The 60,948-nt window shown below is 42.0% G+C and overlaps 2 protein-coding genes across 3 annotated transcripts; both read right to left on the bottom strand.

Annotated features, from left to right (window-relative positions):
* Positions 1 to 14,386: 14,386 nt before the first annotated feature.
* LOC141502202 (rab GDP dissociation inhibitor beta-like) lies at positions 14,387 to 15,947 on the bottom strand. Of its 2 annotated transcripts, XM_074206827.1 has the most exons (2): positions 15,498 to 15,763; positions 14,387 to 15,362 (listed from the first exon to the last, which is right to left on the bottom strand). In XM_074206827.1, exons 1-2 carry the CDS (start codon positions 15,752 to 15,754, stop codon positions 14,453 to 14,455), a joined length of 1,167 nt encoding a protein of 388 aa, XP_074062928.1. In that variant the 5' UTR covers positions 15,755 to 15,763; the 3' UTR covers positions 14,387 to 14,452. The 2 variants fall into 2 exon arrangements, with proteins under 2 accessions (XP_074062928.1, XP_074062929.1); XM_074206828.1 differs by having other exon boundaries at positions 14,387 to 15,947.
* A 22,177-nt stretch (positions 15,948 to 38,124) lies between these two features.
* Positions 38,125 to 55,043, bottom strand: LOC141498581 (uncharacterized). Its single transcript, XM_074201788.1, has 13 exons — positions 55,020 to 55,043; positions 45,264 to 45,665; positions 45,110 to 45,192; positions 44,935 to 45,025; positions 44,243 to 44,324; positions 43,619 to 43,987; positions 42,351 to 42,533; positions 41,988 to 42,050; positions 40,950 to 41,615; positions 40,828 to 40,871; positions 38,949 to 39,641; positions 38,724 to 38,866; positions 38,125 to 38,616 (listed from the first exon to the last, which is right to left on the bottom strand). The coding sequence occupies exons 1-13, from the start codon at positions 55,041 to 55,043 to the stop codon at positions 38,514 to 38,516; spliced, it is 2,946 nt and encodes a 981-aa protein (XP_074057889.1). The 3' UTR covers positions 38,125 to 38,513.
* Between the last annotated feature and the right edge of the window lie 5,905 nt (positions 55,044 to 60,948).

Consider the following 60,948-nt stretch of genomic DNA (forward strand, 5'->3'; position numbering starts at 1 on the left):
CTTAACCATCCAGATTCTATTATTACAATATCCTTAACCATCCAGATTCTATTACAATATCCTTAACCACCCAGACTCTATTACAATATCCTTAACCATCCAGATTCTATTACAATATCCTTAACCATCCAGATTCTATTACAATATCCTTAACCATCCAGATTCTATTATTACAATATCCTTAACCATCCAGATTCTATTACAATATCCTTAACCACCCAGACTCTATTACAATATGCTTAACCATCCAGATTCTATTACAATACCCTTAACCATCCAGACTCTATTACAATATCCTTAACAATCCAGATTCTATTACAATATCCTTAACCATCCAGATTCTATTACAATATCCTTAACCATCCAGATTCTATTATTACAATATCCTTAACCATCCAGATTCTATTATTACAATATCCTTAACCATCCAGATTCTATTACAATATCCTTAACCATCCAGATTCTATTATTACAATATCCTTAACCATCCAGATTCTATTACAATATCCTTAACCATCCAGATTCTATTACAATATCCTTAACCATCCAGATTCTATTATTACAATATCCTTAACCATCCAGATTCTATTACAATATCCTTAACCATCCAGATTCTATTACAATATCCTTAACCATCCAGATTCTATTACAATATCCTTAACCATCCAGATTCTATTACAATATCCTTAACCACCCAGACTCTATTACAATATCCTTAACCATCCAGATTCTATTATTACAATATCCTTAACCATCCAGATTCTATTATTACAATATCCTTAACCATCCAGATTCTATTACAATATCCTTAACCATCCAGATTCTATTACAATATCCTTAACCATCCAGATTCTATTATTACAATATCCTTAACCATCCAGATTCTATTACAATATCCTTAACCACCCAGACTCTATTACAATATCCTTAACCATCCAGACTCTATTACAATATGCTTAACCATCCAGATTCTATTATTACAATATCCTTAACCATCCAGATTCTATTATTACAATATCCTTAACCATCCAGATTCTATTACAATATCCTTAACCATCCAGATTCTATTATTACAATATCCTTAACCATCCAGATTCTATTACAATATCCTTAACCATCCAGATTCTATTACAATATCCTTAACCATCCAGATTCTATTACAATATCCTTAACCATCCAGATTCTATTATTACAATATCCTTAACCATCCAGATTCTATTATTACAATATCCTTAACCATCCAGATTCTATTATTACAATATCCTTAACCACCCAGACTCTATTACAATATCCTTAACCACCCAGACTCTATTACAATATCCTTAACCACCCAGACTCTATTACAATATCCTTAACCATCCAGATTCTATTACAATATCCTTAACCATCCAGATTCTATTATTACAATATCCTTAACCATCCAGATTCTATTACAATATCCTTAACCATCCAGATTCTATTATTACAATATCCTTAACCATCCAGATTCTATTACAATATCCTTAACCACCCAGACTCTATTACAATATCCTTAACCACCCAGACTCTATTACAATATGCTTAACCATCCAGATTCTATTACAATACCCTTAACCATCCAGACTCTATTACAATATCCTTAACCATCCAGATTCTATTATTACAATATCCTTAACCACCCAGATTCTATTACAATATCCTTAACCACCCAGACTCTATTACAATATGCTTAACCATCCAGATTCTATTACAATACCCTTAACCATCCAGACTCTATTACAATATCCTTAACCATCCAGACTCTATTACAATATCCTTAACCATCCAGATTCTATTACAATATCCTTAACCATCCAGATTCTATTACAATATCCTTAACCATCCAGACTCTATTACAATATCCTTAACCACCCAGACTCTATTACAATATCCTTAACCATCCAGATTCTATTACAATATCCTTAACCACCCAGACTCTATTACAATATCCTTAACCACCCAGACTCTATTACAATATCCTTAACCACCCAGACTCTATTACAATATCCTTAACCATCCAGATTCTATTACAATATCCTTAACCACCCAGACTCTATTACAATATCCTTAACCACCCAGACTCTATTACAATATCCTTAACCACCCAGACTCTATTACAATATCCTTAACCACCCAGACTCTATTACAATATCCTTAACCATCCAGATTCTATTATTACAATATCTTTAACCATCCAGATTCTATTACAATATCCTTAACCATCCAGATTCTATTATTACAATATCCTTAACCATCCAGATTCTATTATTACAATATCCTTAACCACCCAGACTCTATTACAATATCCTTAACCATCCAGATTCTATTACAATATCCTTAACCACCCAGACTCTATTACAATATCCTTAACCACCCAGACTCTATTACAATATCCTTAACCACCCAGACTCTATTACAATATCCTTAACCACCCAGACTCTATTACAATATCCTTAACCATCCAGATTCTATTATTACAATATCCTTAACCATCCAGATTCTATTACAATATCCTTAACCATCCAGATTCTATTATTACAATATCCTTAACCATCCAGATTCTATTACAATATCCTTAACCACCCAGACTCTATTACAATATCCTTAACCACCCAGACTCTATTACAATATGCTTAACCATCCAGATTCTATTACAATACCCTTAACCATCCAGACTCTATTACAATATCCTTAACCATCCAGATTCTATTATTACAATATCCTTAACCACCCAGATTCTATTACAATATCCTTAACCACCCAGACTCTATTACAATATGCTTAACCATCCAGATTCTATTACAATACCCTTAACCATCCAGACTCTATTACAATATCCTTAACCATCCAGACTCTATTACAATATCCTTAACCATCCAGATTCTATTACAATATCCTTAACCATCCAGATTCTATTACAATATCCTTAACCATCCAGACTCTATTACAATATCCTTAACCACCCAGACTCTATTACAATATCCTTAACCATCCAGATTCTATTACAATATCCTTAACCACCCAGACTCTATTACAATATCCTTAACCACCCAGACTCTATTACAATATCCTTAACCACCCAGACTCTATTACAATATCCTTAACCATCCAGATTCTATTACAATATCCTTAACCACCCAGACTCTATTACAATATCCTTAACCACCCAGACTCTATTACAATATCCTTAACCACCCAGACTCTATTACAATATCCTTAACCACCCAGACTCTATTACAATATCCTTAACCATCCAGATTCTATTATTACAATATCCTTAACCATCCAGATTCTATTACAATATCCTTAACCATCCAGATTCTATTACAATATCCTTAACCATCCAGATTCTATTATTACAATATCCTTAACCACCCAGACTCTATTACAATATCCTTAACCATCCAGATTCTATTACAATATCCTTAACCACCCAGACTCTATTACAATATCCTTAACCACCCAGACTCTATTACAATATCCTTAACCACCCAGACTCTATTACAATATCCTTAACCACCCAGACTCTATTACAATATCCTTAACCATCCAGATTCTATTATTACAATATCCTTAACCATCCAGATTCTATTACAATATCCTTAACCATCCAGATTCTATTATTACAATATCCTTAACCACCCAGACTCTATTACAATATCCTTAACCACCCAGACTCTATTACAATATGCTTAACCACCCAGACTCTATTACAATATCCTTAACCACCCAGACTCTATTACAATATGCTTAACCATCCAGATTCTATTACAATACCCTTAACCATCCAGACTCTATTACAATATCCTTAACAATCCAGATTCTATTACAATATCCTTAACCATCCAGATTCTATTACAATATCCTTAACCATCCAGATTCTATTATTACAATATCCTTAACCATCCAGATTCTATTATTACAATATCCTTAACCATCCAGATTCTATTACAATATCCTTAACCATCCAGATTCTATTATTACAATATCCTTAACCATCCAGATTCTATTACAATATCCTTAACCATCCAGATTCTATTACAATATCCTTAACCATCCAGATTCTATTATTACAATATCCTTAACCATCCAGATTCTATTACAATATCCTTAACCATCCAGATTCTATTACAATATCCTTAACCATCCAGATTCTATTACAATATCCTTAACCATCCAGACTCTATTACAATATCCTTAACCACCCAGACTCTATTACAATATCCTTAACCATCCAGATTCTATTATTACAATATCCTTAACCATCCAGATTCTATTATTACAATATCCTTAACCATCCAGATTCTATTATTACAATATCCTTAACCATCCAGATTCTATTACAATATCCTTAACCATCCAGATTCTATTACAATATCCTTAACCATCCAGATTCTATTATTACAATATCCTTAACCATCCAGATTCTATTACAATATCCTTAACCACCCAGACTCTATTACAATATCCTTAACCATCCAGACTCTATTACAATATGCTTAACCATCCAGATTCTATTATTACAATATCCTTAACCATCCAGATTCTATTATTACAATATCCTTAACCATCCAGATTCTATTACAATATCCTTAACCATCCAGATTCTATTATTACAATATCCTTAACCATCCAGATTCTATTACAATATCCTTAACCATCCAGATTCTATTACAATATCCTTAACCATCCAGATTCTATTACAATATCCTTAACCATCCAGATTCTATTATTACAATATCCTTAACCATCCAGATTCTATTATTACAATATCCTTAACCATCCAGATTCTATTATTACAATATCCTTAACCACCCAGACTCTATTACAATATCCTTAACCACCCAGACTCTATTACAATATCCTTAACCACCCAGACTCTATTACAATATCCTTAACCATCCAGATTCTATTACAATATCCTTAACCATCCAGATTCTATTATTACAATATCCTTAACCATCCAGATTCTATTACAATATCCTTAACCATCCAGATTCTATTATTACAATATCCTTAACCATCCAGATTCTATTACAATATCCTTAACCACCCAGACTCTATTACAATATCCTTAACCACCCAGACTCTATTACAATATGCTTAACCATCCAGATTCTATTACAATACCCTTAACCATCCAGACTCTATTACAATATCCTTAACCATCCAGATTCTATTATTACAATATCCTTAACCACCCAGATTCTATTACAATATCCTTAACCACCCAGACTCTATTACAATATGCTTAACCATCCAGATTCTATTACAATACCCTTAACCATCCAGACTCTATTACAATATCCTTAACCATCCAGACTCTATTACAATATCCTTAACCATCCAGATTCTATTACAATATCCTTAACCATCCAGATTCTATTACAATATCCTTAACCATCCAGACTCTATTACAATATCCTTAACCACCCAGACTCTATTACAATATCCTTAACCATCCAGATTCTATTACAATATCCTTAACCACCCAGACTCTATTACAATATCCTTAACCACCCAGACTCTATTACAATATCCTTAACCACCCAGACTCTATTACAATATCCTTAACCATCCAGATTCTATTACAATATCCTTAACCACCCAGACTCTATTACAATATCCTTAACCACCCAGACTCTATTACAATATCCTTAACCACCCAGACTCTATTACAATATCCTTAACCACCCAGACTCTATTACAATATCCTTAACCATCCAGATTCTATTATTACAATATCCTTAACCATCCAGATTCTATTACAATATCCTTAACCATCCAGATTCTATTATTACAATATCCTTAACCATCCAGATTCTATTATTACAATATCCTTAACCACCCAGACTCTATTACAATATCCTTAACCATCCAGATTCTATTACAATATCCTTAACCACCCAGACTCTATTACAATATCCTTAACCACCCAGACTCTATTACAATATCCTTAACCACCCAGACTCTATTACAATATCCTTAACCACCCAGACTCTATTACAATATCCTTAACCATCCAGATTCTATTATTACAATATCCTTAACCATCCAGATTCTATTACAATATCCTTAACCATCCAGATTCTATTATTACAATATCCTTAACCATCCAGATTCTATTACAATATCCTTAACCACCCAGACTCTATTACAATATCCTTAACCACCCAGACTCTATTACAATATGCTTAACCATCCAGATTCTATTACAATACCCTTAACCATCCAGACTCTATTACAATATCCTTAACCATCCAGATTCTATTATTACAATATCCTTAACCACCCAGATTCTATTACAATATCCTTAACCACCCAGACTCTATTACAATATGCTTAACCATCCAGATTCTATTACAATACCCTTAACCATCCAGACTCTATTACAATATCCTTAACCATCCAGACTCTATTACAATATCCTTAACCATCCAGATTCTATTACAATATCCTTAACCATCCAGATTCTATTACAATATCCTTAACCATCCAGACTCTATTACAATATCCTTAACCACCCAGACTCTATTACAATATCCTTAACCATCCAGATTCTATTACAATATCCTTAACCACCCAGACTCTATTACAATATCCTTAACCACCCAGACTCTATTACAATATCCTTAACCACCCAGACTCTATTACAATATCCTTAACCATCCAGATTCTATTACAATATCCTTAACCACCCAGACTCTATTACAATATCCTTAACCACCCAGACTCTATTACAATATCCTTAACCACCCAGACTCTATTACAATATCCTTAACCACCCAGACTCTATTACAATATCCTTAACCATCCAGATTCTATTATTACAATATCCTTAACCATCCAGATTCTATTACAATATCCTTAACCATCCAGATTCTATTATTACAATATCCTTAACCATCCAGATTCTATTATTACAATATCCTTAACCACCCAGACTCTATTACAATATCCTTAACCATCCAGATTCTATTACAATATCCTTAACCACCCAGACTCTATTACAATATCCTTAACCACCCAGACTCTATTACAATATCCTTAACCACCCAGACTCTATTACAATATCCTTAACCACCCAGACTCTATTACAATATCCTTAACCATCCAGATTCTATTATTACAATATCCTTAACCATCCAGATTCTATTACAATATCCTTAACCATCCAGATTCTATTATTACAATATCGTTAACCACCCAGACTCTATTACAATATCCTTAACCACCCAGACTCTATTACAATATGCTTAACCACCCAGACTCTATTACAATATCCTTAACCACCCAGACTCTATTACAATATCCTTAACCACCCAGACTCTATTACAATATGCTTAACCACCCAGACTCTATTACAATATCCTTAACCACCCAGACTCTATTACAATATCCTTAACCATCCAGACTCTATTACAATATCCTTAACCATCCAGATTCTATTACAATATCCTTAACCATCCAGATTCTATTACAATATCCTTAACCATCCAGACTCTATTACAATATCCTTAACCACCCAGACTCTATTACAATATCCTTAACCATCCAGATTCTATTACAATATCCTTAACCACCCAGACTCTATTACAATATCCTTAACCACCCAGACTCTATTACAATATCCTTAACCACCCAGACTCTATTACAATATCCTTAACCATCCAGATTCTATTACAATATCCTTAACCACCCAGACTCTATTACAATATCCTTAACCACCCAGACTCTATTACAATATCCTTAACCACCCAGACTCTATTACAATATCCTTAACCACCCAGACTCTATTACAATATCCTTAACCATCCAGATTCTATTATTACAATATCCTTAACCATCCAGATTCTATTACAATATCCTTAACCATCCAGATTCTATTATTACAATATCCTTAACCATCCAGATTCTATTATTACAATATCCTTAACCACCCAGACTCTATTACAATATCCTTAACCATCCAGATTCTATTACAATATCCTTAACCACCCAGACTCTATTACAATATCCTTAACCACCCAGACTCTATTACAATATCCTTAACCACCCAGACTCTATTACAATATCCTTAACCACCCAGACTCTATTACAATATCCTTAACCATCCAGATTCTATTATTACAATATCCTTAACCATCCAGATTCTATTACAATATCCTTAACCATCCAGATTCTATTATTACAATATCCTTAACCACCCAGACTCTATTACAATATCCTTAACCACCCAGACTCTATTACAATATGCTTAACCACCCAGACTCTATTACAATATCCTTAACCACCCAGACTCTATTACAATATGCTTAACCACCCAGACTCTATTACAATATCCTTAACCACCCAGATTCTATTACAATATCCTTAACCATCCAGATTCTATTATTACAATATCCTTAACCATCCAGATTCTATTACAATATCCTTAACCATCCAGATTCTATTACAATATCCTTAACCATCCAGATTCTATTATTACAATATCCTTAACCATCCAGATTCTATTACAATATCCTTAACCATCCAGATTCTATTACAATATCCTTAACCACCCAGACTCTATTACAATATCCTTAACCATCCAGATTCTATTACAATATCCTTAACCATCCAGATTCTATTATTACAATATCCTTAACCATCCAGATTCTATTACAATATCCTTAACCATCCAGATTCTATTACAATATCCTTAACCATCCAGATTCTATTATTACAATATCCTTAACCATCCAGATTCTATTACAATATCCTTAACCATCCAGATTCTATTACAATATCCTTAACCACCCAGACTCTATTACAATATCCTTAACCATCCAGATTCTATTACAATATCCTTAACCATCCAGATTCTATTATTACAATATCCTTAACCATCCAGATTCTATTATTACAATATCCTTAACCATCCAGATTCTATTACAATATCCTTAACCATCCAGATTCTATTACAATATCCTTAACCATCCAGATTCTATTATTACAATATCCTTAACCATCCAGATTCTATTACAATATCCTTAACCACCCAGACTCTATTACAATATCCTTAACCATCCAGATTCTATTACAATATCCTTAACCATCCAGATTCTATTACAATATCCTTAACCATCCAGATTCTATTACAATATCCTTAACCATCCAGATTCTATTACAATATCCTTAACCATCCAGATTCTATTACAATATCCTTAACCATCCAGATTCTATTATTACAATATCCTTAACCATCCAGATTCTATTACAATATCCTTAACCATCCAGACTCTATTACAATATCCTTAACCATCCAGATTCTATTACAATATCCTTAACCATCCAGATTCTATTATTACAATATCCTTAACCATCCAGATTCTATTATTACAATATCCTTAACCACCCAGACTCTATTACAATATCCTTAACCACCCAGACTCTATTACAATATCCTTAACCATCCAGACTCTATTACAATATGCTTAACCATCCAGACTCTATTACAATATCCTTAACCATCCAGATTCTATTACAATATCCTTAACCACCCAGACTCTATTACAATATCCTTAACCACCCAGACTCTATTACAATATCCTTAACCACCCAGACTCTATTACAATATGCTTAACCATCCAGATTCTATTACAATATCCTTAACCATCCAGATTCTATTACAATATCCTTAACCATCCAGATTCTATTACAATATCCTTAACCATCCAGATTCTATTACAATATCCTTAACCACCCAGACTCTATTACAATATCCTTAACCATCCAGATTCTATTACAATATCCTTAACCATCCAGATTCTATTACAATATCCTTAACCATCCAGATTCTATTACAATATCCTTAACCATCCAGATTCTATTACAATATCCTTAACCATCCAGACTCTATTACAATATCCTTAACCACCCAGACTCTATTACAATATCCTTAACCATCCAGATTCTATTACAATATCCTTAACCATCCAGATTCTATTATTACAATATCCTTAACCATCCAGATTCTATTACAATATCCTTAACCACCCAGATTCTATTACAATATCCTTAACCATCCAGATTCTATTATTACAATATCCTTAACCATCCAGATTCTATTACAATATCCTTAACCATCCAGATTCTATTACAATATCCTTAACCACCCAGACTCTATTACAATATCCTTAACCATCCAGACTCTATTACAATATCCTTAACCATCCAGATTCTATTACAATATCCTTAACCATCCAGACTCTATTACAATATCCTTAACCATCCAGATTCTATTACAATATCCTTAACCACCCAGACTCTATTACAATATCCTTAACCACCCAGACTCTATTACAATATCCTTAACCATCCAGACTCTATTACAATATCCTTAACCACCCAGACTCTATTACAATATCCTTAACCACCCAGACTCTATTACAATATGCTTAACCATCCAGATTCTATTACAATACCCTTAACCCTATCAGTTTTCCCTTTCAGTATATCTCACCAATGGAGCTTTACCTTCCTGCTTCTGGATCACCTGCTGTGTGAAAGCTGTTATTGTTCCACATTCTAAGTTGCTGAGGAAATATGTTCTTAGAGTTCTAATTCATGACAGGTACATAAATAATGAACATAGAGTAGGTGATAGGAACCTAGGGACGGGCCTAAGGAGTTGTGAAGTATAGAATGTTGGGTAGGTCAGCTCCATGCTAAGACAGCTTAAAATTACTCTCATTATGTCATCTTGTGTTGGCCCCAGAAATGTGTGATGACTTGTCCAAGGTAGGACAATATTGGCAAAGCCAGGATTCAAATTGTGGTTCTCCAACCTCATTTCCAATGTTCTTTCTCCACTCTAACTTGTGGACGGTCCAATTGGTCATTAAGGAATTCAGCATATTTGCAAGAGGTAAATTCCTCACTTAAAATATATATTTCCCCCCTCTTGTTTATAATTCCCTTCTTTCCTCATCCTGCTGCTGGTCTTCAATGACTCAGGAGGAGAGAGTGAGGCTGATGACTTGCTGTGGCTCTGTCTCACTTGAATACAATTCACATGCAAGTCAAGACAGCACACCATGATATCATTGCTCCTCTTTGAAATGAGGGATAAACAAGAGCAACATGTCTAAGTTTTCAGAAAGTATCCTTTTGAGACCTTCATTTAGAAGCAACCCTAAGTTACATGCAACATTAATGACTTGGGCTACCTGCAGAGACGCAGGATGGGAACTTCAAATACATGCAAAAGCCCACTCCCTTGAGAGTCAGGAAACCCAGTTTCTCATTCTTGATCTACTGTATTATGATGGGGAAATGGGTAACCTTCTCTGGGCTCCAGCTTCTCCAGTGAAAATGAGAGGGTGAGAAGGAATGTGTCATGGTGGATAGAGGCCAAGCTTTTCATCAAGAAGAGAGTTTTAAGTCATGTCTCGAGTATACACTGGTTGCTCCAGTTGCATGACCATGGACAGCTTTCTAATATGTTACTTTATGGCTTTATCGATTTGAGTTCCTGGGAGTACCCTGTGCTGAGGAAATCATACATCTAGATCCCCAAACAAAAACCAAATGTTTAAAAGAATGATGGTAGAGAAAAGACAATTTCTCTTCTAGTTTGAATGACTTATGCATCTATATATGAAGGAAATGAGTGTTCGAGATATTGTTCACATGTATGTTTTATAATTTTATGCCTAGATATTTGATTCCATATGGCCTTTTTATTTATGTATCTTTTAGGGTAGGCATGAAGTTTATTCCCCAATCCTATACAATCCTATAGGTGGAGGTCATTATAGTAATGACACCCTGAGTAGGAGATCCGGATATTTATGGAATGGCAGTGGGGGGTGGGGGTGGAGAAATAGGATATATATAACAATAGACAAAAACCTTAAACCTCCTTGCAGGCCTTTCTATGAAGTTGTACAAAATCTCATGGAGGGTAGGGTAAGAAGAAGTCTCCAATGCAATTATGTCACATTGATTATCTATAATGATTTCTCACAGTTGACTCAATTCCAGTGTGGATTGTGTTTAATAAGTGTATTGCCTAGTTGTATTAGATAGCACAGGATAAAGATCTACATAGAGGGTTGGTCTGCTTGAATATTGACAAACTGCCAATCCCACAGGTTATGACTTAAATTCCTCCTTCTCTTCTGAATCTACATCAGGTCCCCTACTCATTGATATGTAACTTAATGCTCACAATCACCTTGCAATCAATATGAGGCAGATATAGGTCCATTTTTCAAATGTGAACACATTTTTAAAGTGAAGAACTACACTTTGACCTCAAATCCTTTAATTCCTATCTAAAATGCTTCCCACTAAACTCTCCTGGAGAATTATAGTAACAATAACTTACAGTACTTTTTAAGGTTTGAAAAACTCTTTCTACACATTTCACTTGATAACAAGTTTGTGAGAAAGATGTTAACCAATTACCATTCCCATTTTACAGATGATGAAAACTGAAACTGTGAAAGGGTTAATTGACTTATCACACAGGTAATAAGTGTCTCTAAGAAAGGATTTGAAACCATATCTTCTTTACTCTGAATTCACTTCCCCTACTCTAGAGATTATTTGGAAGCCTTTTACGTAATATATGGTTTCCTTTCAGGTTTCAAATGACTTACTACTATAGCAGAAAGACCAAATTCTGTTGTTACAAATAGATCATCTAAAAGAATTTAATAAATCACCTCCCTACCAAGTGTTGTGGATTTCCTGAATGCCGAATATGGCTAACTCTGAAATAAGGCACTGAAATAGATCTGTTAATTGTATGTTAATGCAAAGCACGGATTTTATACTGGCTTTGGTGAAAGAACTGTTATATGCTCTTTTTCATCTTTTGCAAGTTGTCAGCCTAGCAATGGGAACCATATGAAGTTTAAGATTGCGGAAGACTGCCTGGGTTTCTTCATCCAAATCACTAGAAAGACCTTAAAAGATGAATTGGCAGCCAATAACTCATAATTCACTTCCAATCAAGTAATTTTTATCTACAAAAGGTAAATGTATCAGAGAAGAGATAAACTTCTTTTACCTATAGAAAAGCAAAACAAAACACATAATAAAAAATTCAACTGGGCTTGTAACATGTGTGATTTTACTTTCAAGGAACAATTAATATGACCTGGGAATTAGTATGATTCCTGGGAAAGGAGTTTGATCATTATTCTTCTCAATATCATTAAGAGAGTTGTAGTTTGGGAACTTTTAAACAAAATTCTTGTTTTTTAAAAAAACTCAATTTTGGCATTTACATTGTCAGGTATAAAATGACTTAAAAACAGTATGATGGATGTGCTGGGAAGTTGGTAGGAGGGTGATTGTAAAAGATATTTCAAAGGCAAGCCACTATCACAATAGAATTCCCAGTGGGCTACTGAGGTACAGATAAGAACCTTAAGTGAGACCTGAGTTAGGAATATAATGAACAATGTAAAGAACACTATAGTAACTGCCTAGTTTCAATCTTATCAGTTATTTTAAAGGATCCTAGACCATCAACTGAGTTAAAGGGACCTGTAAGGGAAGAGTTTGAAGAAAAGCTGGGAAGGAGAAGGGAACAAATCAAACCCCAAGGGATTCAAAGACCAGTGGCAATTTTTTTCTTTTAATATAGGGAAAGAGGGGATATAGTTCAAGTTGAACAAAATCAATAGGAGTAACCTGACCATATTGAACACCGTTCCACCTTTAATATGGCTCGTAAAGGGAGAAATTAAAGAATATTTTATTTGTTAATATTTCTCCAAAGTTCCAACAATGTGATAAAAGAATCATTTTCCATGTCATGCACATGAAGAACTGGAAGACTGAAAGACTGATATGTTTTAGGGGAGGAATTTGAACCTGCAATCTTCCACTCTCCAAATCCTAAAACTCTTTACCCATGACATAAATGAATAGAACCTTTAAGATTCCCTTTTTTAAGGTTTTTGCAAGGCAAATGGGGTTAAGTGGCTTGCCCAAGGCCCCACAGCTAAGTAATTATTAAGTGTGTGAGGCCAGATTTGAACTCAGGTACTCCTGACTCCAGGGTTGGCGCTCCATCCACTGCACCTCCTAGCCCCCTCCCACGCTACTTAACCTCATTTGCCTTGCAAAAAACTAAAAAAAAGATTTCCTTTCACTATAAATCAGAACTCAACAAACTGTGAGAGATTTCATGCACTTAGGGGCATGAAATTCCTTTGAAGGGAACCTTAGCTGGGGGAGGGGGGTGGAGGGGGGAGAAGATGGGGGGAGTTAGAGAATAGAGTTCACTCCAACTCTTGAAAGATAAAGAGGAAAAGCATTTCACAGGACAACAGATTTGGTGTTTTGGGGCAGTTTTATTTCTCAGATGTCCAAATTTCTCCAACATTCAAAAGTGTGTTTATAGTTTTCTCCCCAGAAGATGGTCTAGAGTGTTTCAGTCCAATTTCAGTTCGGATCCTGTCATCCTTTTGTAGATTTCTTTGATTTCATTACAGGCATTCTCAAAATGGACAGTGGCATCATAACTGGTCGTTATGAAAATTTGGCTTTTGCTCCCCAAGTCATTAGGCACATAGAGGTCACTTACAAAAAAGAATTTTTTCTCAATGGGTTCCAGGAGTTCCAAAGCTAGTTGGATTTCTTTTTCAGGCTCTTTACTCTCTACAGTTGTGGTTACTATGGCAATGTATTTGCCTTGTGCTGCCAAGTTGTGTATAGATGAAGTGATGAAGATGTAGATGTCAGATTTGCGTTTTGCCTGGGTGGAAGGGATGATGACAAGTCCTGACTTGGCCCCACTGGTGTTTCTAATGGGGTGTCCTAAAATACAGATGGCCCTGATGACCTGACCGACCCTGTGGACAAGGTCAGGTGCATAGCTTGGATCACAAATTAGCTGTTTGCAGCTTGTGATGTGACCCTCGGATCTGATGCCCACCACCCGGCCCTCCCTGATGATGATGTCATCTACCGGTTTGTTCATCAAGAAAACACCACCTTGGCTGGATGTTAACTGGGCGAAGGCCTGTGCCAGCTCTCCGATTCCGCAGCGTGGGTAGAGATAAGGGCTTTTACCGTTCTTGGTGAGTGATGAGATGTACAGTTGGATTTTCTTCAGTAACTCAATACAGGGGTGGTCCAGATAACAGTTAGTACGACTTAGGGCCAGGGCATGTCCTGCAAATTCTGGAACATATTGGCCTAAGTCGAAATGTTGGAAGAGATCTTTTCCAACCGTCTTCCAGGGATCCACCCCTTTGTATGTTCGGGGTTCGTGCTCCTTGAACTTGAGGGCATATGTAAAGAACTTACGGAATCGGTGTTTCTCGAAGAATCCTATTAGGTTGGAGGCCAGGGCCTCAGTCTCAGTGGAAGGAACTCTATGGATTCTTCTGCCCTTGTACAGGAAGCTGGCATCCACTACATGGAGGTCCAGGAAGCACAACGCATTCAGGTGGGTTAGAATCTTCATCAGCTGGCCACTGGCCATAAGAAACTTGGGCAGCAGGTCTACCTTCCAGGAGTGTCCGGGGCCCATGGCGCCACAGGGTGAGCTGGACACGTTGGATGAGCGGCAGGCGATGTTCAGGGGGTTCAGCAAGGCACTTTCCCCTCCAGGCTGCCCGCTGCGGTCCAGGTGGAGCACCTTCTTTCCTAGAGAGGCCAGGAGGCTCCCCAGGATGCACTCTTTAAGTCCTGTGCCAAGAATGATGATGTCGTAGTAGTCTTTCTTCATGGTGCTGCAGAGAGTGGGCGGGGGAAGAGGAAGAGGAAGAACAGGAGCGAGGGAAGGATGACAGTGAGGAGAAACCGATGGTGGAGAAGGACTTCGACAAGTCAGGAGAGTAGGAGAAGGAGGAGCTGGAGGAGGTGGAAGCTGAGGAATAAGAGAAGGAGAAGACAGAGCAGGAGATCGAGGTCGGTGGTGATGTAACAGAGGAGAGGAGTCAGTGTCCAAGGAGAGTGACCATGATGAGAACGACGACGAGGACGACGAGGATGACAAGGACGACCACGAGCATGACGAGCACAAAGATGAGAAGGACAATGATGTCGACAACGACGTTGACGAAGGCGACGAGGACATTACGACGGTGGGGGGGGAGAGGCTGGTGGTGCTCTGGGGCACAAAGTAGTGGGATCTGGCCGGCAGGGAGAGGAGCAGCAGGAGCAGGAAGGAAGAGAGGAAGAAAAGGAGAAAAATAGTACAGGAGGGACAAAGCCTAAGGAGGAGGCGAAAAAGAGTGCAGATAAAGACGGAGATGGAGGTGAAGATAGAACGGAAGATGGAGGAAGTGAAGTTGAAGGAGGAGGTGGAAGAGAAGCTGTTAGAGCCAAAGGTAGAAGCGAAGAGGATGAAGCTAGTGGAGACGCTTCACTGTGGCGATCTTGGAGCCGAGTACTGAGAGAAACAGCTGGCATTGGTGGTGCTCGTGCCAGAAGGAGAAACCGAATGGGGAGAAAAGGGCAAGTGGTGGCTTATAAATGTCCTCGTTGCCAAGAACACGCCTCCGTTGCTAAGGCCGTTATAATGCCCACCATTGTACAGTACTCCTGGGAGTACTTCTCCCAATGGGAGAAGAGAAAGTCCGTTACCAAGGAAGCTGAGCAGTTGCTACGGCCTGAAACTGCTGGGGGAGGGCCCATGGGGAAAGTGTAATCAATGTTTCCAATTGATTATTAGAAACTCCTCCCTGTACCACACTGCCCTTCGAGCACAGCATCTAAGTTTCTGATTCCCTTCTCAGGCTTAGCACCGAGGAGATTGCCCAGATGCTTAGCTTGCACTTAGCCAGGGAAACTGGGCACACTGGTTGATCACCTTAAGGTCAAGGACTAAAAAGAGACAAAAAGACAAACATTTGGGAACCTGAAGTTTCAAGACACTTGGCTAAACCTCGAGCCCCTTCCCCCTTAAATAAATAAAATTAGAATTCTTTATTAAAAGAGTTGAGAATCAGCTTGATTTGATGGAGAGAAGGCTGGCATGAGGACAAACTGGTACCTCCCATTGGCATATATTGGCTGCTCTCTGATTTTTGCCTTATCTTGTGGGAGATGGTTGAAGGGGCAACTTGAGGCTTGTCATTTCAACAGCTAGTTCTATGCTCCAGTCCTTCAGTGTTACTAGACAGTACTCAGGTCAAGTCACATGCACCTTGCTTCGGTACCTAGGCTTGAATTGAAGAAGACTTAAGCCAACAATCATTTTATTAAATGTCTATGTGACAGGCAGAGACATCTAGATAGTTCAGTGGAGAGAGCAGGCCAGCTAGTGGGGAAAATTACACCCCCCCCAAGCCCTGCTCTGACCCAGCTGCTGAGCAAAGTTAGATTCCTAGGCAATCATCCTTAAAACCATTATTAGGCAAAATTAAGGCCCCACAAACCCCTCTCAAGTCTTCTATTGTACAAAGCCCTCCATAAGACCCCTACTAGGCAAATTTGGCTCCCCCAGCACATACTCTGTTCCACAAGCCGGGCAGTTTAGTGCCCCCTAAATATTCCTGAGGACTACATCCTGGCCAAAGTCACCCTCAAGTCTTCTTTAGACCCATATGCTAGGGAAAGTTAACTTTGGGCAAATTTGGGGCCCCAACCCCTGCTGGGCAAAGTCAACTCCCACCTCCTCATGTCAGCTAACCAAAGATACCCCTGCATCTCCTGGTCAGCACTCCTGCTGGGCAAAGTTATTCCCAAGCCCTCCTCAGATTCACATGCTGGGTATGTGATAGGCAAGTCACTACACCATTGTTCCTCAGGTCTTAGGAAGGACAAATTTCTCCCCAGAAGCCTTCCTCATGTTCCAGGATGGGCAAAGTTAGGGCCCCAACTCCTCCTCATGTACCCTACTAAGCAAAGTCAACCACAGACACATCTCAAGTCTCCTACTAAGCAAAATTAGACCTGGCACGCCACTTCAGCCCCACTTCTGAGCAAAGTAACCCTAAAGAATTCCACAATTCTTCCCTGGCACACAGTTAGGCCCCACCAACCTCTGCTCTGGTTCACTTGCTGGATAAATTTAGAGACATCCAAATCCTCCAAAAGTGTCCTATTAGGCAAATGTACAGCCCCGCTCAATACATTTTCTGGCCCCCTGCTAGGAAAATGTAATTTCCAAATTCCTGTGGCCCAAATGCTGGGCAAAGTAATCCCTAATGTCGCCTCATACTTGCAATTGGGCAAAGTTAGAATCCTCCAACATTACTCTTCATCCACCTGCTAGACAGAGTTAGCCACAGCTCTCAAAAGCTCCTCAGCCTCCCTGCTGGGCCAGGTTAACCCTCAACCTTACCTGAAAGTACCTCTGCTACAAAATATTTGCCCTGTTCTGGTCCACCTGAGGAGCAAAGTGAACCCCCAAAGATCACCTCAAGCTCCCTGTTAGAGGCCCTTAGCAGTCACAACCTATACTCATGTTCCCCCTGCTACACAGGCCTGTCAGGCCCCACCCACCCCAGCTCTGCCCCATGGCTGAGTAAAGTCACACCCCAAACCCCTCCACCTCAAGCTCCCTGCTGGACAACCTTAGCCCTCCCAATCTATACTCAGGTCCCCCTACTACACAAGTCTATGGCCCCAAGAACCCCAGCTCTGGCCCACATGCTGGGCAACATTATCCCTGAAACCCTTTTCTTCAAGCTCCCTGTTACAGAACTTTCACTGTCCCAACCTATACTTAGGTTCCCCATACTACACAGGACTATTTGGCCCTAACACCCCCAGCTCTGGCCCACATGCTGAACAAAGTTAGCCCCCAAAACCCTTGTCCTGAAGCTCCCTGGTAGACTACCTTAACCCTGAAAATCTATACTCAGGCTCCTCGCTGCTACACAGGCCTTTTGGGCCCAAAACCCCAGCTCTGGCCCACATGGTGAACAAAGTCACCCCCAACCCCTTTTCTTCAAGCTCCCTGCAAAAGAACATTAACACTCCAAACCTATTCTCAGGTTCCCTCTGCTTCACAGACCTGTGAGGCATCACCAGTCCCAGTTCTGGCCCTCTTGATGAGCAAAGTTACCCCCCAAAGTCCTGTTCCTCAAGCTCCCTGCAGGACAGTATTAGCTTTCCCAATCTATACTCACATTCCCCCTGCAAACAGAGGCCTATTTGGCCTCACCAAGCTCAGATCTCACCCAGCTGCTGAGCCAGGTTAGTCCCCAAACCCCTCCTCTTCAAATTCCCTGACAGACAATGTGAGCCCTCCCAACCTAAACTCAGTTTCCCCCTGCTACAGAGGTCTGTTAGGCCCAAACAACCGCATCTCTGGCCCACATGCTGAGCAAAGTTACCCCCCCCCCCCGAACCCTTGCTCAACAGGGTCTCTATTAGATAACCTTATACCTCCCAAGCTGTTACAGAGGCCTATTGGACCTCACCGACCCCAGCTGGGGCCCAGCTGCTGAGTAAAGTCAACCCCCAAACCCCTCCTCCTCCAGCTCCCTGCTGGGCAACCTTAGTCCTCCCAACCTGTAGTAAGGATCTCCCTGCTACACTGGTCTACTCAGCCCTATCACTCCCAACTCTTGCCCACAAGCTGTGCAAAGTTATCCCTCAACCCCTATTCGCTGCTGAACAACCTTAGACCTCCCAAACTATACTTAGGTTCCCCCAGCCACAAAGGCCTGTTAGACCCCACCAACCCCAGCCTTGGCCCTCCTGCTGAGCAAAGTTAACGCCCAAATGCCTCCTGCTCAAGGTAACTGCTAGACAACCTTAGCCCTCCCAACCTAGATTCACGTTTGTGCTGCTACACAACCTCTTTGGCCCTACCAAACCCAGATTCGGCCCAGCTACTGCACAGTTTGCCCACAAAGCCCATTTCCTGAAGCTTCCTGATAGAAAATATTAGCTCTCCCAACCTATACTCAGGTTCCCCCTGCTACACAGGCCTGTTGGGCCCCACCCACCCCAACTCTGTTTCACTTGCTGAGCCAACTTAGAAATCCCCCATAATTCTCAACCCTCCTACTGGCCAAAGCTAACCTCCCCCCAACCCCTCCTCAGGCCCTGCTTTTTGGAAAAAATTAGTCCTTCCTCCAAATTTACCTCAACTACACTGTTAGGCAGTCTAGGCACCATAATCCATGCAGCCTCTGGGCCCTTGCCAGTCAAAGTTTACCTGTCAACCTTTGCTCAGACCCCCAGTCAGCAAAATTAGACCCAATCCTCCTAAGGTTCATTTCTAGGCAAAATTAGTCCCCCTAACCTTTCCCACTCCTTCATTCTAGGAAAAAATTAGTGCCCAACCTCTCCTTGGGATCCCTGTTAGGTCTAGTTAGTCCCCCCCCCCCAACCTTTCTTCATGTCATACAGAAAATTATCCCCTCCCATCGCTGCTCTGACCTACCACTGGACAAAGGTAGATACTCCCCAGTCTTCCTCATGCCCTCATTCTGGGAAACACTAGCCCCTCAAAACTTCTCAGGCATATTTCTAGGCACTGCTATCCACCTAAAGCCACACTCAGTCCTCTGCTGGCAAAATTAGCCTCCAAATCTTCCCTTCTGAGTCCTGGCTGGGGAAACACAGCACCTAACCCCACCTCAGGTCCCACATTGGGCAAACTTAGAAACTCTCCACCTCCCAATGTTTCCTCAGGTCTACCTACTGGGAAAAATCACCATCCAGCACCTTGTCAAGCCACCTGCTGGGCCAAGATCACCAGCACCCGCCACCTTTCTTCAGGTCCCCTCTGCTATGTGATGCTTGTCCTCACCAGTCTCTGTTCTGATTCCTCTGTTGGGAAAAAAAATAGATCCTGCCACCCAGTCCTTCTCCCACCAACCTCTCCTCAGGCCTTCCAGCTAATAGTCTCCCCGCAACCCTTCCTCAGTCCTCCTGTTGGCCAAAGTCAAAATTGGTCATCCCAATCCCTCCTTAGACCTTCTCCCCACACTGGGAAACCCCCTCCCCTTACCCAAAGATCCAGGATTTTTGAAATATTAGCCAACACTATTACAGTTTTACTGATGACACCTATTCTTCTAACTTAAAAGGAGAATCTCTTCCCATAATGCTGAGAATAAAAAAGTTCTGACTGTAGTGGGGGTGGGATATGTTCCAGGCCTTTAGCAGCCCTGATACTTGCAGCCCCCGAACCTAAGGTTTCATTTCCTGCCCCCCCCAATTCTCCTCAGAAGTTCTAGACCTCATTCCCACCATTCCCCTTAGGAGCTCTAGGTCTCTCCATCTATCTCATGGCTAAACCTGCCTTTATTTGGTGTCTTCCCCAATAGAGCAGAAGCCCCTAGAGGGCAGGAAGTGTCTTTCTTTCTGCATCCCCAGTGCTTACATAGTGGTTGACAGTCTGTTGTACTCATCAGCGCTTTTCCTTCCATCTATTCCTTCATCCCTCCATCAGCCTTCAGAAGTCTCATTTCTCTGGCTACTACACCCTGGCTGGTCAGCCTCCGGTCTGCAGATTGGACTCAGCAAGTCCCAGTAAGAATAAAGAATCATTTTTTAAAGTTTTTGCAAGGCAAATGGGGTTAAGTGGCTTGCCTAAGGTCACACAGCTAGAGGACTGATTTGAGCTCTGGTACTCCTGACTCTAGGACCAGTGCTCTATCCACTGCAAAACCTAGCCGCCCCAAGAATCATTTTTGAAGTGTTAACTTGGAAAGGCAAAAAGAATAAGCTTATTCTGGTTAAATGTCTAACAGTTTGTCCCACCCACCATTGGACAGTAGGACCCCCAAAATTTGCAGTCAGTTACAACAGCCAGGACCCAAGAAGGGGACTGCAAGACTCACCTCTGCGATCCTTAGGTTGGCCAAGAAGCCTTCAGGGGAGGGAGCTGGCACCTTTGATAGTGAAAAATAAACAGATATGGGGGGGGAGGAGAGAGAGGATACCAAAGAGGAAGAAGGGACCCAGAAGGGATTATGAGGTCAAAGGGCCACAGGATCAAAGATTTTCTGCTAAAAGTTCCCTTCTAGGGCTGCTCAGTCCAATGTCCTCATTGTAGAGATGAACCTGAGAATTAAAAGAGGGAAAATCTTCATTTTCCCTGGGTCACACAGATATTAAATGGCAGGGCCATGATTCAAATACAGGCTCATTGACCCCCAAGCCAGCAAGGTCTTGTCAAAGACGACATCACCTATTCCATGACCTGTGAAATAATTCCATCAATTGACACATCAGAGGAATAAGAGGAGAGGGGGAAAAAGAGGGGAGGGAGAAAGAGGAGGGGAGGAAATGTGACCTGGGGAGAGGAAGAAAAAAGAAGAGAAGGGAAAGGGGAATAAGGATAAAGGAGAACTGGGGAAGGGGAAAGGAGAATGGGGGAAGGGGAGAGGAGAACAGGTTAAGGGGAAAGGAAGGGCAGGGCAAGGAAAACCTGAAAGAGGGGAAAGGCAGAGGAGAGGAAATGCACAGAAAGAGACCTCAGAGAACTTCTAGATCAAATCTCTCTTTTTAGACAGATGGAGAAGAAGTCCAAGAAACTTAACAACTTATCCAGGATAACACAGGTAGTAAAAACCAAAGATGGGATTTGAACTCTTCAGAGCCCCTGCTTTTTCAAACACTGGTGACTCTCTGCTTTCTCTGATCCCCAAGAGGAAAGGAAAAGACAGAAGGAAGGAAAGGGTTAGAGGGTTAGAGCAGAAGAAAGGGGGGGGGGAGGAGAAAGTTGTTGAGGGAGGGGTAAGGAAACAGGTGGGGAGGAGAAGGCTGGACAGCCGAGGGGGAAGGAGAAGGCTGGAGGGGAATGGCAGGAGGAGACAAGAGAGGGAAGGGGAAGGCAAAGGGTGGAGTGGGGATAAGACTGAAAAGGGAGGGGAGATCATAAGATCATAAACTCAGAGCTGGAAGGGACAACAGAAATCATATCCAGGCCAACTTTTCTTTTTAAAAGGAGGTGAAATTGAAACCCAGGAACTTTAAAGTCATTCCCAATGATGATGAGAATTCTGTTGGGGCCCCCCTCCTCTTTTAAATCTGTATTGTTTGTCCTATCGATCAGTATCTGATCTTTCCCCAGATGAAATACAGGTGGTGCTGCTGGGATACAGTATTCTTCCCTAGCTGTATCAGTGTTCTTTAGCCCATCTCAGTGAAAGAGTCTCCTCTTTCAAATCTGTCCCTCTATCTTCCAAGAAAGAGGACTCAGTCCCTAACAAGGGTGTCACAACTGAGGTCCTAGGAAGACTGCCCTCATGACTGTCATCTATATTGTTGATGACAGATGATTTGCTCATTATTAAGGAAGACCATGATATCAGGAAGGCAACTCCATGACATACAAGTGAAGTGGATTTAAGGGATGGTATACTGTACAAAGTTACCAGCCTCACGTTGTTCTTAGGAAGGCTGGAAATAGCCCTGAGTGCAATGGGAAATCTTTGCCATTTTAAGCCAGAGTTTTCCTAGGTCACAGTTGACTAAGGCAATGCCCATTCAATGATAAATGTTAGGTAAGAGAGGGATCAGGAAAAGAGGACAAGAAGGACCACCTCCCTCCTCCTTTTAACCTCTGAAAAAATTTGATTTGAGAGGATAAGACCCTCAGGGTTTTTCAGTGATTAAGGCAGGTAGGAAAGTAAAGAAGTAAGAAGAGCCTCTTTTGCATAATCAAAAAATATATGAGAGGGGAAGACCCTCAGATATTTTTGCCAAAATACAAAAAAATGGTTATTTATATTCATCCTGAACCAATCAGAATCCAAAAAGTGATCAAATTTAGCCTGAAATCCATTTTTGGTCAATGAAGGAGAGCCAGTGTGATTTGGGACCTGTAAACCCCAAGAAATCTTACCAGATCTTTGGACAGAGCCCTCAATACAGGAAAAAAAAGATGAAGAAAGTGAGAAAGGAAAGAAGGAAGAAAGAAAGATGGAAAGAAAGAAACCTGGAGAGAAGAATGGGTTTGTACACATTCCCAGGTACTTCTCCCAAGCTACCGCATTGCTGATATCTAAAATTTACCTCCTTCCTCCTCTGAATCTTTAGTCAATGAAGTCCCCTGTGACTGGGGTTCCCCTATCACCGGAACACTGGGTATTTCTTCTTCTTCTTCTTCTTCTTCTTCTTCTTCTTCTTCTTCTTCTTCTTCTTCTTCTTCTCCTCCTCCTCCTTCTTCTCCTTCTCCTTCTCCTTCTTCTAAAGCCCCCTTGGGGTCATGAAGTAGGGGCGCCTCCAGATGTTGAAATTGGCAAGGCAGGTCAACAAACAGTATGAAGCTTCTGTCCTTCAACTGGTGGTTCACTTCAGATCGTAGCCGCCTGAGAAGTCTCAGAAGGTATGTACCATTGAGGCTACTGCAATCTCGAATAAAAGGTGCCCTGTTGTGGGCTGGAATCTCAATTACCTCATGTACTTTGGAGATGAATGAGAAAGGCAGAACCACAGTACAGTCTGGTCTTCGACCAACCATATTCCGTCCAGGGTACAGCAGGAAAACTGGGAACAAAAATGTGATGAGTTATTGCTTTCAAAGAGAGAGATCTCCCCCATTCCTGTTCTTTACTGAATTTTCTCTTTGGCTTTCCTCTTCATGCATTTATAATTTCTCTAGGAAAAACACTGAGGAAGACCCATAGGATTTTCTATAGAAAAGATAGAGGTTTCACATTGTCTTAAGGGTGGGGACTGCTTAGGACTATCAAATCCTAAAATGAAAGGCTACCCCCTGCCCTGCACGTCCTCCTCCCTTCCTGTGGAACTCAATACCCACTTTCCTTGAGCAGGACCTCGGTCACTGTGGAACAGGTGCAGCTGCCCGACAGGTGGCAAATCCACCAATCCTGGGGGTTCCATGACCTGGGTGGGGTGAAGGGAAGGGAACACACACCAACAACATCCCCAGTTGATCAGACCATTAATCATCCAGCATCAGACATGAGGTGTGAGGAGGGAGTCAGAGCAATGCAACTTTTGGAAACAAGATTAAACAGGGTCCTAGGAAAAGCCTGGAGCAAGGTTCCCTCATCGGGAGACTTACATCAAAGCAAGGGAGGAGAAGCCCTGTAGAAGGTGGGGGAAGGGCCCCAATGCTGGCTCTGACACTTAGACACCCAGTGACCTCGATCAAGTCACTCAACTACTCTGGGTCTGAAATTTCTTCTTCTATCAAAAATGAGGGTTCTTGGGTGGATGGGTGGTACAGTGGACAGAGCAAAGCCCTGGAGTCAGGAGGACCTGAGTTCAAATCCGGACTCAGACACTTAATAATTACCTAGCTGTGTGGCCTTGGGCAAGCCACTGAAACCCATTGCCTTGCAAAAGAAAAGAAAAACAAGGGGTCTGAGTGAAGTTAAACATTTATCACCCATTCTCCCTCTTAAAATGGGGGGACCACCCAAAGCTGGAGAGGCTTCCATTGACCCCTCCCCTCTCTCATTGAGGGGCCAAGAGAAGGGAGGACAGGGTGGGGGTGGACCAGAGAACTTGGCACTGCCTAACCGGACCACACCCCTCCCTGAAGATCACCTCTGGGGTGAAAGACTTCAAATAAATGACAATCTCCCTTCCTTGTGCCCTCAGGCCTGTGCCCTCTCCCTAGACATCAAGCTCTGGGATGAGAGACTCCAAGTAAGTAATGGTCTACCTTCCTCTGGCCCTCAGGGCTGTGCTCTCTCCTTGGGCATGACCTCTAGAATGAGAGACTCCAAGTAAACAATGATCTCCCTCTTCTATGTGACTCTTGTTTCCGTCCTCTATTTTTCTTCTTCCTCTCTTCTTCTGTTTTGAAAGTCCTCTTTCAGCTCTTCAGAGCGAGCTTTTTTGAATTAAGATCAGTTCTTTTACCCCATCGAGGCTTCACCTGTAGGCATTTTGTCCCTGTTTTCCTCTCCTGAGAGGGCATTTTTTCATACTCTATCAGAATAGTAGCTGGCAATGGTTAGTACTTTTTTTTGACTTTTGGCCCTCTTATCAATTGAGGTCTGTTCTTATGGTCTAGGCTAAATAATCCCAAGTTTGGTATGGTTTTTTTTTGGGGGGGGGAACCTGGGTCCTGATGCCTGACTTTCCATTCTGATATTTCTGATGCTCCCAGGTTACTCCCTATGCTAGGGCAGCCCAATTCTGCAACAGTTTCCCAGGGCGAAAATCCTTGTTCTCTCAGCTGGAGATGAGACCTTCAGTGCTCATGGAGCTGCACCAGGACCTTTTCTTTGATGTGACAAAAAAACTTTCTCTGACTTCCCAACTCTCCCATCTATGCTGGACGATATTCCCCCTTTTTACCCAAACTACAGACCTTTTCATGAAATTCCTCCAAGAGCTTAATGGCCTCATTTTCTTTTGGGGGGGACTCTTTCCTTTTAGGATCTAATTAGAGACTTCATTCAAGCTTGTTTCTGGAAAAGCTCCAGGAGGTTTCTAACTTTGTGCCACCATCTACTTTCTGCCCTGAGAGTGGCTAAGGATCTTTGTTGAGCTGAATTGCCAAACATACAAACTCTGCTACAGAGATCCCAACTCTAATGAGCTGGTCAGGGAGGCTGAATGCCAAATATAGCTTTGCCAAGATAATCTTTTAGACTATTTATAGAGAACTCACAAAAGGCAAAGGCCACAAAGATGCCAAAAGAAGATATGCAAGAATCTTGAGAGGTGTTTGAAGAAACTTGGAATTGTTTGTGAGACACAGGAGACGTGGGCACAGGACCTTTCAGTATGACATGTCCCCGTGAAAATAGATGTTGTGTTCTCTGAGAAAAACCGAGTAGGAGTAGTTCAAAAGAAGTCTGAGATGTGTAAATTGAAAGACCTCTGTATTACAATTGCTCATATTCATTATTTGTTTTTGATCTCTGCTAGAGCCTTCAAAACTCATTTTAGTCTGATACACAAATGGACATATTTGTGTCCTGACATGCCATTTTGGTCCCACTTTGAGCTAGCAGCACCTTGGTTTCATTTTTCCAAAATACTCAGTAGATGTCTTCATCAAAACCTAGTTTATGGAATTCAAGAAAAGGGAGGGCAATCTAAGTCTGCAATATTTGGGCTTGACGGAAATTTCAGAACATAGAATTCAGAATGTCAAAACTAGGAGCTCACTTAGAATAGGCATTTTCTGAGTTGTGTGTAATTTCCATAATTTGTTATGACAGCATTGGGAGGGATTGTAGTAGATAGACTGTGAGAGTTGTCTAGATCCTAAGAGGAGACATTTCCAGAGTCAGTGGGATCCTCAACTGAGAAGGTCAGGATTCGTAGGATCCATAGAGCAGAGAATGGCAGCAGGAAGAGAACAAGGGGCATTAAAACCAGGAGTGTTTTTAGAACACAGAATGTCAGAAGGTGCCTTGAAGGCAGACAAAGTCAGAACTGGGGTTTCTGGGAAGTGGTAAATAGTCAGTTCTGACAAACCAAACAATGTGGCTAGGAAGGAAGCTGCTTCGGTATGTGCTCAGTGGACCAAAGTATAGGCAAGAAGCCACTGTAACGTTTTGTAACAGTTTATTTAATCATATCAATATATTTTATATCAGACACGATAATGGTGCATTAATGAAAATGGAGGTCTTTCAATACCTAGATAATTCTGCAAAGTGCCAAGACAATGCCCCCTTTTCCTTAAAGTGATAAGGAAAAAAAAAAACTTGTAATATCCTGAAATCTCTTCCTCACTGGGACAGGTCTTGATATTCCTCAAAATGATAATGATTGTGGAGTATTTTGGGGGAAAGAATAGATGTCAAGTTGTTGGAGGTAAAAAAGTCCTGGATTTGTAATTTGAAGCTATTATAATTATAAGGCAGAAGAGAATTATATTGAAAGCATAAAGAAATGAAAAATCGATAAAAGAATAAAAGGAACATCACATATCTGAGGAAGCTGTGTCCTGCAAAGCTCACACTTCTGGTCTCAAAAGATGGTATCTGGGGCAGTATATTGGAAGTGGCAGGGAATTTTGAAGAAGTACATTCCCAGTTATAAGAGAAGTCATCTATGCAGGCTAACAGAATGTTGGCTTAACAGAATGTTAGGATATGAATTATGAATGTAAGAATGTGGATTGGACAGAGATGTCGGGATATCAGATCTGAGAGAACACAAATGACCCAGAATTTATGAGCTTAAAGAAAACATTGGAGGGCACCTGAACTGGAGGATACCTTAGAAGCTCTGTAGGAAATTTAGTAGACATGTTAGATCTTAGAAAGTGGGATAAACTCAGAACCTGAATGTGGTACTCAGCTGAAGAAGCGAGATTTTGGCATGCTGAATTTGATGCCTCAAAGGAATCATGGCTAAAAGAATGAGACAAGTAGATGACCATACAAAAAGGGAAGTCAAAGAAAAGAGAGAATTTAGTACAAAAATGATCAGAGAGTGGAGGGTACAGGGAAGATAGGGGCCACAGTGGATAGAACACCAGCCCTGGAGACAGTAGGACCTGAGTTAAAATTATCCTCAGACAATTAATAATTGCCTAACTGGGTTTAGATCAGTACGTTCTATGGTTTTAGTCATGTCATCTTGATTTCCCAAACTGAGCCAGTCTTAGGCTCCACAGACGTTATCCTGAAGAAATTTGCCTACATCGTAGTAATGTGACAAAACTTTGATATTGAGTTCACAGTCTTTTCCTTGTTCTTAAGAGATTTTGTTTTTAATTTCCCAATTACTGAATCATTCAGAAAGTAGAGTGGCAAGGTCAAAAGTCCTCCAGAAGCACCAGAATCCAATTTTTCTCCTTTGCTTAAGGGATTTCTTAGCATATCTAGACCAAGGCTGCCCAAAATCCAGCCACACACAGCACGCAGTGTGATTTTACGCGACGCGCTATGGGTTTGGTAAATGCTTTAGTGAGCGACAACGAGCTACTGTAGAGCTCTCGTTAAAGTGGCAAATCAAAATATGTTGGCCATTGCTTCAATAAAGGAAGGTTGTTTACAAGTAAGGTTGGAGAGCCCTGCTGTGGTCTCACTTTCTGCTAAAGAGAAGCATCTATCCCAGTTCAAAGGCGAGAGTTATTGTAAAAAACATCTTAATGATGTGTAAAAGTCATCTTAGGCCTATGCCTAGAACGGCCTAACATGCTAATATTACTACAGAGAGTGCGTCTTTGATGGGTAGGACACATTGTTAGAATGCCAAGCATAGGCTTGCCAGCAACTTTTCTATGGAGAACCCACACAAGGCAAGTGCTCACAAGAGGCTCAGAAGAAGCGATGCTGGAACACCCTGAAGGTCCCTCTGAGGAACTTTAGAATTGACTGTGCAACATGGGAGACACTGGCGCAGACCACACAGCCTGGCATGCCCTCATCAGCGAGGGGGACTGTGCTCTAAGAACAAGGCAGAATGGACGTAGCCCAAAGGAAACGTGACGTCTGAAACTTAGAGTAAGCAGACAGGTGTTCCTGTGGACTGTTTGTGTCCAACCAGGGCAGAGAATTCTGAGCTACTGTTGCTCTGATCAGCCACAGCCTGACGCAGTGTCATTTGTTTCAAATGTACTGATGTCATTTGGAGTGTCTTCGATAAGTTAGGACAAGAACCAAACAAACACCTCTATGCAACTAAGAAAACCTACCCTGCACCCCTACCCCTGAGTTCAAAAGGAATATTAGAAGATATTTCAGCATTTAAAAATCAAAGAATAATTTAGAGATTTACACTAAAGGTGACACATTTCAGTTACAAATTTAGTCTATCATTAGCTTCCACTGTAATAATTTTCTCCAATCCAGCAAAAGGTTTTCCAGTGCTTCTTAACTCTCCTTATCTTTCACTCTCAGTGTGATCAGGGTAGAATGGAACTGGAAAAGTCTCTTCTAAGACCTTGTTTCCCACTGAAAGTCTGAGCACAGGGTCAGTGGAAGTAAGTCCAGGCTTCCTGAGCTTCTGAATTTTGTCATTTATTACAATTTGGAGTGAGAACTGTTTTAATGGCTTTATATTAATAGGCTTATGCAAGTTTTTATTTGAAAACAAATGAACATGTCCTGTCATGCAGACACCTTGAAAGAGGCTACTTACGAAAGTGAGGCCCAGCTATAGTCTTCTGCACCTTTCTAAGTTCCCTAAACTTGCCTTATTGTTCTCACAACACTCTTCTTGTGAAGAGTTAGGGGAATAGTGGGTGTTGGGAATTGAGGCCAGGACTCTAATTCCTCGCTTGGCGCAGTGGTGTGTCCACAGCATCCTTAATCATGTATCTTTGACCATGGTCATGCAGGCACTGGCTGTTTGGGTTCGGTTCTGTCTATGAGGAATCATCATTTAGACATGTGAAAGCGTAGGTGGAAATGAAACAAAACTTTATTTAAAACGTTACCAGACATAGGAAGGGCTGGGAGAGAGCGAGAGAGCGAGAGAGCGAGAGAGAGAGAGAGAGAGAGAGAGAGATAGAGAAGAACAGCTAAGCACTGTTGACTGGTCCACAGTTGAGAAGTCTGTGGCCTGAGCTGGGATCCAACTCAGGTTTTTCTATCTTGCTTCTCCTAGTACAGCAAGAATTAGGTAAAGCCTAAGGAGATCAGGATACAAATTTTACATTAAACAATGAATTATTGATACATCAGGAATCGGGAGGGGGTCTCCACCAAAGCACCGATTAAGTTTATAACTCTTTCTGTTACAGACATAATTCTCTACTTCTACTCATTTTCCATCTCCAGAGGAAGGTTTTAGTCAACTTACATCTCCACCCAAGTTCTACATTCACAGTTCTCTTCATCTTTCCCAAGTATCAGTCAGAGGGGGCTGGGGTCCTTCTTCCTCTGGCTGGTGCAAGGTCAGTGAGGAGAGAAGGAAAGTCATCCATAGCTGTCTATGAAACTCTCCCAGAGTCATTGGCTGGGAGGCGACCAGGTTCCTGGCCTTGCAGGAAGGGTCTCCTTGGCTCCTGTGGGAGATTCACTGCCTAACCTGTTGGTCCCCTAAGGTGACAGAACAGGGACAGGTGAGAGACAAGGGTCTAGGAGCATGGTCCCCCGGCCTGGATGGGTCAATCCTTCCTCCCGGTGTGAAGCCTGATATGGTCAAAACATAGGATCTAAGATTTTACATGGTCAGGCCTTGTAGTTTATCTACAGAGGATCACTGACCCCCAATTCACCCTTGATGTACAGGGAGGGGAGAAGAGCAGGATTGATCTCATGCACATATTTTATTTTTAGGTATTTGCAAGGCAAACAGGGTTAAGTGGTTTGCCCAAGGCCACACAGCTAGGTAATTATTAAGTGTCTGAGCCTGGATTTGAACCCAGGTACTCCTGACTCCAGGGCTGGTGCTTTATCCACTGCCCACCTAGCTGCCCCATTTTTTTAGGATCATGCACATATTGAAAACAGTCTGAGTATTTAAAAAGACCACTGAACACCCTTGACTGGTCCTGGCCAGACTCTCAAGGCAGTACTTGATTCACATTGCCTATCTCCTCAGGAACTAGCCATGCCTGAATGCAAACAGTATAATGCTTGGGGTACAGGGAGGGGTGGCTCCCTCCTCGGGCAACCTGGACAATTTGGTTTTATTCCACAAAAAAATGGCAGGAAGTCTTCTTATTCTCCAGCTGTATGAGATCTAATTAGACCTTAGCCTAATTGGAGTCTCACCCACCGAGAGGATACTCTGCCCATGACCTTCCGGATTGGGACTCTAGAGGCTGTACCCCAGGACTCCTCAGTGTCTGTTGATTCAGGTGTTGAAGCTGCTCCAAATCGGTGATGTTTTCTCTTAATAGTTATGCTTATGTAGGCTTTGCTCTTCTTTTTATTATATTAGGACTCACTGGTTACTTTTGCTGTAAAACTGATTTATTTCTACCTGTTTAATAATCACGTTATTCAATATAAGTTTTAGTTTTGTTGGTGTGAACATGTCATGTTGTACCAACAAGTCAAAACCAAAACTCAGTTATCAAACGTGCCTTCAAAGTAAATATTGATCCTTCACTTCCATGAGTTCCCAGGCATGACTCGAAGATGTTGACGTCTGGCATCAGTGGTGCCCTTTTTGTACTCTGACCACGTGCAGGTTTGCACTAAGGTCTGCCTGAGGAAGACCCTGAGACTGTCTCTGGACACCTCTTATTGCTATCCTCGGTTCAGTCCCTGTTCCTGACATGGGGGCACTAAGCATTTACTGAAATGGGAGAGTAGGTGGCAGGAGGGTGGGATGGGGAACGTTTTACATTTATCCTTCTGCCTTCCAACTCCCCCCAAAAGAAACAGGGATCAGAAGTCCCTGAGAAATAGGAAGATGCTCAGCCATGAGGTGAGGTCAGCTCCATGCACCTGCAGAGCAGTGACAGCCAGAATGATGAGCCCAGGGGGAGCTAGGTAGTACAGGGGATAGAGCACCAGACCTGGAGTCTGGGCAAGTGGCTTTACCCTATTTTTTTACAAACTGCCCCCCCAGTTGATGAAGAGTCCAGGCTGGGGGGCTTTTATAAAACCACCTGCCCATATTCTCCCTGTCCTGTGTGGATGATGGATCTCTCCTGTCTTGGGTAGAATTGTCCCAGACTGCTGTGTAAAGGGGCTTCCCTCCCTTCATGTTGTTCTTTGTGTCTCTGCAGTCTGTCATCTCTGGACTGGGCCCAGCCTCTGACAGAATGGTCAGTGGAGGAGACTACAACCGTCAGGCCACAGGACAACGGGCTCTGTGCCATGCTTTGCAGTCCCCATGATGTGGATCTCAATGGACCTTGACCTCGGATTGTTCGCAGGTCCTGCTCACATCAGGATCCTGATGTGACTCGTAACAGACAGGACATGTATTCCAGCCAAAATCTACACTGAAATCCTTGAAGCACCCCACGTAACCTGAAGAGATTTTGAGGGGGCCTTTCCCTGTGCAGGGCTCCCCACATCTGTGCAATCTCCAGGATCTTAGTTTCAATGCAGAATTTGTGGAATCCAGGAATTTCAGTTGCCTCCTTTCTACCAGGAGAGCACAGAGGGAGCTCATCTTCCTGGACCCCTCCCCACTTGATTGACTTCTAGGGGCCTAACCTGAACAGACTTTTCCCATTCCTTTCACTGTTGAGAGTTCCCTGGATGTTGGTATGGCTTGTTGCTCTTTGTATCTCTGTCATGTATAGAGTGCATCCATCCCCTGGCAAGGAAAGGACCAGACACAACACAGATTGGACTCCCCTGCAGCCTTCATGGCCTCTTTGTGTATCCTGCCATCCCCACACTCTCTCTCCTTCCAAGCAGGGAGTGGGGGAGCAATTGCAAAGAGAAAAGGAGGCCAGCTCAGAGAAGAGGCCTTGGGCCATCCCTGGCTCCCCTCACTCCTTGTCCTGACACGTTCCCTTTTGTCCACTTCCCTTGGCTGTTCTTTGCTCTGGGGCTCATACATACCAGTCTTCTGCAGGGGAAGAGTCTGGAGGTGACTGAGAAGACCTCAGGCCACGAGGTCCCCGGGCCCAGTTTCAGGCAGGAGGCATCAAAAGTCAATTATATCGGGTCAACTAAACTCCTTCAGCGATTGGTGACAATTTGACAGGTTTGCTGAGCTTATTTTAAAACATAAAACATTTCACTTATCCATATTCACCAGTCTGGTACATAGGTTTTACAAAGAAGTAGGTACATTAGCAATACTGACCTGCTGGGTGGGTCAGGGGCATCTTGGGAAGTTTGTAGCGTTAAATTCCAAATGTCATTGTTTTAAAATTTATGTTTCCATTCTCTGAATTTTTATGAGAAGTCTCTTTCAGTGATCCATTAAGCATTTCCGTTATGGATCTATGTAACTCACTGAAAAAAATGTATTAGTTTACTCGAATGTTTCAAAGAGATGCATATCATTGCTTTCAGAATTCTTTAAAATGAGTAGAACATCTTAGGTGACTTTAAATTTTCTTTCTTCTTGGGTTTTTATTTTCAATGCATTGTGGTTATGTGACTTGCCCAAAATCACACAGCTAGGTTATTATTAAGAGTCTCAGACTGGATTTGAGCTAAGGTCCTCCTGACTCCAGGGTTGGTGCTCTATCCACTGTGCCACCTAGGTGCCCCAGACTTCAAATTTTCAACCTATGTCAATAATTCCATTGTAATTAAACAGTAATTAGAATGATCAGGTATTCAAGTCAATATATATATATATATATATATATATATATATATATGTACATGAATTATTAGGTTTCACAAAACAATATTTCCATTGTTATACGGTACATTATTTAGTTATATCAGGAGCCCTGGAGGTGGTCCTGATATTTTCCCTTTCATTATCCCTACAAAATAATCAGCTATTAATTTCTGGTTTCAGTACTATTACGGTAACTTCAAATAGTTCATGTTTTTTCACAACAGACAGCCAAAAGTCAGAGAACCCATAAAATTCCTAAGAATGTCACCGACCAGCAAGTTATCTTACTCGGAGCTACATAATATGAGTTGGCAGATTTCATTTTCAGAGACCCTGATTGGGTGTTATCTCTTCCTGGCCTCTTAAAGCATCTTGAGGGCGGGATCACTCTTCCTGTCTATTGTCTTTCTGAGTTACAATTAAAGCAGGGAAAGATATTCTGAGACAAAATCACCCTTATTTCCAAAGACTTGAATTTATAACCACAAAGTAATGAAACAATAAGCTCCTCAGTCCAGTAAACAAGTTACAAATAGCTGCATATTTCCCTTTCATAAACCCAAGAGAATACTTAGTCTCCTTAATTACAATAGTTGTCAATCAATATTAGGTTAACAACAAACAAATTAGCTCATGGGTGAGAACCTTTCACAATGGTATTCCTCACAAAGCTTCCAAATCAGACATACACACACACACACACACACACACACACACACACACACACACACAAACACACAGACACAAACACAGAAACAAACAGACACACAAACAAACACAAACATACACAGAAACACATATGAAAAGTAACGCAAACCACATCAGGGGCCGAGCTTTTGTTAAGCCTGGAAGAGCCAGGAACAGCTAATCTGTTGATCCTGCTGAGATTTTTTTAAGGAGCTCTTCAAATTAAATAAAGAGATGAACAAAAGCACAGCATTGTGTCCTTTGGTCTGGCTGCCAGTAATGTAGAGAACAGTGAATTTGCAGAAACAGAATCTATTAAATAGGTGGAGCTTCCCTCTCTTGAGATTCTGCGTCGCTTGGACACTGTTGACTGTATCTGGTCTCCTCTTGACCCTGTTCTTTGTACCTTATCCTCCATTTCCATCTACACCTGACCTTGGCCTGTACACTGGCAGGCAGGAAATGATGTGTTAAAATTGGAAACTGAGTACCTTGAGACAGGAAGGACTAGTACACACCTTGCCAATGGAGGTTACCTGCTCCAAGGTGAAAGACCACACCCCAAACACCACCCTCTGTCCAGTCTACAATGGAGGGGTATTTAAAGGAAAGTGGCACCCCTTCATTCTCTTGCTTCTTCCCGCCTCCCATCTAAAAGGAGGCTTTTCTCTGGCTCTTCCTTAAACCATGTGGCCTGGTTGACCCAAGCCTCATGGCTGCCTGCCCTTTCCATACATGTGGCTTTTCCTTTAAACTCCTCTTAACTTTCCTCTCACTTTCTTCTGTGTTGTAACTTCTTTTAATAAATCTCTACTTTCTTTTACACCTGCATTCCTGGGTCAAAAGTGTGATTCTTCACAGGCAGATAATCAAACCGAAGAGACAACACGACCAAAGTCTGGTCTGTTCTAAAAAGCTTCCTATAGATTCTCATCCTGAACTAGATTTACTAACCTGATTCAAAGGAGGATTGTCTTTGCAAATTCAGATTGAGATCAAAAGGAATTACAATTCCCTAGTAAGAAGGCAGACTCACACCCTACACTCAGTTATTGATTATTTAATTTTAAATGTCTTTTTTTGAAACAATTATATCCCAAACCCCAAATAAAAGGAATAAACATTTACCTCACTTTTAACAATCAGGAACCATTTCAAATATGAATTACACACACACACACACACACACACACACTCACAGAGGAGTTTAGACACATAGACACCCACAGACACAACTTCTTTGAACAAAGATTTCACTTTGATCCAATTATGCTGTCAGACTTGAAGTGGCCAGTTCACTTAACTCTTCAGTTTAGAGATCTTTTCTCAGCTCTCCAGGCCAATGAAGAGATGTGAAAAGAGTCACAGGAACAAAACTACACAGAGCTCTCTAATTTGAAATATATTTTTACACACACACACACACACACACACACACACACACACACACACACGCAAACATATATCTGGGATAAAAATCTCTTAAGAAAATTTTCAGAGATGGATTTTGTACAAAAGGAAGGTTTTTCGCGATTTTCTTGAGAAAAAAATAAACTCACAATATTACATCAAGGGTGAGATTTTGAGCTACACCTAAAGGACTATCAAGGGAGCTTATGTGACCTAAGGCAATGTCCCTCTCCTGGCACCTTCCCCATAACTCACTGGCTGAGTTTTTCAGGGTGGCACTCTGCTGTGAAAATATTATCCAGCAGCAAAGAAAAGAGTGAAAAGTTTTCACAAAATATTCCCTTGTTGCCAAGTTTTCAAGATTTAAAGATTGAAGACAGAAGATTTCAGACCACTGAAAACGCAAAGGAATTTGCAGCAGCCAGGGATCTTCAAACTGCTCAGCATTTTATTATGGAAAAATGTTGCAAGGAACACAGGGTAAAAGTATTAAGAAGAGTAGTGAGTGCCCTGTGGACAGACCAGGTGGAGAGAGAAAGGAGAGAAAGAGAGAGAGAGACAGAGAGAGAGAGAGAGAGAGAGAGAGAGAGAGAGAGAGAGAGAGAGAGAGAGAGAGAGAGAGAAAGGCAGAGACACAGAGAGACAGAGACACAGAGATACAGAAAGAGATGTAGAGACACAGACACAGAAACACTGAGAGACAGACAGAGATGGAGAGACAGAGAACAAGAGATAGAGACACAGAGATAGAGAGACACAGAGAGATGGAGAGACACATAGAGAGAGAGACAGAGAATGAAGCTAAGGGGGTTGGCTTAACCAAACTACTCCGTGAGACCCACAGTGCTCCATGTGGATTAAAGAAGAGCCAGAGAAAGTCCTTTCCTTCGGGGTGGGAGGCTGGAAGAAGACATTGAATTAACAGGGGCTAAAAATAATTTAAACTACTACTTTCTAAACAAGGTAGCAAAACACAAAACACAAAGCTCTTCTTTTGTGAAAACAGTAATATTTATTATATTAGATTCTTGGAATGGAAATTTATTGCTTGATATTAAGGCCTCCCTTATGGTATGCTGTTTAAATTGCACATTTATTTTCTTTTCTAATATTTTTTTTTGCAAGGCAATGGGTTTAAGTGGCTTGCCCAAGGGGACACAGCTAGGTAATTATTTAGTGCCTGATGTCGGATGGGAACGCAAGTACTCCTGACTCCAAGGCCAGTGCTCTATCTACTGCACCACCTAGCCGTTCCTTTTCTAATTTTCTATTAAAGTATAAAATAAAAAGATACTCTGAGACCCTCCCGGTTGGGTCCTCAAGGGTGTACTCCTGATGATGCCTTAAACCAGCCCTAGGGAAATTTCTTTTTGCTTCCAAGGCCCATTTGGATATTTATAATCTCATTTTTGGGTCACCCAAAATTATCACCTTAAAATTAGTCTGCTATATTTGCTCAAACATTTAATTAATTCACTCTTAAATGCTGCTAGATTTATTGAGTATCAAGTCTTGCCTACAATAACCTTAACAGTGCCGGAGCAACATTAGAATCTAAGACTCCAAGCTTTCAGGGACTGTTGAGGAAACTGGGACTTAGTAAGGTAAAGGGAATTGTGTGAGTTTTCTCACAGACTCTTTGGGATAGAGTTGCCAAAGCTTACTAAAGCTTATGAAGATATACCACTCTGAAGACTACAGGAGAAACTGAGGTCAAGAAGGAAAAATTCACCTAGGGAAAACAACAAAGGGTTCAGGAAGTGCAGCTGACATGCCCTTATGAGGTTTTAGACACGAGAACCTTCTGCTCTGTGACTACAGGGGAACCTGAACCACAGAAGGAACCTGGGGAAATCATGGCAGAATCTTAGACCTAGAGAGGACAATATCTGGAAAGGATTTAAATTACAAGTAGCTAAACCATAAGACAACCAACAAATAAGCAGGAAAAAATTTTCAGTTTTATAAACAATGGTTGATCTTTATTCTGTAGATTACTTGTAATGGAAATTTCTTCTCATATTAGACTATCTTTTATCATATTCAGAGTACATGGCAAAGGATTTCTCTTTTCTCCACTTCTATTTCCATTTAAAATTAAAAAAAAATTGACAAAAATCTCACACAAGACCATCCTGTGATTTTAAAGCAAACTGAAGTGCAGGGATGTTAAAGGACATTTTTGTGATTTCCTGTAGGCTTTTAGAGCTGACAAAATTTGTAGAGGCCTAAGAAGACAAGCCCCTATAATGACTATAAAGGGACCTAGGTTAAGCAGTTAGTTGCAATGACAGGCCCACTGTTGACACGTTTCTGAAACTGGGCTCCATGATCATTACTCTATGACAGGTTCCTTATTCAAGGTCCAAATCCTCTCAATCTGTCGCCATGTTGGAAGCTTCTGGCACCAAACTAACCAGACTTCCATCCAGTGCCATCACAGTCTGTTCTCCTTCTGCCTCCCCCTGTGAAGAGCACCTGGAGGAAGAGAAGTCATCATTCACTGAAGCCCAGCAAGCTCCAATCTCTCCATGGTCTCCTCTTAAAGGCTTCTACTTTACAAAGGATCTATTCCCATTACTTACGAAAACCCTCTGCTTTTCCTTCCAATTCTTCTCTCTAACCGCAGAGCTTTTTCTTCTTCACTGAGTCTAGGGCGTCCCACACCCCGGCGAGCCTTGCCCCTGACTGCTATATCTGCAACCCCCACAGGGGCCTTTGCGGTGGCCTGGGAGGAAGAAAGATCCCAATGAGTTCTCCGTGTGGTCACCTCCTGCTGAGTTAATGCCAATTTTTCTCCCACATCTTACCTTGAAGTCATTTGGCTTATCTTCCTCTTTCCTGCTGGCTGCTTGTTTTCTGGGCCGCCCCCTCCCCCGTTTCTTGAGGCATGAAAATGGCTCCTTGGAAGTTGGAGCCTGATTCCAGCCTTGGAACTCAGGCTGGGCCTTCCCAGTAGACCCAGTCATACACACTGTCCCTACCCAGGGGTTCCAGGAAGCTCCAGGGGCAGGTGACTCAGCTGTCAGAGAAGCAGAGGCCTCTGGGGTGGTTATGGGGGGCCCCCATTTCCAGCTTTGAAGAAACGGAATTTGGGGATTGCCCATTATGGGCAAATCATTGAGTATGAACTGAGGGGCCAAGTGGGTAGCTGGTACAGAGGAGAAACTGAAAGGCTTCTGTGTGTCCTTTTGGAAAGAAGATTCTGATTTGCCTCTAGAATCCTGAGGGAGGAGACATTCCATATTTGGGGCCCTAATGATCCCCTGCTGACTTGCTCTTCCCCTTCCCCTGCCCCTTGGCCTGCCTGTGCCCCTTCCTTTTCCCCTTCCAAAGACAGGTGATGGCTGAGGAGCTGGAGAGGAAGAAGAATAGAACCGACTGTATGTTCTCCTCTTTCCACTCTGGGTGATTCTGGAACTCCATTCCGGGGGTGAGGCTTCAGGGACTGCAGCTTTAGGGGCTAAAATAGGTACATCTGAGGAATGCGGATAAAGCGGATCCTGCAGAAAAAGGGGATCCTAATCAAGGAGAATAGGATTAAAGTGTTCCAGTTAATAGTCTCATAATTTGCATTTGATCCTTTGTAGCCTTTCCCTCATCATACTGACTGCTCTTCCAAGGAAAGAACTACCCAGAGTTATCAGAGAGAATGTACCCTCCTTCCTAATGACAGAAAGCAAAAACTCGACAAGTTGTGTGGCTGCGCTCCCCAAATCATTGTTCCAGGTTCTGCTCTAGCCACGGACTGGAAATTCTGCTTCGGTGGATGAGACTAGACTTCCCAACAATTCCAAATGACCGCTACCCCAGCCAAGCTAAACCTAACCCCACCCCCACAAGCCAGGCAAGCCACCTCTTCTGAAGCAACAAATTAAGTCACCCCTTGAGGGTAAGTTAAGAGACAGACTGGTTTAGTCTGTGAAACCATCAACTCTACTTTGATTGGTACCTCCCATCAGAACTGATGGAGACAGTCAAGAACCCCCAGACCCAAAGAGTCTCAGGAGCAGTAATTCCAGTCCAGTAGCAAATGATTTGCCCTCAGAAACCATTATTTGATCCATGGTAATGATTTTTAAGAAGAGGCATGGCCATCTACCTTTGCCGCTGCCCCCTGAGGACAATAGGACCATTCCATCTGACTGAAAAATGAAATCTTACACATATGACTCTCAGCCTCATTTGAATAGGAGTTTCTAAAGAGCAAGACCTGTCTTACCTTTGTCTTTGTACTCCTAGTTTAGCCCAACACTTGGCAGTTGCTAAGTCCTGAAGAAATGCTTTGAGCAGTCCTTCCTTCTTCTGGACCTGCCTGCTTACCACCCCCAAAATGTTCAGCAAAAAACTCCAAAAAATATATGCTCTGAGGATGCGCAGAGGCAAGGCAAACAAAAAAGAAAGAAGAAAGAAAGCCTTTCATTTCCTGAGACAGCCTGAGGTAGACAGACAGTCATAACCAATGAGACTGTGAAATTGGGGGAGCCCGCTAACTGGAAATTAGAGGATGGGGAATAACCAAAGAGAGGAGGAAATGGGAATGCCGGAAATGACAAGGAGAAAGGGAGAAATGGAGGAAAGGACTATAGAGAGCATTGGGATCTCAGGTTGGAAACAAATCAAAGATTTTCTAGAAATGCGTGGCAGACAAGAAAGCAGAGGTAGGAAGCAGAGAGGAGTAGCTCTTACCACTGACACTTCCACATGAGGCAGTACTTTTCTGTCATGGAGGCCTGGGGAAGAAGAGTTTATCAGTTTGCACTCTTGGGAACTTTACAGGCAATGAAATTAAGTTTTCCTCTATCACTCACCTCTCTGATGTCTACTATCACTGAGGATTTGGGGGTTTCTGGCTAACCCCTGCAGGGCTTCTTCCTCCTGGTCATACTCTTCTGATATCTGTCCCTCTGCCTCTTGCTGAAGCGTTTTTCTGGGGGCCTTTGTTTCCATGCCCTGTGTTTGGGTCCTTTTTCCTGGCGCCCAAAACTCAAATATGTCTTTGTCAGTGATTTGTCTCTCCATTCCCTTCTCTTCTGTCTTTGTTTTACCACAGCCTTTTACGACGTTTCTCTCTGGGATAATTTTCTGCTTCTCTCTACCTGCTATCCATATCTTTCCTCTTTCTGGTATCTCTCTGTGTGCCCCTGGACTCACACATTTTCTCTTGGATCTCTTTGCCTCATTTGCCAGTGTCTTTCTCTTCAAGGTCCCCATTTCCCTTTTTCCCCACTCTGGTGCTATTCTAGGTGTTTCTATTTCTATCACCTGGTTCTCCATGGCATTCTCCATACATTGTACCTGGATCTCTTCATTTGGGTTCTCTGTGTCTCGCCTACTCGTGAATGCTGCTTTTCTGGAGCTCCCAGGCTGTAGATCCCAGGATGTCCAAGGTGGCGAGGGGCAAGCTTCATGGGTTACAATGCAAAAGTCATTGGGTCGAGCTCCTGATGGCTGTGACTGCTCTGAGCAGAATGGCCCTGAGAGATGTTACAGAAACAAAATATAATAAGCTTTATAGAGTCTTCATTAAAACACAAGATAAGGCAGAGGAGGGAGGGAAGAAATTAATGGCTTCAGATTTAGGGAGTCCCAGATACATGGGTGCACCAGATTCTAAGTGAAGTCTTAAACCCAGGTTAAACTGGAGAGTGCCTGGGCTCCTCTTTCAAGTACTACTCTTGTCCAAAGAAAGAGAGCCTTAGCATCTCCCAGGAACTAAGCTTCAGCCCCAAGAGCCCTACCCTCACCCTGGGGCATTTTCCCTTCCAAGTCATCCCCCCTAGGCACACAATGAGAGATCTCTTATTGTGTATAGGGATCCGGGGACCTGTTTCCAGTGTGGGTCTCACCTTCACGGTTGTAATTCACTCTGACAAGGCACTGGGCATTTTGCAGATCTAGATGTGAAGAATCTGAAAAGAAGTTGAAAAAACTCCTTAGTCCAGGAACGGCCACTCAATTCCACCTTCTTGTTTTCTAAAGAAGGTTGGGCATGGAGGGAAAGAGAGGGGAAAACTCCCCATCCCTTTTATTCTGACTGTTTTCAGCACCTTCCACTTCTGGATTACAATCCCCTTCCAAATAATTCTAGGGTCCTTCCCAAAGCACAGGGTGTGACATCTCTAATGGGCTTGTTTCTACCACCGTGCTTACTGTGCTATCTCTTGGGAAGGTTGATAGGCCTGTTTCTAGATTGGTTATATGTCTCTTACCCTGGCTATTAACTTCCATAATGGTCCTTTCCATTTGTTCACCACCTGGGACCCACTCTGGCACACTGTTGGCTTCAGCTGAAGGGTGACCGCTCTTCATCCATGTCAGAGATTCAGTGCCATCTGCACCTGTATCACTGCTTCCATGTCCAGTAATGGGGTGTTGCTCTTTCTCCAGATGTACTGTGAAGAGAATAAGCTGGGGAGCTCCTCCTCTTTTAGAGCTGCATTGTTTTTCATAACTCAGGGTATTACCTCATCTGTCCCCACATTAAATTTAGGTGGTGCTAGTGGAATAGATTTCTTCACTTGCTATATCACTGCTAGCGCTTTGAGATTGGTGCGTGTACAAATGTATTTTAGCCTGTCTCAGTAAAAGACTCTCTTCTTTCAAATATGTGCCTCTATCTTTCCAGGATAAAAGGTTGAGTCCATAACAAAGTGGCAAGAAGAGGTCCTATTGAGACCTACTGTCAACCGTTTAACTGATGACTTTTATTTCTCATTCAGTTTTGAAGAATAACATGGCAGCAGGGAGGCAATGCCATGCCATGCAGAAGTAGATTTCAGAGAGTGAAACTCTGCAAAGTGACCAGTCACCCTTTGTCCACAGAACCATCTGGGATCAGTGATCAGATAGAAATCCCAATGTGTGGAGACAGCCCTGGAGGCAGTGAGAGACCTTAGTCTTTTTAAGCGAGGACTTTTCTAGATCACTTTTGACTGACGCACTTTCTATTCAGTGCTATTTGTGAGGTGAGAGAGGTCAGGAAAAGGGGACAAGAAGGACCACGTCCCCTTCTTCCACACACCCTGAAGTAATTGAAGTTGAGAGGGTAAGATACGTAGGCTTTCTCAATGATTAAAGCAGGGAAAAAGAAAAGAACCACGAAGAGACACTTGCATATTCAAAAAAAATCACTCTAGATGGGGACTACCCATAGGACTTATGGGAAAATAGCAAAAACTGACTATTTACCTTCACGTTGAACCAATCAGGGTGAAAAATGGGCTAAATGTGTTTTGTGAATAAAGGAGAATCGGAGTGATTTGGAGGCTTGTAAATCTCAAGGTATCGTAGCAGGTATTTGGGTAGCATCCCCTCCCAACACAAGAAGAAAAGAATAAGAAAGAGCAAGGAAGGAAGGAAGGAAGGAAGGAAGGAAGGAAGGAAGGAAGGAAGGAAGGAACTTAGGGAATAATGAACTTCGTACATATTATGCAGGCTCTTTTCCCAATTGACCTGCTTTGTTATATGTAAAATTTACCTCTTTCCTTGTTGGAGTCTTCAGGCAATAAAGTCCCCTGTAACAGAGCCCTCCCCTCCACAGGAACAAGAAGCTTGTCCTGGGGTACCGGAAGGAGGGGAGCACTCAGACGGCGATACTGGCAAAGTATGTCAGCAAAGAGTACCAAGTCTCCATCCTTCAACTGGCAGTTCACCTGAGGCCTGAGACGTCTGTGAGGTCTGAAGAGGTATGTACCATTGAGGCTATTACAGTCTCGAAGAACAGGTGCCCCACGTTCAGGTGGAATCTCAATTACTGCATGAAGTCTGGAGATGGATGGGAAAGGCAGCACCACAGTAAACTGTGTTATTCGGCTGATCACATTCTCGCCAGGATACAGCAGGAAATCTAGAGGCACAAATTGGCAGAGTTATCACTTCCAGGTCAGAGATCTGCCCCATTCCTGCTCTTTACTGAGTTTTCTCTTTGTCTTCCTTCATTACGCATTTATGTCTTGTCTGGGAAAACCACTGAGGAAGATCGAGTATTTTCGTTGGAAAAGATAGAGAATGTGCACTCTCTGGGGGGGGGAGGGTGGCTATCGGGGCCCACAGAGTCATGAAAAGGAAGGCTGCCCCCCACCCTGCCTGTGCCGTCACTGACTTGTGTCAGGGCCTCGGTCGTCGTTGAACAGATGCAGCAGTCCCACAGGCTCCTTGTCCACCCATGGTGGGGCCGGCATGACCTGAGTTGGGGGAAGGGGAGGAGAACACAAGGTCAGCACGAGCTGGTTAGACATGGAATGCTCTAGAATGGGGGGGTGGGGTGGAACGTGGCGCCTTTCAGAAAGGAGGGCATCTAGCACAGAAGCTGGCACCGGGATTCCCTCCTTGGGAGATCTGGGCCGAGGCCAGGGAGGAGAGACCCCCGGGGCGGAGGGCCCCAGGGCTGGCTCTGCCACCTACACGCCCGTGACCTTGATCCAGTGTGTCGGCTTCTGTGGGTCTGCAGAAGCCCCAGGGCACGAGAGCAGGGCGAGGGTTCGCCCCCAGCCCGCCTCTTCCACGATGTGGGGACCACCCGGTCCTGAGAGGCCGCAGGGGACCCTCCTCTCCTTGGGGGGGTGCAGGGGAAGGGAGCCCCGCGATGGGGGCGGAGCCAGGGCTGTGGCCCCGCCCCCAGCCACACCCTCTCCCGGGACTCCTCTGGGGGGGCACTGCAAGGAGCCTCCGGCCCTCAGAGCCACCACAGGGGCAGGGGAGGCCCCGAGGGGCTCCCGGAGAGCCCCCCTTGAGGCCCGCGGCCCCTGGTCCTCCCCGGGAGACGAGGGAGCCCAGGAATCCCAGATAACTCACCCGAGGGGTCTGGCCGCGGCTTTCCCGCCCCGAGGAGGGGGAATCCCGGGGCGCCCCTAAGTAGGAGAACGCCACCGCCCCAGGCCTGGATCTGGGCGCATGCGCCCTGCACTGCTCCGGGGAGCGGAGGGGCCCTCGAAAGTCATGCTCTCATTGGCTGCTTCTGCATTCTCACAAGGCCATGTTACACCATGATTGGCCCGCGTGGGCGCTGGGACCAATCAGGGACAGCCTGGTGTGGGTTCCCGTTGGAGCGTTCTAGAACACAGTGGGGGAGGGTGCTGATGGCGGGAAGGGAAAGCACCGCCCCCCCACCCCCGGCCTCAGACAGCCCTCTCTGATTGGTGCAGCGTCCGGGCTGTAACCGTGCTGGGGGTCAGCTGACACACGGCCCAGAGCACCCGGGCTCGGACCACCCCCGTGAGCCCCGCTGCTGCTGCCAGAGAAACAGGGCGGACCAGAGACTGTTGTCGGGGGAGAATAAACTCAGAAAGCTCCTCCTCCCTCTGTGACCGTAAGGGAAACTGAGGCCCGGGGCTCTGCAAGGGCTGCTGGGAGATCAGCCCCTGGCTCCGACCTCCTGAGTAACGGGCTTCAGAAGCAGAAAGACCACCCCGCGGGGGTCCAGCCTCTGGGGGGTCCTTGGAAGCTGACAGCGGGGACGGAGTCGGCGAAATGAGTCGTGTCCACACAGGGGTAAAGGCAGGAGCAGGTTGCCTGACTGTCAGCTGCTGGGATTGGTTTTGATAGTCTCAGATTCACGTACGCCTCAAGCAAGCAAGCTAACATCATTTCCAGGGTTACAGAAGTGTAGTTTTTATCACCAATCATATAATTCTTGTGGTTACAAGTTTAATCATGTGGATACAAGTTTAATTCACTATCATATAGTTAATTCACATTTTTATCCCTCCTCAGACTATGTTGACCTCAACCTGTTACCTTGTTTATTACTACATTGTATCATTGTTAATTCATGTGTAGTTTCTAATTAACCAATTCTTTTAATGGAAAGTTTTTTTTTGTATTTTCTGTGTAAGTATCGTCTTTCGATCTACTCCCTTAACGATCTATAGTGAGGGTCGTTATGGTTGTCCACCCATCCGTTAACTCTTATAATAACCAATTTTTCTTCCAGGCCTTCCTGGTAGAAACCACAGTTTCTTTGACTTTTTTATTCTTTCGCAAGAAACAAGGCTGTTAGAGTTCACATATAGATCACCTGTACTACCTATTCTCTCACCATCTTTTTCATATATTCCTGTGTTTGTTAAGCGGGGCAAAACTCTTAATTTCCCTGTAATTCTATCTGACCCAATTTGTATCTGTTTTCCCTGTATATACTTTGACATCTCCTTGGAATTCCCAGTGTGGAGTTTTCCAGCGATTTCATAATGTTGAAGCCTTTTCTATGCCTCAAGGAGAGGCATTCCTGTTAAATTTGGATAGAGTTTACAATCTGTGTTATTCAAGGAATTTCTCAGAAATCCTCCCTTTATAGTCATTCCACTATTAGGGTGAGTAAGTACTGCAATCAATAATAGACCTCTAGATATTGGTATGCATGGAATCCCTATCTATGTTGAAGCAGGAAATGTTGTTCCATCAGGCGGTGTGAGCGCCTTGAGTCTTCTTGCTGCAATGGTGTCAAGCAGGTTAGACACCCTGGCTCCCCACAGTAGGGTAGGAGAAATTTCTCAAGCCATTTGAGAATGTATGTTTTCCCCTCCTTCAGCCAAGTCTATTCAGAGTAAGATTTATGCAGGACTCAAATCCTCCTTTCTTTGTCTTTACTATAATAGGTCCTTTGTGACTCATAACTTGTGGTGTTATTTAAACTCCAGTGCCTCCTTCTCCCTGTATAATTTTCTTTTCCATGTCTTAATTGTTTTATAGCTCTTGTACTCATATCTTCTGTCAAAGAATATTCTTTTTTATCTATCCTGAGACAAGAACAATTCTCAAAGGTTTACTGAGTGATGGATTGATTTAGGAGCTTCACCACCTCATAATCATTTCATACCTACACCCTTCGTCCAAGTACCATCACCCTCGACAGTCCCATTACAAATGAAATTCTCTTCAGATGCCTCTGCTTTCTTATGCCATCATAATGCTGTTTCCTTTTCCCATGTCCTAATTGTTTTATAGCTCTCTTGTGTCCCTTCTCTCTATGAAAGTAGACGCCTTTCAATTGTACTGATAGAAGAGTAATTCATGAGGCCTATAAGCATTCTTACATCACTAGAAATAATAAATGCATGCGCTTTTCAGATTATGATGCAATAAGTATTACATGCAATAATGGGTCATAGAAGGGAAATATAGTCCAAAAATTAATTGGAAATTTAATCAACTTAATTTTAAAGTTATTTAAAATAGTCGATTAAAGAACAAATCATACAAATAATCGCTTCCTCCATGAAAAATTATACTAATGAGGCATCATACCAAAATTTATGGGATGCAGTCAAAGAAATTTCAGGGCAAATTTTATCTCTCTAAATGCTTATTTGAATAAAATAGAGAAAGAGAAGATCAGTGAATTGCGTCTGCCACAAGGAAAAGCAAATGAAAGATCCCTAATTAAATACAACTTAGAAATTCTGAAAATCACAGTAGAGGTTAATAAAAGTTGTTGTGTCATATGTATTCCAGGCTAGGAGCTATGAAGGGTTAACACAGAAATAGTTATGTGCTTTAACGTGCAAGATGTGCTTCAGAGCTTAGACAAGTGAGTAGCTGCATGTGTGAGCTAGGAGGTACATTCCCAGGCCCAGATAGATAGCATATTCTGAGATAATTACCTTCTGCACTTTGTTTATCAAGTCACTGTTTGGTTCTCAAAACAATCTTCTCTCTGTTTAGCAAAACACTGTTTTGTTCTCAAAACAATCACCTAAGAAATACACAAGGTATGCATGTGAAAAAAATGCTTGATAAATGCTTATGTAATTGGGTACGTAAATGTAGAGTATAAAAGTATGTATCCAGTGATCAATAAACGAACCAGCTTATGCATCATATTGATGTCGGCCTGGCTTCCCTCCTCCGGACTCGGCAAAAAGTGAAAGTTATTTTTTATCTTCCTTAGGGATATGATTTCTCTCTCATCACACTCAATTCGGATCAATATGCAACATGGAAACTAAGTGAAGACTGACAGATTGCTTTCTGGGGGGTGGGAAGGAAGTAAGATTGAGGAGAAATTTGTGAAACTCAAATAATATTTTCATTAAAAAAATAAAAAAATAACAGTGAAATTTAGAAAACTGATAAATAAAATTCAGTTCATATTATGAAAAAAGAAAAGCAAAGCATTGGTTAATCTGATTGATCAAAAGAAAGAATACCAAAGATCCAGTACCCAAAATGAAAAGGATGAACTAAGTAGCCATGAGGAATAAATTAAAGAAATGGTGCAGAGCTATTGTGCCCAACTGCATATCAATAAATTCGATAACTTGAGAGAAATAGATGCATATTTACATAAGAACAAATTAACCAGATTAACAGAAGAGGAAACAGAATACTTGAATAGCCCCATTTCATAAAAAAGAAATTGAAGAAAGCATTAATAAATTACTTTAAAAGTTTCCAAGTCCGGACGGATTTGCAAATGAATTCTACCAAACTTTTAAGAAACAATTAATTCTACAGAAACTATTTTTAAAAACAGAAGGAAGAAGAAGTAGTTCTACCAATATGGCACCAATATGATGGTGATATCTATACCAGGAAGAGTCCAAAGAAACTAAAAAAAAAAGAAAATGACAGATCAACCTTCCTAATGAACATTGATGCAAAAATTGATGGAAAAATCTCAAATAAAATTTTAGCAAAGATATTACAGCAAGTTAGCACTAGGATAATACTCCATGATCACACAGAATTTATAACAGGTAGGCAAGGATAGTTCAATATTAGGAAAACACTCAACATCATCGAACATATGAATATCAAAACCAACAGAAATCATATGATTATCTCAATAGATGCTGAAAAAGTCTGTGACAAAATACAAATTGCATTCCCAATAAAAAGACTAGAGAGTATAGAAATTAATGGAATTTTCCTTAAAATGATAAACAGTATTTAATGGGCATAAGCTAGGAGAATTTCCAATAAGATCAGTGTGAGACAAACATGTCCATTATCATCATTACTATTCAAATTGAATTAGAAATATTAGCTTCAGCAATAAGAGAAGAAAATGAAATTGAAGGCAATAGAATTGGCAGTGAGGTAGCAAAACTGTCACTCTGGGCAGATGAAATGATGGTATAATGAGACAACTCTAGAAACTCATCTTAAAAACTACTTGATATAATTAACAGATTCAGCAAATTCACAGGATACAAGATAAACACACATAAATCATATGTCTTTCTATATATGAATCACACACCTTTTCCAAAAATAATCCCTCCAAATGTCCCAATACAAATACGACCGTCAAAAGCTAAGAGTCTGACCACCTCACAGCAAATTTATAGCCATACTCCCTTTTTAAGTACCCTCCCTTGCAATGACCCAATAGGAATACAACTCTCAAGAGCTAAAAATTTCATCCCATTACAGTAAATTTATACTATCTTCTGCCATCTTTCACTTGTCCTAAGAGAAATATCATTCCACATAATTAACTAGCATTTCCCACTTTGTTTTTTTTTAACTTATACTTCTAATACATTATACATCTTATACATCTCTTCAGTCTTTTATTTGAAAATTAAATTTTCTGTTCAATTGTAGTCTTTTTATCAGGTAAATTTGAAAGTTCTCGATTGCGTTGCAAGTCTACCTTTCCCCTGAAACAATGTGCTGAATTTTGCAGGGCAGTTGATTCTTGGATGCAATCCAAGGTCCTTTCCCTTCCAGAATATCATATGTCAGTCCTTCTGATTTGTTAATGCTGAAAATGCTAAATCCTGCTTTGTTCTCACTGTGGTTCCTTTAATTTGTTTCTTTTTGTCTGCAGTTGCTTTCTTTAACTCAGAAATATTGCCTATTGTCATTCCTTGGAGGTTTCACTTTGGACCTCTTTCTGGAGTGATTGATGAATTATTGTAAGGACTATTTTTCTTCTTCTTCTAGGATATTCGAGCACTTTTCCCTGATAGTTTACCACATGTTACTGTCCAAGCACTTGTTCTGATGGTGGTTTTCAGGTAAATGAGTAATTCGTAAACTATCTCTTCGGGGTCTTTTTTTCCAGATCCATTATTTTTCCTCAGAGGTACTTGTCAGCCTTTTACTGTTGTTTGATGAAAACTTGGTGTCACACAGAGTCATTTGCTTCCATTTGTCCAATTGTACTTTTAAAAATTTTATTTTCTTCAGTTTGATTCCATTTCAAGTTGGTTAATTTTATTTGCTGACGGATCGATTTTATTTTTGAAATTATTGATTTCTTTGGATAACATTTCATAATTCTTCTATGTGACTCTCATTTCTTTTCTCCATTTTTCTTCTTCCTCTTTTCTTCTGTTTTGAAAATCCTTTTCTGGCTCTTCAGAGCGAGCTTTTTTGAATTAAGATCAGTTCTTTTACCCCATCGAGGCTTCACCTGGAGGCATTTTGTCCCTGTTTTCCTCTCCTGAGATGGCATTTTTTCATACTCTATCACAATAGTAGCTGTCAATGGTTAGTACTTTTTTTTTTGACTTTTGGCCCTCTTATCAATTGAGCTCTGTTCTTATGGTCTAGGCTAAATAATCCCAAGTTTGGTGTGGTTTTTTTTTGGGGGGGGGACCTGGGTCCTGATGCCTGACTTTCCATTCTGATATTTCTGAGGCTCCCAGGTTGCTCCCTATGCTAGTGTAGCCCAATTCTGCAACAGTTTCCCAGGGCTTAAATCCTTGTTCTCTCAGCTGGGGATGAGGCCCTCAGTGCTCTTGGAGCTGCACCAGGACCTTTCCTTTGATGTGACAAATAAAGACTTTCTCTGACTTCCCAACTCTCCCATCTATGCTGGACTTTTTACCCAAACTACAGGCCTTTTCATGAAGTTCCTTCAAGAGCTTAATGGCTTCATTTTCTTTTGGGGGGGACTCTTCCTTTTAGGATCTAATTAGAGACTCCATTCAAATTTGTTTCTGGAAAAGCTCCAGGAAGTTACTAACTTTGTGCCAGCATCTTCTTTCTGCCCTGGGAGTGGCTAAGGATTTTGTTGAGCTGAATCGCCAAATATACAAACTCTGCTACAGAGATCCCAACTCTAATGAGCTGGTCAGGTAGGCTGAATGCCAAATATAGCTTTGCCAAGATAATCTTTTAGACTATTTATAGAGAACTCACAAAAGGCAAAGGCTGCACAGATGCCAAAAGAAGATATGCAAGGATCTTGAGAGGTGTCTTAAGAACCTTGGAACTGTTTGTGAGACACAGGAGACATGGGCACAGGACATCTCAGCATGGCATGTCACCATGAAAATAGATGTTGTGTTCTTTGAGAAAAACTGAGTTGGAGTAGTTCAAAAGAAGTCTGAGATGTGTAAATTGAAAGACTTCTCTATTCCAGCTGTTCATATGGGTTATTTGTGTGTAAGCTCCGGTAGAGACTTCAGAGCTCATTTTAGTCTGACATACAAATGGATGCGTTTGTGTCCTGATATGTCATTTTGGTCCCACTTTGAGCCAGCAGCACCTTGTTTACATTTTTCCAAAATACTCAATAGATGTCTTTATCAAAACCTAAAGTTTATGGAATTCAAGAACACGGAGGGCAATCTATGTCTGGAATATCTAGGGTTGAAGGAAATTTCAGAACATAGAATTCAGACTGTCAGAACTAGGAGCTCACTTAGCATAGGCATTTGCTGAGTTGTGTGTAAATTCCAAATCAAGGTGAGATAGATACTAGAATTTGTTATGACAGCATTGGCAGGGATTGTATTAGATAGACTGTGAGAAATGTCTAGATCCTAAGAAGAGAAATTTCCAGAGTCAGTGGGATCCTCAACTGAGAATGTCGGGATTGTTAGGATCCATAGAGCAGAGAATGGCAGTAGGAAGAGAACAAGGGTCATTAAAACCAGGAGCGTCTTTATAACACAGAATGTCAGAATGTGCCTTGAAGGCAGACAAAGTCACAACTGGGGATTCTGGGAAGTGGTAAATCGTCAGTTTTGGCAAACCAAGCAATGTGCCTAGGAAGGAAGCTGCTTGGGTATGTGCTCAGTGGACCAAAGTATAATCAAGAAGCCACTGTAACCTTTTGTAACAGTTTATTTAATCATATCAATATATTTTATATCAGACACAATGATGGTACATTAATGAAAATGGAGGTCTTTCAATACCTAGATAATTCTTCAAAGTGCCAAGAGAATGCCTCTTTTTCCTTAAAGTGATAAGGGAAAAAAAAATAAAAACGTGTAATATCCTGAAATCTCTTCCTCACTGGACAGGTCTTGATATTCCCCTAAATGATAATGATTGTGGAGTATTTTGGGGAAAAGAATAGATGTCAAGTAGTTGGAATCAAAAAAAAAAGTACTGGATTTGTAATTTGTCATTATTATACTGATAAGGCAGAAGAGAAGTGTAGTGAAAGAATAAAGAATTGAAAAATCGATAAAAGAAGGAATATCATATATCTGAGGAAGCTTTTCTATGGAGAACCCACACAAGGCAAGTGCTCACAAGAGGCTCAGAAGAAGCGATGCTGGAACACCCCGAAGGTCCCTCTGAGGAACGTTAGAATTGACTGTGCAGCATGGAGACACTGGCGCAGAAAGCACAGCCTGCCATGCCCTCATCAGCGAGGGGGATTGTGCTCTAAGAACAAGGCAGAATGGACGTAGCTCAAAGGAAATGTGATGTCTGTAACTTAGAGTAATCAGACAGGTGTTCCTGTGGACTGTTTGTGTCCAACCAGGGCAGAGTATTCTGAGCTCCTGTTGCTCTGATCAGCCACAGCCTGACGCAGTGTCATTTGTTTCAAATGTACTGATGTCATTTGGAGTGTCTTCGATAAGTGAGGATAAGAACCAAACAAACAACTCCATGCAACTAAGAAAACCTACCCTGCACCCCTTCCCCTGAGTTCAAAAGGAATATTAGAAGATATTTCAGCATTTAAAAATCAAAGAATAATTTAGAGATTTACAGTAAAGGTGACACATTTCAGTTACAAATTTAGTCTATCATTAGCTTCCACTGTAATAATTTTCTTCAATCCAGCAAAAGGTTTTCCAGTCCTTCTTAACTCTCCTTATCTTTCACTCTCAGTGTGATCAGGGTAGAAACGATCTGGAAGAGCCTCTTCTAAAACCTTGTTTCCCACTGAAAGTCTGAGCACAGGGTCAGTGGAAGTAAGTCCAGGCTTCCTGAGCTTCTGAATTTTGTCATTTATTACAGTTTGGAGTGAGAACTGTTTTAATGGCTTTATATTAATAGGCTTATGCAAGTTTTTATTTGAAAACAAATGAACATGTCCTGTCATGCAGACAACTTGGAAGAGGCTACTTACAAATGTGTGGCCCAGCTACAGCCTTCTGCACCTTTCTAAGTTCCCTGAACTTGCTTTATTGTTCTCACATCACTCTTCTTGTGAAGAGTTAGGGGAATAGTGGGTGTTGGGAATTGAGGCCAGGACTCTAATTCCTCGCTTGGAGTAGTGGTGTGTCCACAGCATCCTTAATCATGTATCTTTGACCGTGGTCATGCAGGCACTGGCTGTTTGGGTTTGGTTCTGTCTATGAGGAATCACTATTTACACTTGCGAAAGCATGGGTGAAAATGAAACAAAAATTTATTTAAAACGTTACCAGACATAGGAAGGGCTGGGAGAGAGTGAGAGAGCGAGAGAGCGAGAGAGCGAGAGAGCGAGAGAGCGAGAGAGAGAGAGAGAGAGAGAGAGAGAGAGAGAGAGAGAACAGCTAAGCACTGTTGACTGGTCCACAGTTGAGAAGTCTGTGGCCCAGAGCTGGGATCCAACTCAGGTTTTCCTATATTGCTTCTCCTAGTAGAGCAAGAATTAGGTAAAGCCTAAGGAGATCATGATACAAATTTTACATTAAACAATGAATTAGTGATACATCAAGAATGGGGGGGGGGTCACCACCAAAGCATCGATTAAGTTTATAACTCTTTCTATTACAGACATAATTCTCTATTTCTACTCATTTTACATCTCCAGAGGAAGGTCTTAGTCAATTTACATCTCCAGCCAAGTTCTACATTCACAATTCTCTTCATCTTTCCCCTGCATCAGTCAGAGGGGGGCTGGGGTCCTTCTTCCTCTGGCTGGTGCAAGGTCAGTGAGGAGAGAAGGAAAGTCATCCATAGCTGTCTATGAAACTCTCCCAGAGTCATTGGCTGGGAGGGGACCAGGTGCCTGGTCTTGCAGGAAGGGTCTCCTTGTCTCCTGCGGGAGATTCACTGCCTAACCTGTTGGTCCCCTAAGGTGACAGAACAGGGACAGGTGAGAGACAAGGGTCCAGGAGCATGGTCCCCCGGCCTGGATGGGTCAATCCCTCCTCCAGGTATGAAGCCTGATATGGTCAAAACATAGGATCTAAGATTTTACATGGTCAGGCCTTGTAGTTTATCTACAGAGGATCACTGACCCTCAATTCACCCTTGATGTACAGGGAGGGGAGAAGAGCAGGATTCATCTCATGCGCATATTTTATTTTTAGGTATTTGCAAGGCAAAGGGGGTTAAGAGGTTTGCCCAAGGCCACACAGCTAGGTAAGTACCAAGTGCCTGAGCCTGTATTTGAACCCAGTACTCCTGACTCCAGGGCTGGTGCTTTATCCACTGCCCACCTAGCTGCCCCATTTTTTTTAGGATCATGCACATATTGAAAACAGTCTGAGTATTTAAAAAGACCACTGAACACCCTTGACTGGTCCTGGCCAGACTCTCAAGGCAGTACTTGATTCACATTGCCTATCTCCTCAGGAACTAGCCATGCCTGAATGCAAACAGTATAATGCTTGGGGCTCCAGGAGGGGTGGCTCCCTCCTCGGGCAACCTGGACAATTTGGTTTTATTCTATAAAAAAATGGCAGGAAGTCTTCTTATTCTCCAGCTGTATGAGATCTAATTAGACCTTAGCCTAATTGGAGTCTCACCCACCGAGAGGGTGCTCTGCCCATGACCTTCCGGATTGGGACTCTCGAGGCTGTACACCAGGACACCTCAGTGTCTGTTGATTCAGGTGTTGAAGCTGCCCCAAATCGGTGATGTTTTCTCTTAATAGTTATGTTTATGTAGGCTTTGCTCTTCTTTGTATTATATTAGGACTCATTGGTTACTTTTGCTGTAAAACTGCTTTATTTCTACCTGTTTTATAATCACATTATTCAATATAAGTTTTAGTTTTGTTGGTGTAAACGTGTCATGTTGTACCAACAAGTCGAAACCAAAACTCAGTTATCAAACATGCCTTCAAAGTAAATATTGATCCTTCACTTCCATGAGTTCCCAGGAGTGACTCGAAGATGTTCTCGTCTGGCATTAGTTGTGCCCTTTTTGTACTCTGACCACATGCAGGTTTGCACTAAGGTCTGCCTGAGGAAGACCCTGAGACTGTCTCTGGACACCTCTTATTGCTATCCTCGGTTCAGTCCCTGTTCCTGACATGGGGGCACTAAGCATTTACTGAAATGGGAGAGTAGGTGGCAGGAGGGTGGGATGGGGAAAGTTTTACATTTTTCCTTCTGGCTTCCTACTCCCCCCAAAAGAAACAGGGATCAGAAGTCCCTGAGAAATAGGAAGATGCTCAGCCATGAGGTGAGGTCAGCTCCATGCAATTGCAGAGCAGTGCCAGCCAGAATGATGAGCCCAGGGGGAACTAGGTGGTGCAGGGGATAGAGCACCAGACCTGGAGTCTGGGCAAGTGGCTTTACCCTATTTTCTTACAAACTCCCCCCCCCCAAGTGATGAAGAGTCCAGGATGGGGGGCTTTTATAAAACCACCTGCCCATATTCTCCCTGTCCTGTGTGGATGATGGATCTCTCCTTTCTTGGGTAGAATTGTCCCAGACTGCTGTGTAAAGGGGCTTCCCTCCCCTCATGTTGTTCTCTGTGTCTCTGCAGTCTGTCATCTCTGGACTGGGCCCAGCCTCTGACAGAATGGTCAGTGGAGGAGACTACAACCGTCAGGCCACAGGACAACGGGCTCTGTGCCATGCTCTGCAGTCCCCATGATGTGGATCTCAATGGACCTTGACCTTGGATTGTTCTCAGGTCCTGCTCACATCAGGATCCTGACGTGACTCGTAACAGACAGGACATGTATTCCAGCCAAAATCTACACTGAAATCCTTGAAGCACCCCATGTAACCTGAACAGCTTTTGAGGGGGCCTTTCCCTCTGCAGGGCTCCCCAGATCTGTGCAATCTCCAGGATCTTTGTTTCAATGCAGAAATTGTGGAATCCAGGAATTTCAGTTGCCTCCTTTCTGCCAGGAGAGCACAGAGGGAGCTCATCTTCCTGGACCCCTCCCCGCTTGATTGACTTCTAGGGGCCTAAGCTGAACAGACTTTACCCATTCCTTTCACTGTTCAGAGTTCCCTGGATGTCGGTATGGCTTGTTGCTCTTTGTATCTCTGTCATTTACAGAGTGCATCCATCGCTGTCAAGGAAAGGACCAGACACAACACAGATTGGACTCCCCTGTAGCCTTCATGGCCTCTTTGAGTATCCTGCCATCCCCACCCTCTCTCTCCTTCCAAGCAGGGAGTGGGGGAGTAATTGCAAAGAGAAAAGGAGGCCAGCTCAGAGAAGAGCCCTTGGACCATCCTTGGCTCCCCTCACTCCTTGTCCTGACACGTTCCCTTTTGTCCACTTCCCTTGGCTGTTCTTTGCTCTGGGGCTCATACATACCAGTCTTCGGCAGGGGAAGAGTCTGGAGGTGACTTGGAAGACCTCAGGCCACGAAGCCCCCGGGCCCAGTTCCAGGCAGGAGGCATCAAAAGTCAATTATAGCAGGTCAACTAAAATCCTTCAGCTATTGGTGACAATTTGACAGGTTTGCTGAGCTTATTTTAAAACATAAAACATTTCACTTATCCATATTCACCAGTCTGGTACATAAGTCTTACAAAGAAGTAGGTACATTAGCAATACTGAGCTGCTGGGTGGGTCAGGGGCATCGTGGGAAGTTTGTAGCATTAACTTCCAAATGTCATTGTTTTAAAATTTATGTTTCCATTCTGTGAATTTTTGTGAGAAGTCTCTTTCAGTGATCCATTAAGCATTTCTGTTATGGATCTATGTAACTCACTGAAAAAAAAGTATTAGTTTACTCAAATGTTTCAAAGAGATGCATATCATTGCTTTCAGAATTCTTTAAAATGATTAGAACATCTTAGGTGATTTTAAACTTTCTCTCTTCTTGGGTTATTATTTTCAATGCATTGTGATTATGTGACTTGCCCAAAATCACACAGCTAGGTTATTATTAAGAGTCTCAGACTGGATTTGAGCTAAGGTCCTCCTGACTCCAGGGCTGGTCCTCTATCCACTGTGCCACCTAGGTGCCCCAGACTTCAAATTTTCAACCTATGTCAATAATTCCATTATAATTAAACAGGAATTAGAATGATCAGGTATTCAAGTCTATATACATATATATATATATATATATATATATATATATATATATACATGAATTATTAGGTTTCACAAAACAATATTTCCATTATTATACGGTACATTATTTAGTTATATCAGGAACCCTGGAGGTGGTCCTGATATTTTCCCTTTCATTATCCCTACAAAATAATCAGCTATTAATTTCTGGTTTCAGTACTATTACGGTAACTTCAAATAGTTCATGTTTTTTCACAACAGACAGCCAAAAGTCAGAGAACCCATAAAATTCCTAAGAATGTCACCGACCAGCTAGTTATCTTACTAGGAGCTACATAATATTAGTTGATAGATTTCATTTTCAGAGACCCTGATTGGGTGTTATCTCTTCCTGGCCTCTTAAAGCTTCTTGAGGGAAGGATCACTCTTCCTGTCTAATGTCTTTCTGAGTTACAATTAAAGTAGGGAATGATATTCTGAGACAAAATCACCCTTGTTTCCAAAGACCTGAATTTATGACCACAAAGAAATGAAACAATAAGCTCCTCAGTCCAGTAAACAAGTTACAAATAGCTGCATATTTCCCTTTCATAAGCCCAAGAGAATACTTAGTCTCCTTAATTACAATAGGTGTCAATCAGTATTAGGTTAACAGCAAACAAATTAGCTCATAGGTGAGAACCTTTCACAAAGGTATTCCTCACAAAGCTTCCATATCAGACACACACACACACACACACAAACCTACACAGAAACACACACACACACACACAGACACACAAACAAACACACAAACATACACAGAAACACATATAAAAAGCAATGCAAACCACATCAGGGACCGAGCTTTTGTCAAGCCTGGAAGAGCCAGGAACAGCTAATCTGTTGATCCTGCAGAGATTTTTTAAGGAGCTCTTCAAATTGAATAAAGATGAACAAAAGCACAGCATTGTGTCCTTTGGTCTGGCTGCCAGTAATGTAGAGAACAGTGAATTTGCAGAAACAGAATCTATTAAATAGGTGGAGCTTCCCTCTCTTGAGATTCTGCGTCCCTTGGACACTGTTGACTGTATCTGGTCTCCTCTTGACCCTGTTCTTTGTACCTTATCCTCCATTTCCATCTACACCTGACCTTGGCCTGTACACTGGCAGGCAGGAAATGATGTGTTAAAATTGGAAACTGAGTACCTTGAGACAGGAAGGACTAGTACACACCTTGCCAATGGAGGTTACCTGCTCCAAGGTGAAAGACCACACCCCAAACACCACCCTCTGTCCAGTCTACAATGGAGGGGTATTTAAAGGAAAGTGGCATCCCTTCATTCTCTTGCTTCTTCCCGCCTCCCATCTAAAAGGAGGCTTTTCTCTGGCTCTTCCTTAAACCATGTGGCCTGGTTGACCCAAGCCTCATGGCTGCCTGCCCTTTCCATACATGTGGCTTTTCCTTTAAACTCCTCTTAACTTTCTTCTCACTTTCTTCTGTGTTGTAACTTCTTTTAATAAATCTCTACTTTCTTTTACACCTGCATTCCTGGGTCAAAAGTGTGATTCTTCACAGGCAGATAATCAAACCGAAGAGACAACACGACCAAAGTCTGGTTTGTTCTAAAAAGCTTCCTATAGATTCTCATCTCGAACTAGATTTACTAACCTGATTCAAAGGAGGATCGTCTTTGCAAATTCAGATTGAGATCAAAAGGTATTAAAATTCCCTAGTAAGAAGGCAGACTCACACCCTACACTCAGTTATTGATTATTTAATTTTAAATGTCTTTTTTTGAAACAATTATATCCCAAACCCCAAATAAAAGGAATAAACATTTAACTCACTTTTAACAATCAGGAACCATTTCAAATATGTATTACACACACACACACACTCACAGAGGAGTTTAGACACATAGACACCTACAGACACAACTTCTTTGAACTAAGATTTCACTTTGATCCAATTATGCTGTCAGACTTGAAGTGGCCAGTTCACTTAATTCTTCAGTTTAGAGATCTATTCTCAGCTCTCCAGGCCAATGAAGAGATGTGAAAAGAGTCACAGGAACAAAACTACACAGAGCTCTCTAATTTGAAATGTATTTTTAAACACACACACACACACACACACACACACACACACACACACAGACATACAGACACACAAACATATATCTGGGATAAAAATCTCAAGAAAATTTTCAGAGATGGATTCTGAACAAAAGGAAGGATTTTCGTGATTTTCTTGAGAAAAGAATGAACTCACAATATTACATCAAGGGTGAGATTTTGAGCTACACCGAAAGGACTATCAAGGGAGCTTATGTGGCCTAAGGCAATGTCCCTCTCCTCGCACCTTCCCCATAACTCACTGGCTGAGTTTTTCAGGGTTGCACTCTACTGTGAAAATATTATCCAGCAGCAAAGAAAAGAGTGAAAAGTTTTCACAAAATATTCCCTTGTTGCCAAGTTTTCAAGATTTAAAGATTGAAGACAGAAGATTTCAGACCACCGAAAATGCAAAGGAATTTGCAACACCCAGGGATGTTCAAACTGCTCAGCATTTTATTATGGAAAAATGTTGCAAGGAACACAGGGTAAAAGTATTAAGAAGAGTAGTGAGTGCCCTGTGGACAGACCAGGTGGAGAGAGAAAGGAGAGAAAGAGAGAGAGAGAGAGAGAGAGAGAGAGAGAGAGAGAGAGAGAGACAGAAAGGCAAAGACACAGAGACAGACAGAGACAGAGAGATACAGAAAGAGATGTAGAGACACAGACACAGAAACACAGAGACACAGACAGAGAGAGATGGAGAGACAGAGAGAGAGAGAGAGAGAGAGAGAGAGAGAGAGACAGAGAATGACAGAAAGCTATGGCGGTTTGCTTAACCAGGCTACTCGGGGGGACCCACAGTGCTCCATGTGGATTAAGGAAGAACCAGAGAAAGTCCCTTCCTTCGGGGTGGGAGGCTGGAAGAAGGGAACAGGTCCAAGAGGCTTCTTAGTATATACCCTTCTGGGGTAATCTGGATAGAGGGTCGCGCTTGGGGAGTGGTCTTGCAACTTGAAGCCTGGTATCCTCCAATGGCAAGCCATGTACTGGTCCTTGATCTTCAAGTTCCACATGTCATTTCCTGCCATACCAGCATCCATAGAACAGTTAAGTTAAAGGGGAAATTGGGGACAAGACAGTCAGGCTACAATCAGTAGAGGGTGAGTTCACATCTCAAGAGGGGGCGCCTCCCCCCACTTAACAAGATTTAACAGCAGATAAGATCACAGATTCTGGTGCTGCTCCATTTGTAATTTTCTAAATCATTTCCCTGCATTATGCCCCCCCCCCCAAGATTAGTGGGGATGCAGATTCTTCTGGGGCTTTTAGAGTCTTTTTTGGAGATGAATGTATTACAGTGAAGACTTCATTAAGGCATTGTATAGGGAATGATTGGCTGGCACAGCTGGCTGGCATCCTGTAGAGGCT

Source organism: Macrotis lagotis, chromosome X (genome assembly GCF_037893015.1).
Source record: "Macrotis lagotis isolate mMagLag1 chromosome X, bilby.v1.9.chrom.fasta, whole genome shotgun sequence".
Taxonomy (NCBI): Eukaryota; Metazoa; Chordata; class Mammalia; order Peramelemorphia; family Peramelidae; genus Macrotis; species Macrotis lagotis.

Bases quoted from the DNA above. Each gene is read 5' to 3' on its own strand.
- LOC141502202 (XM_074206828.1), bottom strand. From the start codon at position 15,754: ATGAAGAAAGACTACTACGACATCATCATTCTTGGCACAGGACTTAAA.
- LOC141498581 (XM_074201788.1), bottom strand. From the start codon at position 55,043: ATGGGCAGAGCACCCTCTCGGTGG. The intron at 45,026-45,109 runs GTGAGAATGCAG...GCATGCGCCCAG, and splicing joins TCATGGTGTAACATGGCCTT to ATCCAGGCCTGGGGCGGTGG. The intron at 38,617-38,723 runs GTAAGTAATGGG...CTCTTCCTCCAG, and splicing joins AGGAAAAGCAGAGGGTTTTC to GTGCTCTTCACAGGGGGAGG.